This window comes from Phaethon aethereus (genome assembly GCF_964289735.1).
Source record: "Phaethon aethereus genome assembly, chromosome: 14".
Classification (NCBI taxonomy): Eukaryota; Metazoa; Chordata; class Aves; order Phaethontiformes; family Phaethontidae; genus Phaethon; species Phaethon aethereus.
Window position 1 is genome coordinate 10,144,827 of NC_138590.1, and position 67,965 is coordinate 10,212,791.

General features: G+C 45.2%; 3 protein-coding genes across 4 annotated transcripts; 2 read left to right on the top strand and 1 right to left on the bottom strand.

Annotated features, from left to right (window-relative positions):
• Positions 1 to 6,589: 6,589 nt before the first annotated feature.
• On the top strand, positions 6,590 to 17,521 carry CREBRF (CREB3 regulatory factor; the record flags this gene model as incomplete). Its single annotated transcript, XM_082006420.1, has 9 exons — positions 6,590 to 6,609; positions 7,598 to 7,723; positions 8,577 to 9,660; positions 10,187 to 10,288; positions 13,881 to 14,075; positions 15,947 to 16,136; positions 16,554 to 16,627; positions 17,042 to 17,164; positions 17,406 to 17,521. The coding sequence occupies exons 1-9, from the start codon at positions 6,601 to 6,603 to the stop codon at positions 17,519 to 17,521; spliced, it is 2,019 nt and encodes a 672-aa protein (XP_081862546.1). The 5' UTR covers positions 6,590 to 6,600.
• A 6,740-nt stretch (positions 17,522 to 24,261) lies between these two features.
• BNIP1 (BCL2 interacting protein 1) lies at positions 24,262 to 28,720 on the top strand (the record flags this gene model as incomplete). 2 transcript variants are annotated; one of them, XM_082006392.1, is made up of 6 exons in its annotated part: positions 24,262 to 24,462; positions 24,596 to 24,688; positions 24,900 to 24,991; positions 25,458 to 25,559; positions 26,297 to 26,415; positions 28,524 to 28,720. In XM_082006392.1, the coding sequence occupies exons 1-6, from the start codon at positions 24,379 to 24,381 to the stop codon at positions 28,718 to 28,720; spliced, it is 687 nt and encodes a 228-aa protein (XP_081862518.1). In that variant the 5' UTR covers positions 24,262 to 24,378. The 2 variants fall into 2 exon arrangements, with proteins under 2 accessions (XP_081862518.1, XP_081862519.1); XM_082006393.1 differs by lacking the exon at positions 25,458 to 25,559.
• Positions 28,721 to 50,774: 22,054 nt separating this feature from the next.
• On the bottom strand, positions 50,775 to 55,074 carry NKX2-5 (NK2 homeobox 5). Its single transcript, XM_082006394.1, has 2 exons — positions 53,534 to 55,074; positions 50,775 to 52,858 (listed from the first exon to the last, which is right to left on the bottom strand). The coding sequence occupies exons 1-2, from the start codon at positions 53,829 to 53,831 to the stop codon at positions 52,251 to 52,253; spliced, it is 906 nt and encodes a 301-aa protein (XP_081862520.1). The 5' UTR covers positions 53,832 to 55,074; the 3' UTR covers positions 50,775 to 52,250.
• Positions 55,075 to 67,965: the final 12,891 nt, after the last annotated feature.

Sequence of the window (67,965 nt, forward strand, 5' to 3'; positions counted from 1 at the left end):
GGAAGTATATCGGGTGACTGTTGTAGCAGGAAAGGTTTCTTGCAGAAGTATCAATGCTCAGTGACAGTACTTTTTAGAGGTATGAATAATAACTCGAGACCTCATACAGTGCTCTGTAGCCAGTAGTTTACCTGAGCAAAGAAAGAATCGTTCTGTGTTTGATGGGAGGATTAACTGATAAGAGAAACCTGCAGCAGAGGCATCAAGCCATTGAATATCCATGACATGGTTTTTTTTTAAATAATGAGAGTAGCAAGAGAGCTTTTTGAAGGACAAAGGTTTGAAGACCCTTTGGCATTAGCAGGAGTTAATTGGGAATAAATAGAAGCTTCTGTCTGACTAATAGACTGATAGTACGGTATAAATACGGGAACACACTGGTTTAGATTCCCATGACTTAGGTGTCCATGGTGTGTGGCTTGTGAAGCCTAATTAAATGATGTTTTAAAATAAAAAGTTTGATTAGGATATTTGGCACTTCCTAAGAAGTGCTTGAAAGTCAAGCAAAAATTTTCTGAAAAACATAGATTTCAAGATTTAGACCTTGCTATAGTAAGTTCTCTGATTATATTATTATATTTTTAAAAATCATTGTTCTGTTTTTGAACTCAGGCTGTTCTTTTTACTTTTTGGACTATTTGACTGATGTTTTTCTGATTTGTTGCTGGCTTTGAAGTATGCTGTACTGATAACCCATTTCCAACAAAAGTATAACAAAAATAAAACATAATTTTACAGCATGAAGAGTAGACTAGGTTGTACCATTCCCTTCATCATAAGAGGTCTTTTTTCTGGGAACTATAGGATTAATTTTTTTCTTACCCTGAAAGACTTCGCACTTTCAGAAAAAAAAAATAGAAACAACCATCATGTAGGCATGTAGAATATTGCTGGAAATTGTAAGCTAAATTGTTGTCTGTTTTTGTTTTCTGTCTTTGCTTTGGCTGCGCTCTGCTTCGGGAGAACTCTCTGCCTCAAAAAAAAAAATTCGAATGTCTTACTTTTTCTTGTGCAAATAACTCTCCTACTCTATAGCGATATTTTTATTAATAAAGGTTTGTGCAATTTGTATGTTAACTATAAAAGATTTTTAAATTAAGCAAAGTGTGTTAATATAGTTCCAGTAAGTTTAACATGCTGCCCATCCCACCCTTGGCACTGAAATAATAATAAAATCTCAGATTTTCTTCCAGAATGTACAGAAAAGCTAGCGTTTCTAGTAGGAATATATTATTCTGGGCACAGTTGTTACGAAATACATAGATGCAATACATTGTTTGTTCGGTTAAAAAAAAAAAACAACTTTTTTCTTCTGCTTCATGCATTATGATTGGTTATTGTCATTTGCCTATTTGCTTACGCAGTCGTGCTGAAGTGGAATACCCCTCCGAAGCTGGGTAGCTGGCATTGATGTGTAGGAGTATTAATTCAAAGAAAGAACACAGTGCTGTATCTTTGGTAATTCCTCAGTTCTTTTACCTGAGGTGTTGCATGTGTGGTTGGAGACCAGAACTTCTGTTTAATGGTATCACTTCCAGATCTTGAAATCTGTCTGCTGCGGGCAAGTAGGATTAGAAAAATAATATTAGGGGGGAAGGGCAGGAAGAGAAGAGGAAAAGGAACAAAGACAGTGAAGTAGCAGTTTCCCTCTCCTGAAGGGAAGAGACTTAAAAGAAGTGAAACAGTCTTTGTATCTCTAGTTTTTTCAAATAGCAATGCTCATCAAGATTAGGATCTGGGTGTCTTAAGTAGCTGTTGTTTGCTCTCCAGGATAGAGAAACCAAAGGGCATCATGTCTTAGATGCTTATGTTGGCATTTTTATGCAAATAACATCACTGAGAATGTAGAGGGACTTGGGTTCTTGGGATAAGCAGGTGAATGAGGCTGCGGTGGGTAGAAGCAGAGGAATACCTTTTACAAGAGTGTCCTTGCTCACCTGCTAAAAAAAAACCAAACCAAAACAACCTTAAACCCCCCACACACACACACAAAAGAAAACTTAGCGTCTTTGTGATGGGGGAGAAAAGTAAAAGAATCTTTTTAAGTCTGGCTAGTAGTTGAAGAATCATGTAGAAAGAAAAAAAAACCCCAGAACATTACACTCGGAAACAAAATACGTTCTGCGCTTGAAGACTGCACAGACTAGAGTATGTTCTGTAATAGGAAACAAATTGGCACAAACTGTGGAAGGAAAAAAAGTTTTAAGAGAAGCGTAGGAGATCTTCTTGCATCTCGAACTCTAGTACTTCATGAAATGTCCAGATACAGCAAACACTGCATAGTACAAAATGGTTCTTTTAAAATACGTGGCATAGTTTTTGCGCATTCTCTGACATTCAGAGATCAGCATTTTGAATGTTTTAGCCTGAGTTTGTAGGTTTAGTGTTGACAGGCTCTCTAAATGTGCTGGTTTTTTACCTGCATCAAAAATGTAACTTTGACAAACGGTGCTGCATGGTGCATGGTCACCATCATGAAAAGTGTAATTGTTCATGTAATGTATTTATAACAGGCATTTAGCTGCTGTGATAATAAGCACTGTACAATCAACAAAATGGTACAGCGATGCTCTGTGTGCTTTTCTAGTTGTACAAATACACATCTGAATTGAGACAGAAATAGCAACTTTAGTTATAGCTACAGTACAAATGATTCATACAGGTGACTGAGGAAGACTTTCAGAATTGTCAAGTTGAAAGCTGGCAGTTCAGGTTTTTCTCTTATAGGGACTTTGGAGACAACGTGTTGTCGCAGAAGGGTGTTTTGCTAGGCCAGGAACGTGGCACGTGCATGGTAACTGCCATGCATCTCTTTAATGCTGCATGTTTTGAGTTTAGGTCCTGCTGTCTGACAATTTAACTGTACTGCTGCATCAGTAATGTCACGTAATAAGCCTGCCATTAGACTGTTTGAAGTTCAGTCTTCCTGGGTGTCTTGGGACCACTGTAAAACTATTTTAAATGTGCATTTTCAATAAGTAAATATAAAAGCAGAGGATTTTTATTAGGATTTGTCATTAGATTAATGAATTATTAACGCTATAGTTTGGTTACTTATTGATGACTGATGGGGATTTTAACCAATGTATATACGCATGCCTCCATCAGTACCCCAACTTCTTAGATGAACATAGCAGTTCCTGAGATGTCTTGCCCTTCCTCACACCCAAGTGAACAGCGAGCCTTCTCCCTGGAGCAGGGGTGCAGCTTTGCACTGATGTGACTCGAGAATCTGCAGATACAGAACCAACTCGGGGACTGGTTCCTTAATCACCTTAATCTGATTTAACTGCAGCTGCTGCCAAAAGGAGTGGCAGCACCCAGCCCCCTGCCTCGGGCTGTCTATTCCACCTGGGGTTCAGTTGCTGTGAAGCAACTACAGGAGTTTACTTCTGTATCTCTGCATTTGGGAAGGGCCCATGTAAGGCATTAATAAAAATTATCCTGAAGTAGAAATTCCTGCTGTACTTATCTTCAATAATTCTTACACTGCTATTCCTGAGCTCTGCAACAGACCTTCCAGTTCATTCAAATCGGTATTCATTATAGATAACATAACAACCGTACTAGTCTGTTCTAACTCAGTCTTGAGCTGAGAATGCCAGTAATGATAAATTCTGTAAAATGGGACTTCAGCTGTGGCCTGCAAAGTTACTTTCCTTCACAGCTACCTTCATTCACAGCGAGTTCAGATGTTATCTGTGCTTCCATATGAGTCGTTGAGTTCTACTATACATCTTGATTTACCAGTTCATGAAAAAATACTGGTAGTTAAGTGTGAACATTGGAAGTCTTTTAATGAAGATCTTGATCATTCTGGGAAACTTAGAAAGCAGTTGGAAGTAGGTCTGCTTTGTTGGGAGCATGAAGCATGCCTAGATTGTGCAGCTCCCTGAGGCAGTGTCTGTCTTTTTATGGCCTCGCCATGTTTCCTGCCTCCATAGAGCTACCAAGAAAAATCTTATGTTGTAGAATACTTTAATAGATTCTAATGGGATTCAAATCATAAAATGTCAAGAATAAAATATAAAGAGAGTTAGGGGAAGCAATCAGATTAGCTGATATACTGCTCTGACCTGGGAGGACATACACTGTCATTCTTAAATGGCGCTATAAGTTCATAGCTAAAAGATTACTCCAGTCTTTGAGATGGTAAAAGTATTTTGAACTCTTCTGTCTGTTTTGAGGATTTGTAAATGATCCAGAAGCTTTCTGGTCCTGACACTTGGAAGCGTATGTGATTGTTACTGAAATTAGTGTCAGTACAGATTGAGTTTCATTCCTCTTTCCTAGTTGTGTATGAAAGGGAGTGGAATGGCTTGTGGTACGTGTTCTAACAAAAACGTAACAAAGAATAGCCGGTAAAGCAGCAGCAAATGTCTCCTCTCCCCTTTATGTCATGCAGTGGCAGAACTTTGACAGTCTCCCATGTGAATGCAGGTGGTGGTGCTCTGGTACTGATGTCAAAGTGTTAATCTGATGTTCTGTTGAAAAAGGCATCCATCTCTGCCACTCCGTATGGAAAGAAAGAAAGATAGATACTACTCAGGTGTAGATGGGTATTAAAGATTATATTCTTCTCACCTCTTTCTTTTCATATGAGAACATCATTTATTTGTTTTGAAGAATAGGCCCTTTCTCCTAGATCAGGCCAGGTTGAAAAGTGAGTCAGTTGTTTGTGCCACTTTAACAGCATAGGCGGGACTAGTTCTGCTGTGGTGCGGCCTTTGCTGAGTGAAGAGAGACAGGGGTTGTTGAGCCTTGTTGCCCTGGGACACAAACTTAACTTTAAATGTCACTTTAAGATAAGTAAAAGAGTTCCCTGGAAGTTTTAGAGCAGAAAGATTTTCTCAGAAGGAACTGGCTCTTATTCAACACAGGGCCCTACAACGAATTGCTTGCTTTGACTGGTAGCATGGTTTTACTGAGAACTTGCGTATAACTGCACTTGTAATTGTTGTTCTTTATATTCTAGCTGCTATTTGAAAAGCATTATGTTTTGCTAAGTAAAGACTTTTTTGCATAGCGTCTGTTTTTACCACAGTCTGATGGTATATACGCTGAATATAACAAAACAGCTGAGATACTATTTGAAAGTAGGAATAATCACGGGGATGCTGTCATGTGCTGGTGGGAGGAGGGTTCTGAGCATAGCTCCGTTGTAGGAGAACACTTTTACTTTACTGTTTGTTTTTCAAAACAAGAGAATAAGATAAGCATGGCCGTAGTAGATTGCGCCGAAGTCTAACTTAGGAGCAATGCTGAGCGAAGAAATCTGCTCAATGAAACACATACATTTTAACTGATAATGCTGAAAAGCTGTACATGTGTGATGGTTCAGGTTTTTTATTATGCTCCTGCTGCTTTTTTTTTTTTAAATCTTTTTATATAAGGGTAGGGATCTTGCAGGTAAGCAAGACAGTAAGAAAACAGCATCCTTGAAGGCAATGTGGTTAGCCTAGATACTAAGGTTTGATACCATGGATGACTTTTTTATTACTGTTTTTATATATATAACTCTTTTTTTACTTCCTGTTACTTATTTTCTGAGTCTTTTGTCATACTTTTAGTGTTGATATAGTTACTGATGTTTGTGCTAAGGTGCTGCTTTTCTACAGTTCAGTTTTTCATTACATTGTTAAAAAATGCAGGCTTAAGCAGGATATGAGGTTCAGAAAAGTCTACAGATAAACTCCTGAAGCAGTAGTGGGCCTATAGCAACTACTAAACTGGTAAAACTACTAAAAGATAAACTGAACTAATTTCAACATGTCCCTTACTTGAAATTAATAGAGAAGATATTTTATTAGGCAACTCGGAATTTGGCACAATTTTTAATTTGTTCTGTTGGGGAAGTCTGTCTCTTCCTCCGCTGCTGGGTGGTGAGCATGCTTGCTGTAATCCCTTTACCACTAGATGTTGCTATATGAGTGATTGATAGAGTCTTATCTGATGCTGGATGGATTAATCTCTTAAGAAAAGGAGGAGATATCACTGTGGCAGACTGTCTATTCTGAAATTAGTATTTTGAGGTGTTTGCCTGAGACATTTTTAGAATTTATGGGCTGTCATATTAGTCATAAAGCTTGTTTCTGTCTTGTATACCCAGTAGTATGCTAGTCATTATTTCCAGTTAGGCAGGTTTTTTTCTTTTCTTATGTCTATAGAATGTGTGGACTCGGTAGTGAGGAAAAAAGGCAACAAAATGTAACTCAGCCAAAAAGGTTTTACAGGAACTCTGTTCTGTAGCATCTGTGGCTTTTCATTCGATGAAAGATGATAGGGGAAGAAAATTGCCATACATTGCAGCATGAGGAATAATCACTTTTCAGGGGAAATTTTTGTCTTCACTTTGGCTGTTTTTTAAGCACTATCTTTTTGGTGAAGGATTACTTACCTCCTTGGGGGTTTGCTGTGCTTATTATACACAGAAATCTACAAATAGAAAAGCTGCATCAGAGTGAACTGAAGTTATCCTAAGGAAAAATTTCATTGCATGGATTGTGTAAACTCACTGAGACTGAAGTAAAGCTGGAAAGGAATCTACAAGTAAATAAAACAAGAAGTTTGGAATTGGATTTGGGGAATCTGGGCTTGGAAATGCCTCAGGTAATTCTGTTATGATTCTATTTGCTTCTGTAAATAATTTTGCTTCCTTATTTAAAAAAAAAAAGAAAGTTTAAGAGCAAATTTGACTGGCATTAGCAGGGAGAGTTTATAAATAGAAATTAAATGGTGTCTATTTTTTAGGGTCCCAGTAGTGTTTATAGTGGAAGCTATGTTGCTGCTTCTGGTACTGTATTTGTTCACACAGCAAGATTCAGCAAAGTTGTTGTCTTGACGAGGGTGAATGCCTGGAGAAGCAGCCTTTTATTACTGCAGTGATTCACACATCAGCACACTGAATGACTTTCAGCAGTACAGTGTTTCTCCCTTCCCAACCCTCAGGGCGAGTGTGTCTAGAAGAGAAACAGAGGTCTGGAATTAAATGTAGCAGAAAGCCTTTGCTGCCCATTCCCTGCATATGACCAGTCATCCTGGATAATGTTTTTTTTGCAAAGCTACACTTTGTTCTCGAGCGATATAACACTCTTGATTTAGTTCTAATAAATTTTGCTTTTGTTACAATCTCAGGTGGAAGTTTCATGAGTTCCTATGGTTCTAAAAACAGTCAACACTAGTACAGAATCGTTTGTATTAGGGTGAAGGCTCTGCAAGCGTGTAGTGCCTATTGATACTCACAGATCTTGCCAGTACTCGCTCGCCTCTTCTACAAATGCTAACATATCCCTAAACTTGGCAAACGCGTAAGAATTTCAAACCAACAAGAAAGAATGAATGAGCAATGCTGTTGCAGCTATATGATGAATACAAATGTGTCCTTTGATTACAAAGATCTGCATGTTGTTAGCTGCTGTTGAAGCATTCTCTCGCTCTGAGAAATGATATGCTTATCTGTGTAGGTAAAAACCTTCCAGATGCAAGTACAGCACAAGCTCAGAGGCTTGGATGAAAGGGCAATACTCTATGTTTTGCTGAAGAAAAGAATATGCCTTTTTATAGCATGCTTCAAATGTCAGTATCAATTTTGTTGTAGCCCAGTGTGAGTGGAATGGACCCTCCTTTTGGGGATGCCTTTCGGAGCCATGTGTTTTCAGAGCAGACTCTGATGAGCACGGATCTCTTGGCAAGCAGTTCAGATCCAGACTTCATGTATGAACTGGTAGGTCATCTTCCTCTGTGTGCATACATAACTTCTTCTCTTTGACTAATACCCTGAGTTCATGTAGTAGTAAATGGGTATTTGCTCAAGAATGCTAGATCATTCATTACTGCTAGCAACTGATTAGGGAAGAGCCTAACTGCTTGTCCAGTAAATGTAATGCTTCTTCAATAGGTGCTGGTTAAAGCTGGCTGTCAAGAGAGGCTTGATACACAGTCTCAAATAAAGCTGTGTTGGTGTTACGTAATGGTGCTTAAGACTCTTCCTTACAATCTTTTCTGCAAGAGCAGCTATATGCTACTTCACCCAAGCTGTGAATGCAGGGGAAGCAAAATAAAAGTTGACTCATGAGCTACTTATACTAGCATTCTTTTTTTTCCTGCATCAAAAGAGAAAGGCAGGTCGTAGTCATTAACTGATCATGTTAGAATGAGGTTTTCCAGGGACTGCTAAACTTGAGTATATACTGTTAAGCACACAGCAGAGATTGACCTAGGTTAATAGAGGCTAGAACAGCTTGTCTGTGATGTCTCTCATATTTTAAATACATGGGTATTGGTACTAGTCTAGTTGATGACGACCAGATAAATTTGGAATAGCAGAAGAAGAATCCAGCAGCATTTGACTTGACATCTTTAGCAATCTCTACAGAAAGATATGCTGCTGAAGCATGGAAGCTGGACTTCATTTTGAGGCTCAAAAGAAGCTTTTAGTTGGAAGTTGAGGTATCTTCATATACTATCGCTCTCTTACACTTCACTGGAATTAAGCTTACCATACTAGATTAAGTAGAGGACGGAGATGATTGATAACTTTCCTTGTATTAATTTTTTACTTGTCTTATTGTGCGCAGGACAGAGAAATGGACTATCAGCAAAGCTCCAGAGACAACTTACTTTTAATGGAGGACTGCAAAGACCTTGAGAACTTGGAGTCTTTTACGGACATCCTGGACAAAGAAGCTGCTCTCACCTCAAAGTGGGAGCAGTGGGACACCTACTGTGAAGACTTAACTAAGTACACTAAATTAACCAGCTGTGACATCTGGGGAACAAAAGAAGTGGATTACCTGGGCCTTGATGATTTTTCAAGCCCATACCAAGATGAAGAGGTGATAAGCAAAACACCAACACTGGCTCAGCTTAACAGTGAGGACTCCCAACCTGTTTCTGATTCACTCTATTACCCTGATTTGCTCTTTAGTGTAAAACAAAACCCTTTAAATTCTTTGTTACCTGGCAAAAAAATTGCAACCAGAGCAGCAGCCCCAGTCTGTTCCTCCAAGAACATTCAGGCTGAGGCACCTTTGTCGGACTGTGTTCAGAAGGCAAGCAAACCTGCAACTCAGCCTGCTTCCAGTACACAAATCATGGTGAAGACCAATGTGTACAATAATGAAAAGGTGAACATTCATGTTGAATGTAAAGACTATGTTAAAAAGGCAAAAGTAAAGATCAATCCTTTACCACAGAGCAGACCAGTGCTGAGCCAGACACATGCTGATGCAGCAAAGGAAAACACCTGTTACTGTGGTGCTGTAGCAAAGAAACAAGAAAGAAAAGGAATAGAGTCCACGCATAGTCAGAGTACACCTCCTATTTTGCCTTTTAAAGAGACTCAAGAACTGCTTCTCAGTCCACCCCAGGAAACCCCAGGGCTTATTGTGGGGGAGAGCAGTCTTTCTGCCAGCACATCAGTGTCAGACTCTTCACAGAAGAAAGAGGAGCACAACTATTCTCTTTTTGTAACAGACAATTTGGGTGAACAGTCAGCCAAAGGAGATCCTGAAGAAGATGAGGATGATGAGGACGATATTGAAGATGAGGACCATGATGAAGGATTCGGCAGTGAGCACGAGCTGTCTGAAAATGATGATGAGGAAGAAGATTATGAGGATGATAAAGATGATGACATCAGCGACACTTTCTCAGAACCAGGTACCAGCAATGTTTGGCTTTGTTAACATGGAGGTTAATGGATTTCTCTGCCAAGTGGGAAAGAACGCTTTTGAATGCTTTATAGGCACAGGTGTGCACCACTGATCGTAAACTATGAACTTTCATCCCAGATTTTCTAAGTGCTTTGCAAAATATAATTAATGAAAACTGTACAAGGTCTCTATTGCCCTGTTTTGAGAAAACTGTATAAACTGTGGCCATGCAACAAAAATAGTAACAGAGAATACAGGAAAACTAGCTTGTAGCCTAAGGTCGTAGAGGAACTACCTGCAATTGTTGTCTTGTTCTATGGCTTGATGATAGGATATGCAGAGCTTTCTAGTGCTGCGGTAGGTTGCTGCTTTGAATTTAGCCAGAGTTGTGTGTCTTGATAGCTGGTATGAAATCATAGCCTGAGTGAAATAATTTCATAATTACTTAAGTCTGACTGTGGGTACAGTTTTCTAAAGAACCCAGAGAATACCTACCACTGAAACTAATAGAAGCGTTTCTTGGTGGTTTCCAGCAGTAACACTTAGTGGGTCTTCAAAGGATACTGAATTCCTCTCTCCTGCATGTAGAAATGGAGCCTTAACAACAGAAATAAGAACTAACCTTCACCTAGAAGGTAACAAAGCGGTAACGTTGTGTAAAAATAAAATCTGAAGGGAAAAGGACAGGACTGTAACCAAGTATTAGTTTCATTGTAGAAAGTATTATAATATTCACATTTTATAAATGCTTTGTAGTGCAGTATAAGTATTAAGGTATTCCGACTTTCGGCAATATGTAACTTGGGGGGCAAAGCAGCTGAAATTTTGCCTTTTTAAAAACAGTAGCTTCCCTAAAGCTTGTCAGTGTTTATCGTAATGAACACTCAGATTAAATTATTTTCTAAGTAGGTTTCCTGAGTTGACATTAAACTTCTTAAGCGTTATACCCTTTATGTGACTTTTACGTGCGCATAAGACATTCTTATTAGCATTTTAAAACCTTTTCCTCCCTCATTCTGAATTGAACTCCCTCTAATTTCTGGGAGGGAATTTTGAGTAGCTATTACAGCTCTGTAATGATTGCTGTACTGCACAGTGCTTTGCAGCCCACGGAGGCATGTTGCACAGAAAGCCTGGTAACTTTGAAAAAGAGATGTTGTATTAAAATGCTGGGATTTCAGTTGGTGGGATTAGATTAACTATTTGCTCTTTGTTCAAATTTTACTGACAAGCAGTCGCACAGCTATGTCGTGCTGTACAGTAACTGAGGAACTTGGCTTATACAAGCCTGCTAGAATTTTAAGTGAATGAAGCCATTCACCTCAAGTATGGTGATATTAAAAGTTTCACCATACCTTTTGATTATATTAGAAGGTAATGTCTCCTTAATTATGTCACTCTTGTACTTCGTGTTGCTTTTTTACCTTGAGAGTAAATGTAAATACTATGGATAAAGTTTCTTGAAATAGTAGCACTGAAACCAAAATCAATTGATAAATTTAGAGTGAAGATGTAATTTACTGGAAGAACAAAAAACTTACTAGTTATTGCTGACCCTTTTGATGTATTTTATACACAGTTTGCTTTTGTTTATTCTTCGTGTATGTTTTTGGAGTGCATGAAATGCTTTCTTAAAGCATTTGTGTTGTCTGAGGAAATACTTACATATAGTGAACTTCAGGAACTTCGAGAAATAACTAAAAACATGACTGGCTGTCAGGCAAGTTTGGGCAACAATGTTTTTATTATCACCATGATACAGATTTAGCAATTTTGGTCACCTGCAACTGTAATTTATGGGGGGAATTATCAGCCCAGGCCTTTTCTAGCACTTTAACTTTTTTTACCTAGCTCATTTAATAGACATAATTGTAAATGACTGCTTCTCCCATCAAGTAGTCAAGAGATTCCATAAACGGGAGATGCAACAACTGATTCTGTTTTCAGTAGCATTGGAGAAGGAATAGCTGAAAGGGAAAAGTGCTTGTAAGGATGTGGAGATTGTTTAAATAGGTTGCATTGCATCTATTCTAAGCACCTGGACCGTCAGCTGGGGGAAAACGACTCGTAAATGATTTGATGGAAGTCAGCATGATTAAATGGTAAAGAGAAAGGCTTTTCTGGTTTTGTTTTGGTGGGGCTATTTTTACCTTTAATCTGGTAAGATGCAGATGTCATGCCTATCCTGTTCTCTGTTTTACTTAATGCTGGTGAATTTAAACCTAAAACCTTGCAAAAGGCTTGAAAGGTAAATACAAAACCCCTTTCAGATTTCTTAGAAGCCCACCAAAGAAAGTGAGACTGCTATATGATCTTTGCTAAGAGGAGAATTCAAGGAAGATGCAGAAAAGCTAAACGGATTTGTTGCACTCCTGTATGTTATGGACTAGGTTAGGACATTGCGCACTAGATTATTCTGTGTAACTTTAAAATGATAGCAGGTCAATGTTAGAGTTGCAAGGCAGGATGCATTAAGTCAACATAATTTAGGTTGCTAACTTAATTAGAGTTTAAATAAGCAAGCAGGAAGTATTGATTTTAACCTTGTTTTACATTTGTACACATCAGCTCTTAAAGAGATTTGTTTTCATCAGTTGGTTTAATTCTGTGTTATCATGAAGATGGGCTAAATTTATACATAGCTATATAATGAGTTACATAGCTTGACATGTTTTTTCAAATGGAAAGTAAGTGGTTTTTTAAGAGTATTTTGATAAGTCAAACAGCATTTGGGTAAAAGGGAAGTACAGTTAAAAATATGGTATTTGAAACTATATTTAATGTAAATTGTCATAATCATTTTGGCTATACAAGAAAAATGTTTTATAAAGCATGTTTTATTGTTTGATTTGTCTTTAAAATACTGTCTTTTTAATAAACTAGAGAATCAAAGTAAATGAGTTGATGAAATGATTAGAAACAGAACTCTAGAACTGATTTCATCCTTCTGCACACCTAACTTTTATTCATACTTGGGGATATGAGGTGAGAGTCAGACCAAAGCCAGAAAGTTTGTTTTTCCTCTTTCAACTGGTTTTCCAAGTGCAAACAGACCAATTGAATGGACTGTTTTAAAAAGAAGAAAGTGTTGTTTGTGCTACTGTTAAAAAGATGAAGCAGAGCTGAAGCATATGGGGTCAAGGCTTGTTAAGCTTACAGTTCATTCAGTGATAGGCTTTTCTTGAAGCTTCATCAGTGTATGTGATGTTTTGAAATGCATTCTTTTTTAAGTAAATTTAAACTGTTATGTAGCATTTTAGTACAAAAGGTAATGCAGTGGTTTGTGTTTTTTTAACCTTGGTATAGGCTGTCTTTATTTTCTAAAGCATAAGTAGGATTTTAAAACTGTGGTTCGTGTTTACATAATTGTGGTATAAATATTTATGCAATGTGAATAGTGACATTACAGTTTCCATGTACTTCACGAACAGTCCATCATATCAAGTGCATCATAGTATACCTCTAAAATATTGTGTAGCTTTACTGTGAATCATTTCTCTTCATCCCACTAAAGAGGTGAGGAAGAGATTGAACAGCTTGTGTCCAGATCCCTTCAATTTAGATGGCCTTTTCATATGGGCTTTAGGTCATTGTCCTGATAACAGAGCCCCCTTCTTCTAGCCTAATATAGATCGGTGGTTTGATTTATTTCCCAAAGGTATTCAAACTCAAGGAAGAGCAAGAGTTGAACTCGATGATCCTAATGAGATCATCAGACTTCCAACTCAGAATATTCATGATTGAACAATTTTGCTTTCTTTATTAGTCTTTTACTAATCCATCTTTATTATCTGCTTCTCTTTCCATGCTTTTTGATTAGATATTAATTAAAATGTGGAGGCGAGTTACGATTATGTTTCTGCAAATTCATGGAGAAAATTGTAAGGATGGAAGAACAGTCTCTAACAGCTGTTGTCTGTACTTGACAGTAGTGGGACTTGGCGGGGGGAGAAGAGCAATAGAGCTTAGGGGTCAGAGAACGTAAAGGGGCTTTCAATGCATAAATAATTTGTGTCTTTTCAACTAATGAAGCACCATCACTGCTCAGTGTCTATCCCTGGATTTAAGGCAAGTACCCCGTAGCTGCTGCTGAAAACCAAGTCTATTAAATAATGTAAAACAGGCCTCATCTGTGGTTTTGCTCTTAACGTGAATACTCAGTCCACTGTTAAAGGGCTAGAAACAGTTTTGTCAACAGTATATAAACAATGCAATGCATCCTTTTAGGGTATGAAAATGATTCTGTGGAGGATTTAAAAGAAATGACTGCAATATCCTCTCGGAAAAGAGGCAAGCGAAGATACTTCTGGGAGTACAGCGAGCAACTAACACCATCACAACAAGAAAGAATGCTGAGGCCATCTGAGTGGAATCGAGATACGTTACCAAGTAACATGTATCAGAAGAATGGTCTCCATCATGGTAGGAACAGAGTCCTAGTTATAAGTTAATTTCTTTTATTCTGACATCTTCAGTAGCCAAACTCCCATACTTGCCAGTGCTGAGAAGTTGTGTTTTGACCATGAAAATAAATTATTAAAACACTGTCTGTTGCTCAATTAGCAGAGTTCTGCACAGTGTCTAAGGAAAGCACAGTGAACATACAGTAGTAACTTTCAGTGTGGTTTCTTCAGAGGAAGGTGGACGACTTGAGAATTGTAACTTCCAAGAGTGGAAACCCCATGAGTTCAAAATTTTCTCAGTGCAATACTGTAAACATATTGGGTGGGTCACTTGACTGATATTTGCTCCTCATAGCTGTGAGTTTGTCTTGCTTGTGTTAGAAGTAAGCTGGAAGTGATCTGAGATGCAAAGTTCATGTTAACTGCAGTATGAACTAAAGGACAAGCAATAAGGAGTAACTATCTCTCTTTGCGCCTCCCTACTTGTTTCTCCCACCTCTGTGAATGCAGCACAGCGAAGCAGCTACTCTTCTGTGAATAAACTATTTCTTTAAAATACCCTCTTAGAAACTTAAATCAATTGGTCTATAACTGTGTTTTATTCCCGTGCCTTTTTGATTAGCAATTTGCTCTACTGCACACATGACTAACATCACCCAGAACAAACCACTCTTAGGAGTAATGTTTGTTTTCTTGTCACAGGACCTCTTTGGTAGGCTGCTGCATTTGATTTTGGCTTTGAAGGAGAAAATGAAACCATCTTCCCTGATTGTAATGTTAGCATTACCTTACAGTTGAAAATTACTATCTTTAACACAGCAGTTTATCTTCTGTTAAACTGAAGGATTTTTTTGTTGTTGTTGTTACTTGTAGATTTACTCTTGTAGTGAAATATCAGCACCTAAAGTCCCTATCACTGTTCCTTCTTATGAAGGCTTATATCTATACTTGTTACTAAACAACAAATAACCAAATGTGCCTTGAGAACTCAGTCCCACCAGACACTTGGCGGAGCAAGTGACCTTTAAGTCAGGTGCATATGCGAGGGACTTGTAGGATCAAACACTACTTAACATCCAGAAGCTACAGAATAGAACACATGCAGGACTTTTTTATTTTCATGTACAGACATGTACCAAGGTTGTCTACTACCTCAGATAAATCAGGGTAAATTATAAACTCTCTAATAAATATTTCTGGAGCAGGTTTTGCTAGTTTTATTAACATTTTTCATGCAAGTGTCTGTAACAACCACCATTTTTAATAGAAGTCTAGAAAAAGACACAGTGGCAGAGAATCATAAGGAGTAAAGATTTTATCTTGAATATGTGTATTTCCTCAGGAAAGCCAGGCCTTAAATAGCTTCAAATACCTATAAAAGGGATTTACTAGCCTTTATGCAGATCATTTAAGCTCAAGATCACTGAAGATTGTTTCAGTACCAGGCCTCAACACTCCTCCTCAATACAGAACTTCAGCAATAAGATTATTTAGGAATGTAATTAAACTTGAGTGTGCAAGAGGATATATTGTCTGAACACGTAAGTTAGCAACTTACAGTTGGGGCAAAACAACTGGACTTGAACTTGTGACATACATTTTTTCAGCACAGTTGTGTGTATTCTGTCTGTCACGTCCATTAGCCTGCCCAGCGGTATTTGCTCTTATCTGATCTGGATATAATATGAATTGTACAAAGCAGTTTGTGTGGAAATGCTGTTGCTATTGTAAAAAGCCATAGAGATCACGTGATTCCAGTCCATTCTGTTGTAATGAACAAAGGAACTTAAACTGCATGCCAAAAAAATACATATTTAAGAATTTTTTTTTCACAGGTTTGTATAGGTATTGTGTCACTTTCAAACCCAATTTTCTGCATATTTTAAACAGGAAAATATGCAGCAAAGAAGTCACGGAGGACTGATGTAGAAGACCTGACTCCCAACCCCAGAAAACTTCTACAGATTGGTAATGAACTGAGGAAGCTGAATAAGGTGATCAGTGACCTGACGCCAGTCAGTGAACTTCCCTTAACTGCCAGACCGAGGTCAAGAAAAGAAAAGAACAAGCTGGCTTCCAGGTATGTGTTAGATAATGCTACATGGATGAGTAAATTTGGATTACTACAACTGTATGATTAAGATCTAACTAATTTTTGCCTCCAGAGATCCTGCTTCCTCGTGGCAGTTCCTGCAATGGGCTAATTAACAGTTTGTCAAAAAGCAGGGCAACGGGCACTTTGGAGATGTAGTTTGGAAGCCGGCTTGCTTAGCTGCAGGGCAAATGATTGATACAGTGGTGAAATCCACAAGTGTGAAATGTAAGCAGAGAGAGGTTAGCAGAGTGCTTCCAGTGAAGGTGAGTGAGAAGATAGATGATTTTGTACTTCACAGCTCTGAGAGTATTGGTTGATAAATTGCTGTGGCAAACAAACAGATGCTCTTAGTATTCTGGAATTTTTGTTAGTGTTCTAATTCTTCCCCTCTTCTTACTATAGGGCTTGTAGACTAAAAAAGAAAGCCCAGTATGAAGCCAATAAAGTAAAACTCTGGGGTCTCAACACGGAATATGGTAAATACAACTCTTCACATCTTAATTTTTCTTTTGTTCAGACAAGTCTGTGTTTTGCACCATCATGTAACCTGGGTCATACCTGGCAGTTTATAGAGAAAAAAGGGTTGGTACAAACCCAACAACTTTTTGTACCAATTTTTTTGGTACAGAAACAGTCCACTCCATAAAGTGTATGTGAATTGGGTTACCTGCAGTGTTGAGCTACTTTACAGATGTAAATTATGTAAATGTGTGCATGTAATGTAAATATTATTGAAAATATGTTTACAGATGTAAAAGATTACATTTAATTTTACAGTAAGTGTGATGTGACACCTTTGACACTTGCAGATAACAGTGTGTGGACAACTGTGGATCTCTTGCTCCAGGAGGAATGTGCTGTAAATCTAATCCTTTTTTTTTTCTTTGCAGATAACTTACTGTTTGTGATCAATTCCATTAAACAAGAAATAGTTAATCGGGTGCAGGTACCTAAAGATGATAGAGGAGTCAACATGGAACAGAAGTTGAACGTACTTATTAAAGACACTCTTGGTAAGCGATATACTTTATGTATTTGCATGTATGTGAAGGGACTTATCATCTATGATAAGTTAGATTACAAACACTTTCTGGAATAGGAAAAAGACAGACACGTTTCCTAATTTCAGTTTTCTGTGCCTTTTTGTTGGTTACTAACCAAAGTGTTCATGAGCTTTGTATTACTTGTAGGAAAGTACAAATCTGTGCAACAAATAGTAACCTTACAGCATGTTTTCTTACCCTCCCTTTTTAGGGCTACCTGTAGCTGGACAGACATCAGAATTTGTGAATCAAGTTTTAGAGAAGACTGCAGAAGGAGACGCCACCGGTGGCCTTGTAGGGTTGCGAATACCAATGTCAAAAGTTTAATACATGACTTCAGCTTTTCTCATCAGTCAGATTCTACCTGTGTTGTCAAGTACTTCATTGTAAATTGCATTCTGGTCTGCATGTCAGTTTAGCATTATGTAAACACTTACAATTAGGTTCCATTGTTTTTAAGTAACAATGTAGTAAAACAAATCAAAGCATGATATAAAATGCTTCATAGCATTTTTGGAGCATAAACCAGATAGTTTCCAAGCTGCTTTAAGTTTAAATTCTTAAATACTGCAGATTCTTTTTAAAATTAAGTTACCTAGGACCAGAATATATCACTTTTGTTTTAGAAGCAAAAACATGTTTTTGCTAGTAAAGTTTTAGCATATGCCAGACATATTGTGACAGGTTTATGCTCCAAGTAAAATAAGAGGAAGCATTTTTTTGCTAAAGCTGTCAATTTAGGGAAGGGGTTTGGGTTTTTTTAAATAATTGGATTTTCTTTTGTTCTTCTTAAAAAACAGTAAGCTTTCTTTGCAACCATTAACTGTACATAGCACACGTGGCATTAGAGCTAGTGTGCCATATAAGACTTTAATTTTCTGAGCTTAATATAGTATTTAAATGTCTGTGCAAGCAAGAGAAAAAAAAGTATATTCTTTGTGCCTTGTATTTTGGGGGGAGAGCTGTCAGTATAAGCTGGTAAAGTTTTGTATGAAGAAAACCCTGAGGGGAAAAACCAAGATGTATAGATGGTAAGATTATAGGTTTTAATGTATTTGTTCCAGCTCTTAAAATTTTTGAATGTATATAGGAATATGTTGAAAATGTAGATATATGCCACAGAGTCTATGTATTGTATAAAAGATGGCTCTAGAAAACTCAATTTCGGTACTTTGGCCGGAAGAAAACAAATACTTGCACATTAATGCGATTGTTTATTTTTGTACCAAAGACAAATGCAACTGATATGGCGAACTGCCAGTCTAAGTAAAGTTTTGCACAGCTTATATGATACTGTACTGAATGTAAAAAAAAAAGAAAAAAGAAAAAAAATTAAAGGTCAGGGTTAGGGATCTTACTGAACTGTGAATTTTTTTGTTTGGGTCCAATTATCTACAGAAGGAGCATTCATACATAACAATATTATTTTGCTGTTCTTGTAGTTCGCTTCCATGGTAGATAAGTTGGTGGCCGTCTCGGAGTCTTTAAATCTTTTTTCTCTGCACTTACTGTAGGAGATTTTAATATATTTGGATTTTAGTAAGCTATTGGTAAAATAGTTTTCAACTTTGAGAATTTAAAAAAATATTTAGCTTGTTGTAGTATACTTCCACCAAACAACCAAAATAAAATTATTTTTATTGTAATGTGTATATATGTAAAGAGTAAAAAGAGCTACAAATATCTAATTCCTTAGTTGCCACTTTTCCAGTTGATGTATTATTATGCATGTGATGTTTCCAAGGATCAACACAGGCTTCAAACAAAACAACAAAAAAAATTTATAGACTTTTATATTTTTGTACAGGTATTTCGAAACTAGCTTCTTCAAACTTATATGTGACTTATTCTTGTTAATTCAGTAGTTTCTATGATTGATGAATATTAACACACAGTTCTTATTTGCTCTTCTGCTAATAAGAGTTGGCTTTGTAGTCAGTGTTAACGTACAGATTAAAAGCTTTAGCCTTTGATGAGAAAGTCCTTTATCTCAAGGCAAGATCATTCTCTGGTTTCATGGACCTCCCCCCCCCCCCCCGCCCCGCTTTTCCTCCCTGTTCTTTCTCTCCCTATTTAAAGATGACAAAACACTGTTTACTGAAAATAGAAATACCAAATATTTTCAAATGTAGCTGCTGAAAAAAAAAATGCAAAAGTCCATGAAGGCTTTCTCCCCCACTCCCTTTGGGGAATTTCTCCACTTCATTTCTAGTTTGTCTAAGTTTGTTTGTACTGTGATTCCTTTTTGTTTATAAGTAGTTTATTTTTATATCCAAGCTTGTAGTATAAAAAAAAGTCTGAATCAGTAATAGTGCAGTAAGAGTGGCCAATGAAGGTGGCAGTCCTGCCACATACTTGTGCGTGTGCACACAGCTTACTTTGTATCTAAATATTTTGGAAGACTCGGAAGGGAGGAGGAGGCCAAAATACCACTACTGCGCTGTACAGAAAGTCTTTCCTACAAGAGACTGAACAAATACCCAGGGCAATTTAGGCAAAACTTTGTAAATCCACTTAAGACTTTCAAAATCTGAGTGGAATGTGGGTGTTTTTGTTTCAGGTGTTGTTGTTGTTAGGGTGAGGTAAGAGTTGGCTGCTGCTTTATACAGTGGGTCAGATGTATTCCTATTGTAATTATTGCCGATGTTGCAGTTATTCCGGAGATGCATATGGCCCATCAAACGCCGACAGAGAATGTCTCTTGTGAAGTTAAGGCCATGTCTGTACCGAGATTTGAATACTGTTGTTCCTTTCTGATGAATGGTGTTAACACACTGCTCAGATACGAGAGATCCTTATGCTATGTCCAAACTGTGTAGACAAGGCAGCATTTCTAAACATTGAGAGCAGTTTTGCAATCAGGTAAAAACTTCTGTGACAAATTAAACTGACAAGGTATTAAAAAGCCCCTTTTTAATTGCTCAGAAATACTGGGCAAATGTAACTTTATAGCTTTTTATTTTTGTCTGAAAACCAGAATATGATTTTGGTCTAGCATTTCAAAGTAGACTTTGAATCTTTAGTGAATTCCATACCCTTGCATTTCAGTGTTTTCTATGTATTATTTTAAGTTAAAGCTTTTAAATAGTTGAGCTTTTTAATGTTGACACTTTATTTTGTACCTATTTATATGTATGTGTATCTTAGAAAAGCACTTTGTTTAAAAAAAAAAAAAAGAAACTGCGTTTTATATGATTCCTGCCACTTGCTGCTAACTCTGGGCTGGTCAGAATGCTGCAGCGATACTTGATATAAATAAAACCTGGCAGTAAAATGTAGAGTAAAGATAAGACCTTTTGCTGGTTTAACTTTAAAATAAAGGTGACATAGGCAAGCTGTGCAGCTTTACATTTTAACCAGGGGACTCTGTGGCATTTAAACCGTCTAGAAATGGTTGTACTTTAATGCCAGTAACAATCTGCTTCCTCTAGTGTCATTAAAATATATACATTTAGTGTATACTTATCACAAACAAAAAATCTTATAAGGGTATAAAAACCAACAAATGTACATGTTCTGTTTTTTGCAACTGTGGCATGCATTTTTGGATGATCTTTAGAGAAGACCATTTTCTAAAGATTTTCAGTGTTCATACATGGTATGTGGATCTTAATGAAGTCCTGGATTTTTTTGTTTGTTTTTGAGTGTAGGCATTGTGAATATTCACTTTTAATCCTATATCCAAAAACAATTATATATTTTTGATTTAATACAAGCAAAAGCTCTTCCTTTTTCTGATACACTGGATTCTCTAGAATTTGTTTCCATATTAAAAGCATGCTGTCATAACTGCTCTTGTTGAGATCTCGTCAGTCTGAACTTAGGTGCCACACTTTGAATTGATGGACTGCTTGTTCTACTGTACCATGTATGATTCTCGTCCTTTCCTACTTCCTTCATGACAGATGATGATGTGGCTTTATATTGTGCCTTACTTGTACATCTAGAACTAAATGTTTTTCATTCCCTCTGAACTCTTCAAACCTAACCCTTCTGAAATTGAATCAGAACTGATAAAAGCATCCTGAAGAACGTCTGGATAGATCTGATTTCAGTTTCTCTCAATAGTAGTACTTTTGTATTTATATGGAAGACCAGTTTTTGAATGGCCTTGCAAAATGTGGGGGTGCTCATGAAGGGTGTTTTTTAGCCCTAAACCCCTTTTGCTAATGCTTCCTTTTATGGTTTATTGAACACATTTACTGATACTTGGTGAGTACTTTTTTTTTTTTTGGATGAGAGAGACTTACTACTAAAGCTATGTTTACGTGTGGATGGGCTGGATTTTCTTATCATACCAGTTGAAATCATTGTGATTTAATGAAGTTGCATTGCTGTAAAGCTTATGTGAGAGTCAAGGTCAGCTGTGTTCAGTTCCTAATTCTTTATAGACAGACTTTTTTCCATACTAAGAGGACCAGGAAAAAGTTTGTGGGTTTTTTTTTAAACAAACAAGCAAACAAAATTAAAAAACTTAAAATGGATGAAGGGTCTTTTAACTAACCTAGAAGCAACCAGACACTTCTGGAATACAGTGGTGTCAGTTTTGATTTTATTTTAAAAATATCCCCCCCAAATATTTATCTGATATTTGCCTTCATTAATAAAACAGTTAGCTTATTCACAAAATATGAAGACTGGATGTGCTTTTCTCTTCCATAAATCATTTAAACATAGCTGTTTTTTTTAAAGCTCTAAAAGGCTTTAGCAGGAGAATTTCAAAGGGTTGTATACAAGTTGCCTTCAGCAGAAATAGCAAATGCAATTCTGTTCTTCAAATGTGCTTGCTAGTCTTCCTGAAATTCTGTTGAGGCATAACCCACTTATGTACCGTGAATGTCAGGATTTGTATTTGGCCTTGAGACCTGAATTTCAAGAATGCATCTAATCATGATTTTATTTTCTTTTTAAGTTGGAGGCTTCAATTGGAATCATCTAGTTAAGTGTGCTGCTAGATGTGGTCTTGGCTTATTGACACAGCCTTGCACACAGCTGAGGTTTATTCTGTTTACCCCAGGGATCGTGTGAAGTACATTTCAAACAGTTACTGCTTCAGTGGCTGATTCTTCTTGTAACTGTATTAAGGGCATTAGTATGTTGAGAAAACACCACTCTCTAATATTTCCCAATATAAATTGGGATTCTTAAATGTCATTAATGAAAGATGGCACTTTTAGGTTATATCTTCTTTGCAGCATACAAAAATGTCTCTATCTTTCTACAAGTTACATTTCACAATATGCCATGTTTTTTCCCCCAATGCTTCTAGCATGATAAGAAAGTGTGTGTGCACACTGAATTATAATCCTCAGCCTCTTAGACATTCATGAACTTCCACAAGAGCAAATACTGACTATGCATTTATTGTCTTTCTAATGAGCTGTGGAGCTAAAAGTGGAGCCAGAGCTATTTTAAGCCACACTTTTTTTTTTCCATAAGAATAAAACTCCAAACTTTCTAGATAACAACAGTGTTCAGAGTTTTTCTGGAGTTAGGAATATTTTGTAGTCAGCTATCTAAGTCAGATCTGAGTTAACTAGCTACTGTAAGAAAAACTTCTGGATTGGATTTGGTATTGGCAAAAGCACGCTCTGCCCTATCAAAATCTTCTGATTAAGCAACAGAACCTAGTAGTAGCACTTAATTTTATTAATCTTTCATATAATGACGGACATACATTCTGATTGGAATCATCTATCTTCCCAGAATTTGTGTCCAAGAAAAACTTACTGCTCAGTATTTGTGGTTGGGTGAACTCTTAAGGCTGATGGCACATGTGGATGTAGGTGGTTGACAAGCAGAAAAAAAAAAATGTATTTTAAACAAAACATGGCATCCTGTTCTGCCTATGCTCGGGGTCATGATTGTAATGCTGTCCTTGGTATTCTATAATCAATTTCCAACTGGAGCTCAGAAAAACTTACTGAAAGTCTTGTCTCTGTTAGAAAATAAATTTACCATGTTAAAAGCATGATCTGTTAAGAGTTGCAATGTTTAATGTTGGTTAATAGTTGTGCAGTTTTTATTTTTTCGAAAAGAGGCACAATTAAACTATTGACTGTTTACTCTGTCACCCTTGATCCCTAGCACTTCTATTCAGATACAAATTCATCAATGTATGCAACATCCTTTGTAATTTAAAATAAAAATTGTGGAGGAAATATCATCTCGAATCATTGTATGTGTGGAGTGATAGTGAATGGCGTGTGCTTTCTTGAAGTAAATGCCCTTCGTCTCCTGGTATTGTCAGCAACTTTCCTCTGGAAAAAGGGATCGTAGGAATAAGGAATAAGTAAGAATATAACTTGTTTTACCCTGGGATCAGCACTCATGCTGACAGCTGCCTCACACAGCTGCTGGGTCAGAGTGGTGGGACCATCAGGAGAATCTGGACTGCAACCCACCAGTTGGGGCTGTGGGCAATGGCTGTGAAAAAGGCCTTACCCTTCCACACCTTCTAGCTTTGTCCAAACCTGGTTTGTCACACAGTAAGGTGTGAGGGCAGGAGAGGGAAGACATGGCACCAGGGGAAGAGTTCGTGGAAAAAGAAGGGCCATTGTGTTGCCTCCCCTTTCCTCCTTTCAGGGGTACAGGAGGTACTCAGTGTTGTTCCCCCAGCCTCCTCACACTGATGCCGGCCATCCTCCCTGCTGCTGATGGTCTAAGGCCTTATCGGTCTCTGCCTGCCCAGCCAGCAGCCTTGGGCGGTCTGTTGGGTGTAAAACAGTGCAGCTTTCGGCTGGTGCAGCCTGATGTTATCGTTGCTTCTCCCGGAAGTCGCGGTAGGCGCTGCTTTGGGCCCAGTTTTTGGCTCCTGAGGGCTAAGGGACCCACCTCAGCCCTCGCTACCAAACAAACCACCTCTTCATGCTTCACGCGGTGCATGAAGGAACGTTTCACCGGCAGAAGAACCATAACATCCGTCATACCGGCCGCACGAAGGGAACGCGATACGCGTTATTCAGCACAGGACGGCCACCGCTGAGCAGAGCAGACCCTCGCCGTCCCGCGGACGTTCGGCTCCTCGGGGACCCTCAGCGGAGCCCCCGCGCTGGCTCGGCGGGACGGGCAGGACGGGCGGGACGAGGCCCGTGGCGGCGGCTGTAGCCTGTGCGCACCAGGGTGCCCGCAGGGGGCGCCCGCGGGCCGGCCGCCGGGGCCCCGGCCTCCGCCTCCCTTCCAAGATGGCGGCGGCCGCCTGCGTGCCGGTGCGGGTCTGCCACCAGGAGATCATCAAGTTCGACCTGGAGATCAAGGCGGCCGTGCAGGTACCGCCGCCCGCCTCCGCGGCGGGTCCCCCCCTGCCAGGGCTATGGGGTGGCCGCTGCCTTGCGCGGGGAGCCCCGGCCGGGCCGGGCGATGCCCACCGTCGGCCGCGCTGACCGGGCCATTGTCTTCCAGGACATCCGGGACTGCCCGGGGCCGCTCAGCGCCCTCACGGAGCTCAACGCTGCTGTGAAGGAGAAGTTCCGTCACCTCCGCGGCCGCATCCAGGTGAGGCGACCGGCCTTCGTTGCTGGCCCGCACCGCGCGGCCTTGCGCCGGGGCTGCCTGGGGGCGGTGGGGGTCCCGGCTGTGGGAATCACAGGGTCCCGCTTACCGGATCAATCTGCTGTTAATTCGCTCCCTGGCTGCAGTGGGGTGTGCGAGTTGCAGGTGGCAGCAGCTGTTGATCAGCTTTCCGTGTTTCTGCTTGCTGTCCAAGGAGCTCGAGCAGATGGCGAAGGAGCAAGATAAAGAGTCAGAGAAACAAGCCTTACTGCGGGAAGTGGAAAACCATAAGAAACAAATGCTCAGGTGGGTCGGGCAGCCGGTGCTGTTTACAGGTCTCCTGTAACCCGAGATAATCCCACTTTTGTAGAGGGTCTTTCGGATCCTGTTGACCAAATACAGTCGCTGACACGATGCTGTTTTGCCCAAGACCAAGAGAGGGTCAGGGATGGAAAGGGTCGGTCTGCCTTCTCCTTTCCTCTCTCCTGTTCTGGCTCCCTAACCATGGTCTGTCCCTTTGAGCAGTTGAGCATGTAAGTAGGTGGCTTGAGAGTCTGTCATTTGACAGCTGGCACAGTTTTCTTTCCTTGCTCCATAAGCGACACACTCAGGAGAAGAAATGACAGGACAGTATTATGCTGTGTTGTCATATAGAGGAAAGTCCATGTACGTATCTGGGGCGCTCAGTTACAGTGGCGATTGCTTTGTGAAAATTGTTTCCACTTGAAAGGTGTTACCATCATATTACGACATTGTGCTCTTGTGATTTCAGCAATCAGGCAGCTTGGAGAAAGGCAAATCTAGCTTGCAAAATTGCTATCGACAACTCTGAGAAAGATCAGCTGCTGCAGGGCAGAGACTCCTTAAGACAAAGGTATTGGACTGTCCCACTGTACGATCTGAGATGTGAACTATATTCACTAGTTTCAGTGAAGTGGTGTAATGTTTTTAAGTTACTTAACTGTATTTGGAATATAACTTTTCTTTTATGTGTGCATTTACCTTTTGTAGAGATTTAAACCATTAAGGATTGTGATACTTTCAGGTTTTCTTGGTGTTGGCATGTCATGGTGTTGGTAAAGGGGATAACTTAGCCTTCATAGTTTTTCTGACTGCCTTTTACATTAATTGCAATCAGGGTTATAAACAGGTGATGGATCATTATGCAAGCTGTTTTCATGTGCAGAACTGGATATAAGCTTATGTAATTTCTGTATTGAAAAGCTGGCATATTTAGTATCATGAAGCAACAAATGGCATACCCAGGATAGTAAAGGGGTAGTTTGTATCAGTGCATGCCATACCAGCTCATGAAGTTGTACAATCATGGATGAACAAGTGATAAAATATGGACCCCTGTGAGATTCTGAGACACTAGCAGTTGTTTTGGCTCATTACTTTAATATTTTGTGGGGTTTTTTTATTGTTATTGTTTAGTAAAGATAATCTGAATTTCTCATGCAGTAAAAAACTAATTCTATCATTTGTTCAACAGCAGAGATGTTTGGTGCCAAGCTCTGTTCTAAGCTCCCTGGCAGCAGCATTTTCTCTGCAGTACCCAAAGACATAACTTTATCCCTTCCTGCTTTACTTTTTCCCTTTCTTTTTCAGGAAGACTACGAAGGAAAGTCTGGCAGAGAGTGCAAGTAACATCACGGAGAGTCTGATGGGCATTAGCAGGATGATGTCGCAGCAAGTCCAGCAGAGTGAGGAGACTGTGCAAACCCTAGGTACAGATGTTATTTGAGTGTGTGGGTATGGATTGGATGATTGAAGCACCTTTCACCAGTTCTGTTAGGATGGGGAGAGGCAAACTGACACCGTGTGGAGCATAGTGGAAACCTGCTTTGCTTTAGGAGAACATACTACAATGATTTAAAGGACCATCCAGCAGAACTCCTCTAACAGTGGGACATAAACAGAAAATAATAGTGTATGTTGCTTGGAGCTGTTTGATTCGAGTTTCTGTTTCGTGATTCTGAACAGGACAAGAGGGCAGGAAAAGGGGGCAGGATTATGAGCTTTTGTTTTAGTTTCACATAAAAGCAATGTAAAAGCAATGTGAGTTGACACGGTGCTAAGAGTGTCTTTGGTGTTACTCTGTGCTACTGTCCTGGTATGCATTTGGTAACAGCAGAGACAATAAAAGTGTAGGTACAAGTCCATACACAGAGGAAACTTAGTATGGCTGGAAGACTCTTTTCACCCAGTCTCCAGCTGGGATGACTAAGAGTCGAGGAGATCAAGTGACTTGAACCCGAGGTCACTTGCTCTGTCAGCAGTGCAACAGGGACTGTGAAACCAAGATTTCACCCAGTTCTTTGGCTTAGACTCCTAAGACAATAAATCAAGTGACCTGTCAGAACTGGTGATTCATGAAGCATTTGGAAGTTGGATCTGTGTTGCCTGGGCCTCTTACTAGCTGTGCTTTTGGGCAGAAGAGAGAACAGTCTAAAGATGAGGATAAATAACACAACTTTTGCCCTCCTTGTTTTCTGCCCCCGTCTGAGGATGGCAGCTGGACCCTGTTTGTTCATGCAAAAGTAGCATGTTTCCTCTCCCATTAAAAAGACAGTTTGGCAGACACTTTTTCACCCTGTTTCTGACTGAACAGCACTTGGAGTTCATCAAGGGAAAAACTATCGAAGGTCATTTACAAAACCCAGCTGCAAATTCTGAATCAGTGGTTAGGATTTCTTTGCTCTGAGCAAGTCCTTTCCTAGTATGCAGTGAATATATGCAGCTGTGAAGCAGGGAAGATCTGCTTTGTCATTAACGATGGGAAACAAGTTTTCTATTTCCACTTGGATCAAAATGCTTCTTTAAGATGGGACATAATGGTTTGCAAAATATTATAGATGTATTTCTACTGTGCTCGTTTTTGTGAACCAGACAACGTGCTTGGAGTTTGACCTTTCTTTAATCAATCGATTCAGTATAGAGTGATACACCAGCATTCACTGTCGTACAGGGTATGAATTCTGTGATATAAGAAAAAGAGGACTTCTGGGCTTTTGCTTTCATTTAGTAATTCGAAAGGAGGAAGGCTGAGGAGTTTGGGGCGTTTGTTTGCTTGTTTGTTAGCTTTTTTTGTTAGCTTGTTTTCTCTCAGGGAAAGAGAAGCCGAAAGGCGCCGATGTTCCATCTTGCTGTTTTGGCATATTCTCAAATTCTGTCTTTAGTTGAGACCAATCAACACACTTTTTTCCTCTAGTTGATTTTCTCTTTTTTATTAGGGAAAATAACTATTAAAAATCATTTAAATTGTTTGAGCTGAATAATTAAGGATCTTTTATGGCTGCATGCTGCTTTTTCACTTTGTGCAACCCCATCTGAGTCTCACTGATATACTGCCCTGGCTGGGAGGAACAGTTTCAGTTGTGCAATTAATATATTAAAATATTGACCTGTCCTCCTGCTGCTAGAGCTAATGCTGATAGTGATGGTGATTTCTCTCTCTTAAATTGGTGGTTCTAGCACCATTCTTATTTCACTCTGCTTCCAGCGAGCTCTCAGGTAGCACTGACATTGTTCATAAAAAGTGTGAACTGGATTTGATCGGGTAATCTAAAAATTAAAAATTCAGGAACAGGCCATAGGGCCTTTAAGCCAGTCAGTACTCTTGCTTTGTTTTGCATTTTTCCTTAGCACATCAGGAGTACTGAGTTGTGAAAGCTTTTGCAAGAACAGTCTGCATTTGTCTTACCCATAAGTCAGCCTGACCCAGAAGGTTCTCACAGGCACTATCTGTATTGCCAAATACTGCATGCTAATGTGCTTTGTCATATATTTGTGAAGTGCAACCAGCTGATTTTTTTTTTCCCCCCCTTAATTTCAGCCAATTCTTCACGAACCATCCTGGAAGCAAATGAAGAATTTAAGTCCATGTCCGGGACAATTCAGTTGGGGCGAAAGCTGATAACAAAGTACAATCGCAGGGAACTGACAGACAAGCTGCTAATCTTTCTCGCCCTTGCCTTATTCCTGGCCACAGTGCTCTATATTTTGAAAAAAAGACTCTTTCCATTTTTGTAAAATTCCAAAGCTAAACTGAACTGTTACAAAAGATCAGAAAGAGATGGCATAGTAGTGGTAGGGCTTTTAAAGAAAACAATAAAGGGATACTGCAGTAGCTGAAAGGTCGTTAGGGCAGGCATGACTTTACACTGTCCCAGCGGAGCATGCGACCTGCCTAAGAAGAGCTTAAATGAGTGTTAGTCCGGACGAAGCAGGTAGATCAAGGTGTGGAAAGAAGCAGGACCAGTCTGCCTGTAGGTTTGGAAAACCAGACAAATACTTGAGGAACTAGGCACTTAGAGGTGCCAGTCTTAACTTTCACCCTCTCTTCATTTTGCCTTCAAATGAACTTTTGACTGGAAGCTGCTTGACATCTGTGCGTAAGGTGTTGAGAGTAAGAGGAAGGATGGAAGAAAGAAACTCACATACATTCCATTAATGAACTATTTATTGTATCCATGTAAACTGTGTTTTGTTTAAAAACAAAGTCTAATGGATTGAAAAAACCTGCATAACTTCCAGTGTAAAAATTCTGCTTAATACTAACAGCAGTGGTTGCTTATGGGTTGTTTTTTCTGGGAGTGTAGCATACGCTCCCAGAGCAGTCTGGCTGTGCTCCTCTGGCCTTGGGAGCGCTCTGACCAAAGCAAAAATGGGAGCCCCATTTGTAATTGTTAATTCATGCAAGATATTTGAGAATTACATTGCCAGTCTGTTGAAATCAAAAGACTTTTTGCTCCTCTTTATAAAATTCCAGTTAATACTTTGTATTTGCAAAATACTACCAAGTTGTATGTTCAAATGGAGTTTTTCTTGCTCATACGGTTGATCTTTTCTCAGTTAGTAAAATCTTTTACAATGATTACCTTTCCTATCTCTTGTGCTTCAGTAACAGGAGTTGATTTGCTTTAATAACAGAAATACCAACCTGCCAGACTCCATGTAGTACTTTGAAGTACGAAAAACTGCACTACAATGTTCTTAAAACTGGAGTTGCCTTCCCCTCTGGAAATTGATCCATTGCTTCTTCGGAGCTGACTGGTAAAGTTGACATTCTGTTTATGAAATTCTCACAGAATGGTTAAATACTGCCTTAATTTAGTAGTTAGAAGTAAACTTTTTTTAAAAGGCAGTGCTACATCTATCCTAAGAAATACGTCAAGCAAATTGCAGTATGTAAGTTTATGTGAAATTTGAGGCTAGGTTACCTTTGTAGTTAGTTCTCAATAGAACGTTTAGAGAGAAGAGGTGACTAGTAGATTGTCTTGTCATTGTAGTATTAATTTACTAGATCTTATCAGTAGTTACAGTTCACCCTTTTGCTGGCCGCTGCTACAGGCTTGGTTAAATACAGAAGTGGCAGTAGGTTGCAGTAATCCAAACCATTGTATGGGAGAGCGGAAGTGGTGATTGTGTGGCTATGTGCATGGACAAGAAAAGTTGGAATTTGTCATGGAGTTCAAAATGGGAGGCTCTGCCTGAAGAATTGATACCTGAGCCTTTCCTCCTGGGGTAGTAACAAGGGGATTTGGAAACCTCTGCACCAGGATTGGTGCCTCCCACAGAGGGCACTACTGCATGGGAGCCGAGCGCGCCTTCTTGCCCTGGAAGTCCTGTAACACGCAGTCTAGATGGAATGGATGTGGCTTTTTCTGTATCGTTTATTCATCGTATAAAGCGCAGGCTTCCTAATAGCCTTTCCTGAGATACAGAATTACACAAACACTGCAATAAATTGACAACGTGCATGTTCTGGTTTTGAATAAGAGCGAAATTACTCAGCTTAAAAAAGATAGGTTGCACAAAGTCAACACGTGTTCTTTTTAATAGTAATAAAAGCCTTGCTTTGCAGGAAGTCTTCTGATGAGCAGACTGCTAACCAAGGAGAGTGTTGTGTAGTCTGCAGGTTGGGGCCACAACGGAGCATCCAGCCTTCATCCAGCTCAGGGGTACTGGCTGTTGCATTCACACGTACATCTCTAACGCCAGGCTCCTGCCCTCTCGAGCCCACCTCTCCCTGTGCCCCTCTGCACAGATGTGTACAAGCATACAAAGGGGAATAAAAGTGTGTCCACCTCAGTCTTGGAAAATAGGGCTCTAAATGAAAGAATATTTAGGATGTGGAGATTATTTAATTATAAATACATTTCAAATGAATTGCTGTGCAGCAGTTCCTATTTTCCAAATCAGCAGTGCAGTGCTGTTTTATGCGACTTCAGAGCAGTCAATAAAATTCTCTTTTTATGGACTGCTTACTGCTCCTAGGCCAGATGTAGCAGCACGGCTTTGTTTTTTTTCAGTCAGCTTGAAAACAGTCTTGTCTTTCTGAGACATGGTACCTGCAGGTGGTCAAACACTAGCTGCCTCACTATTTCCTCCCTCGTGTGGATGCCATATAAAAATAGGTTGTTGCTAATCTCTGAGATACTGGGACGCTAAGCAGAGGAGAGAGCTCTGCTGTAAGCAGCGATGCAGCGTGACTGTCTGCAGGAAGTTTTGTTGGGTTTATCTTTGCGATGTCCTCCTGTCAGAACATAGATCAACCTTAAAAAAAGCAGCAGGTTTCTCACAGTGCTGAGAATTTCGGTAAAGTTTGTTTTAAAGGGGTAATCTTTTTGGGTGGGGATTGTAATCTAGCGGTTTGAGGGAAGATAAAGGTCTGTTGCTGAATGTCTTGGGTTCTCTGTTCTCGTTACTGAAATTTTAGCTTTCAGACCTTGACCTGCTGGAACACTCTGAGGGCAAAAAAATAACTTTTAAGGACCTTCCTTATGACATTTGCTTTCTGTTGCATCCGGGTTTCATTAGAAAAGGTAATGTAGTCCTTTTGTAAACATACCTACCTGCTCTGTATAAACTGACTGTCAATTCACAGTCCTCAGAGACGAGGGAAATAAGTGAAAAAAGATCAAGGACAACCAGACCTTTTGGGAGAGAGGAAGAGTAGAAAACCTCCCTGGGACGCAATGGGTCAGTCTGCAGCACTTGGTACTTGAACCATTTCCTTCCGTAGGCAGCCAGAAAGCATCCAGGCTCCTGATGGGCCACAGACTTGAAAAGAAATAATCAGTGGAGACGGCAAGATAAATGTTATTTCCTCTTGGGTGTAAGAAGGGTGATTTGATGAAGAATGATCTCTAACATGTGGGGACAGCCACCCCAAATGGTGCCTCAGTAGACACCCTGGCTTGGTGGTTGGGTGCTGGAGCCGAGCCAGAGCTGGTGGTAGGTGCCTTGGATCCCTCCTGGGCATGGTGGGATGCCTCAATCAGCCCATATGGCCCGCAGCTGGGGGTGGTTGAGTGGGTGTGCTCAAACGTTGTCCCTTCAGCCTGCAGCATGGTGGCTGGCTTGCTCCTCACCTACAGACCTTGTTCCTTGCTTGAAGGTAGGTCTCTATATCTCATCTTTTGAGTAAGTGAGTGGGAGCAGTACCATGGGAAGAGGAGGTGGTTGTGCTTGGCTTTTTGTTGTCTGATACTTGCAATGTTTACCCAGGGAGTGTAGAAAGTTGGGCCTGTGCAGTCCTTCTGTGTTTACAGAGGGGTTTATAGTTGCACCTTCTGCCTTTTGGTCTCCTTGGCCACCTCTGAAGATGGGGTTTGAATCACACAGGATGGTGTGTCTCACAGTCTTGATTTTGCTGCATGCCTGAGGTTGTGTTGTGAAGGGTAAAAACTGGTATCACACCAATTCATTTGAAAGGGAGTAGTGTCTCCTTAGGTGCTTCATCTTTCAAGTTTGCCCTTGCAAGTGCAGCAGACCCATCAGGGATGGTGAGAAGAGGATGGCCTCTGCACTTTTGGGTATGGGTGTGACTTGGAAGCCAAGGGTTGGAGTCCTGCTGAGACCAGGAGCTCCAGGACTGCAGAAGGTGTTTGGGGAGCTTTAAAGGAAGAAAGAAAGAGGGCTCTGGAGAAATGTTTGGGGCTGTGCCGGAGGGTTCATACACAAGTGAAAGCAAACAGGAGTGGTTCTGTTGCTACCGGACCGCCCCTGGCAGCAAGTATCAGATGTGGTCCCTACAAGCTGATAGCAGGATTCACGGTCACAAAACAGTTGCAGTGAAAATCTTCTTTCTTCAAAGAATAACACTCCTTTAAAACAAGGAGCAAGGAACTACTATGAGCTTAAAAAGGGCCTGAAATCTCCTTGCCCTGGAGTTCAGGGGCTGAGACAGGCAGCTGGTACCAATCAGGCAGCTGTGGGTTAATGACCTTAATGAGCTCATCAGCCGAGTGGTGGTTAACTACCTGTGTCCTCCTAACCACCAGGCAAAGGGGGCTGAAGCCATTTAAAGGACTGTGGGTGTTTTGCTGTGCAGCTGGAGCCACTTAGGGGTGGAGATGGGGCAGTTCTGATGCCTCTGAGGGTTTAGAGGTTTAAAGAATCCGTGTCAGGTCCTACCTATGGAGTCCAATGTACTGAGATCCATTTGCTTTTTCTGAACACCTATGGAAAAGGGAAAAAAAATGCCTGGAAGTTGACCCTCGGTGTGTCAGAAGCCAGACGGAACTGTTGGGTATTTGACTGTGTTGCCAGCACGTGGTTAGCAGGCTGTGGGTGCAGATGTGATCCTGGGCTCCGCTCCTACGTGGCCGCGGTGGAAAGCCTGGAGCAGGCGCCTGCTGGGTATCCGTGTTGCCATAGCTGGGGTCGTGGGCATCTCCCCAGCACACCCCTGAAGCATGCAGCACGAAGGTCATTTCCTCAGCATTTAGTTAGATGTGTGTTTTCAAGAGAAGTCACCTTTTAGCAATTGCAATAAAATGTGGACCTGAAGGAAAGAATTGGTGATAGTTTTAACACGTGGCGTAACTGTGCTGAAAAGACTGCTTTGATTTTACTTATAATTATTTTGCTATTGGTTATAGTGTCAGCAAATACAGAAATATTACAGGATAACTCTCTGTGGGAAAATAAATTAAGAGTGTAATACTATTTTCCCCCCTCTAAGAATTAAGGGGAAATTAAGTCTGTATTTGAAGTTCTGCTTTTGAAATGCTTTCCACATAACTGGCTTTACCAAAATGGAAGGGTGAATTCATAGCTTGAAAGTTTCTAAAAATGTCTCTGCCAAATGTGTGCGGCTGCTATCGCATGCCAAGTGGTCCAGAGCAAGCCAGGCAAGTCAGGCTGGAATCTTTGGGGGCTGAGAATATCCAGGGGGCATGTGCATACTTGTCCACAAATATGTGGGGCTCTTCTTTGGAAGGGGGAGAGCAGAAATCAGCTTACCATTACTTCGCCTCCCTATTTGTAATGGTGAGATTCCACCAGAAGAGAAACCTTAAGCAAGTATTTTAGCAAGACGTGGTGTCTTTGTGATTGTATATTGCTTCAGAGTGCACCAAGCCCTTCATGTAACTGGTGCCTGGGGGCTTGCTGTGTTTCTGTCCCTTAAAGGTGAGATAAGTGTTCTCTGAATAGGCAGCAGGCTCCGTGTGCCACGACCAAACCCGCAGGGTGGCAGCCGCAGTATGGGCCAGCCCTGATGCTCTGCGGTATAAATGCCAAGTATCTCCCAGTGAAGTTTTTCTAACTGCTGAAAGATTGATGCAGTTCTTTCTCTGTGGGTAGTTGGTGAGAACAGGAACCTTGCTTCAAAACTTAGACCTTTTAATAGGGCTGGAAGTTTTGTCTGCTGTTGTTCAGTTTCCCTGGTTATCCATGTTTTCCAGCTGAGGTTGGCAGAGACCTCTGGAAGTCATCTGGTCCAAGCTCCTGCTCAAGCAGGGCCACCTAGAGCTGTTGCCCAGGACTGTGTCCAGATGGCTTTTGAGTACCTCCAAGGATGGAGACTCCACAACCTCCCTGGGCAGCCTGCTCCAGTGCTCGGTCACCCTCCCAGAAAAAACATGTTTCCTGATGTTCAGAGGGAACTTCCAATGTTTCAGTTTGTGTCCATTGCCTCCGGTCCTGTCCCTGGGCGTCACTGGAAAGAGCCTGGCTCCCTCCTCTATGCTCCCTCCCTTCAAGTATTTATATAGATTCCCCCCATTCAGTCCTTATTTGTACTTGTACATTAGCTGAGAAATCATTTCAACTTAAAACAGGCGGCAAGAGCTTATATTCATACTTCAAATTTTAATATAACATTTGGTTCTCTCTTCTAATGCAGCACTGATGATATCATTGAATATTTCAGTCATGTACATCTTAAGGTGCGCTTGCTAGGTAACGATGTGATCGGCTGATGATGATGTAACCTTTCCAGGGTTTGATTGTTGCAGGATTTGTCACTTTTCTATAACGAAAGAAGAAGGTTAACTGAACCTAAAATGTTCACAGGTGGAGAAGTCAGACTCCTCATCTTTCTTTGCTCCAATACTGCATTGCTCAAAGCTTGATAGGGGGGAAAAAAATTAAAATGATAGTGCTTCCTTAAAACAAACCTCAAATAACATCATTTCAGTTCATGTTGTGTAAGTAGTATAACTGGCTACTGTGGTATCTGGAGCAGTATCACCTGTATCTTTCCAGTTGCCCCGTGTACTGTGAACGTCCATGCTCACATCAAATATTCACTGAATAGACACTTCCCAAGCTGACGGTCAAGCAGGCGTGACCCATTCCTGAAAACTGATGTTCTCCTGGTTTCAGGCTGTGCTGGGATCTTTGACTCATGGGCTAATTGCAGCTGGGAGTCACCTAACCAGTTACTACTCCATCTGCTATCTCTGCATCTGTCCCATTGTGCTGTTGGGTTTTCAGCTGTATGAAATGCGTCCAGGGGCTCTGAAGCTGTGGGCTGGGTAATGCAGGTGTCCGTCCCTGCAGCTGATTGTGGGCTTGTTCAGGCTGAGACTGTTACGCTGAATAAACTAAACTTTATTATCTGCTTGCTTATATAAAATGGTGCAAACGGGGTCTGGGCTGCTCTGTGCAACAAGGCAAATGACAGTCCCACGGAGCTGAGGTTTTGGTTTTTTCTCACGGGAACATGAGATGGAAGAGTTTGTGCCAATTTCTTTGGGTGATGCATTGAGAGAGATGCGCTGGGTGTGCCGGTGCACTGTAACTGTGCCTTGAAGATTTGGTCCTCCTCCACATAAAGAGAGAGCTACTGTTTGAGGAAGGGACCGGCAATCTTTATTGACTTGATGGTGTTTAGGGCCTGGCCCTCCGTGTGGTGCACACCAAGGTTTCCACTCAAGTTAGCAGAGACACAGCACATGTGGTTAATATTAGTTAGTGGTTGATATTAATAAAGTCCTTTACTGTCTATAATTACACCCACTCTTGCAAAGTCACTGAAAAATGTTACCTAGTTGTGTCTGTGTCTCTCCATGTAAACGCACTTGGTTAAGGGCAGCAAAGCCAGCACTGATTTCACCAGGTAAAGCCCCTCCTCTGTGCTATGGGCTGGGGCTGCTGGTCCCACCTGTGTGAGCAATATGTGATCATGAAAAGTGTAAAATTCTACACAAGCAGGTATATGGTCTTCACAATAGCAAACACGCACGTTAATTGTGAACCCTATGGAATGCTTCATAAAAAAGCAGCCTTTAATTTTATTTGCCTCTAGTTTGGGGTTTGCTTTTAACGTCACGATTTTAAGCCTATCATGTAAGTGCTGGGTGCCTAAATCGTAACCTTGGAGCGTTTGCAATTGCCAGTTTCTCTTCGCCTAGTTACATCCTTACCCACTGGCCATTCCCACTTACTCCGCAGGAGCAGGAGGGGCCCAGCCTGGCCTCCCTGGGCTTGTGTGGTGTCAAGGCACGGTGCCAGCGTGGACCTTGGGTACTACTGTAAAGCAAGGGCTGCGGTAATCGTGGCCGTGCGTCGGCCTCAAAGTGATGTCTTGGGTGCTAAAATGCTGGATGGATCATGAGACTCATGCAGCCACGCAAAGTCATTAAAAATAATTTGTTAGGAGTTGTGGGAAGCAAATCTGGTCGTCAACCCCTGGGGTGCTGCCAGGTCTTGCCATGCCTTGGACCACCGCAGTCTCTCACTTACGCTTGGGCTTCCTTTTATTTTTAACCTCGCAACGTTGAGACTGATCAGATGTTATCGCTCCTGACCTTTGTCTTCTGCTGCAACATCAGAGCTGACTCGCGTATCCCACTTATCTCCCGCTCTCAGGGGCTGCCGGGCAGGGTGACGGGCTGCGCCGCGGCGCTGCGGAGCGCTTTGCCCTGCGGTTGGTGTCGGTGGCTGCATGAAAGGAAAATGCCACTCGGCTGCTCTGAGCCTGGCCTGGCGATAATGCTGCGCGCGTCCCTCTGCTCCCGCGATAAGCGCCCAAAGGGCAGGCAGGGAGAACGTCTCCTCGGGGATCAGCGCACACCAGGCCCTATAGATAGAACCACATATATATAGAACAACATGAAAGCTTTTTGCTTTCTTCTTTTCAACAGCATGATGGCTAAGTATCACGTCCAGGGACGCTTTTGGACCTGACCCCTCCAGGGGTCTGGTCTCATTGTACCCGCAAGTTCTTTGGTTTGCATCATCCCAACGGGAATGGAGATTTGAAACCGAAACCCACACGGGCTGCAAAGCGTTATTTCGTAGTGCTGATAAATGCACAAAGACCGGGGAGGGGTGGCTCGGTTTCCCTTCATCTTCAAAATAGACAGCGGGACGAAATTTTTCTGTTTGGGTTATTGGCTTTTCATAGGTGTCACCCAACTACCAAACAGTTATTGCTGCTGCTGATGGGCGATAACTCTGTCAGTGGCATCTAGGTGCTGACATTACGGCTAGCTGGTCCGAAACGAAGATAAGATTTTTCTATATTGAGTAAGTCTATTGATCCAGTTGGCCTCCTGTCCTGTGTCTGATAATAGCAAATACTTGATGTTTCCAAAAGAAGCGAGCCTTCCCCTGTTCTGTATATCGTTATATATATATAGTGTACGTATAAATAGATAATTTTTCAATGTATATAGTATGTATGTCAATGCTGTATAATTTGGATTAAACAATGAAGAATTCCTTTCTGAGCCATGTTCTTAAAAGCATGCTGCTTTTCTTCTTTTCATTTGGGTATAAAATTGCACATGCTGCTAAGGATCATAATGTTATTCCCATTTGTTTAAATGTCAGAGATGATATTTGAAAATAGCTGAAGCAAAAATGCAAGTAGCTTAATGCCAGCAACTCCCAGCTTTCACTGACTGGTTTGTGCCAGTTATCTGTCTGCTCATTCAAAACCAACTAGCCAAAAAAAAAAGGGCCGGGGGGGGGGGAGAAAAAAACAGACCCCACAATTTTCTTCAGATGTGTTCGAAATGGTTTTGTCTTTGCACCAGTTACTTTGGTAGTTGCAGACTTTTATCCAAACTTAGTTCGTGATCTTTCACAGCCTTAATGCTAAATAACTTTGTAGACAATAGGGTAATACTCATGCCGAAAGACAGCAAGTGGGAGTTTACATTCTCATTACTGTGAGTTAATTACTTTCTATAAAGATGTGGGTGAATGTTTAGGTTTGCAGATTTCAATAAGAGGTTCTGGTCTTACCACATTGTCACAAAGACACTACATTATGTGTCTGTTAGAGGATTCCAGAAAAGATAGTGAGCTTTGGGGGAGAAATTGCCAGTTAGGAAAGCATAATGCCTGGAACAGCAAGTTGTAAATACAGAATACTCCTCTCCAAAAGAAAAATTTATGTTCAGTACTAAACTCCAGATGAAGAGTGCCTCTGCAAGAGGGGGGTGACAGCAGAGCTATTTTTGTGGATTAAAGCCAAAAGGTATCAGCAGTCCTTTTTGTGCTCACCCACGATGCCTAAGGCACTGGATTCAGTGTCACTGTAGTAATAACCAGACATGTCTTGTTAATTAACATATCTGAATCTTATTCCTGTGAGGTACCTTGTCTGTGACCCTGCGGGAGAAAAATCTCCCCTGGGTGAGCAGAGCCGCGGGGTCCCTCGTACGGCCCCGGCATAGCTCAGGGTTGCCACAGCTTCTCTAGAAACGTGTTCATCAGCCCCAGACGCTGCTGGTGACAAATGACATTTTCTTTGTCTTTGTACACTAGGGCGTAAAATGTGACGTTTAAATTCAAGATCAATTATTTTTAACTGGAGAATGATAGCCCTGCGTCCAAATTATCTCGGGGCTTAATTCACATCAGTTAAACCTTTTCAAAGGCTTATTAAAATTCCTTAAGTGTGTCCAACTTATCAGCAGTTGAGTGTCGATGGCATTATACAAATGTTGCTATTGGAAATAACTGTTAAGTATTTTTTGACTATATTATTCTCATATATATATATTACGCCTGTGACTAATAATACTACTTAGTACTTACATGACTCCTTTCATCTGGCGATCATAAGTCATTGCCCAGGGAAGCAAGTACCAGTCTCCCCTTTCTAAATACGGCAAAACTGTCACGTCCAGTGGCTGTGTCTCGTACGCACATCTTCCACTGAATCCTGCCAGGCTTGGACAGCCTGTCGGTTTTTAACAGGATGGTCTACCCTGTCAGCTTTTAACAGGACTTCATTTATTTGTGCCGCTGTAGCGCCTAAATCTTGCACCCCGGCACCCGGGGCCAAAAACCCGGCCAAAACCCGGGCAACGGCAATGCCAGAAAATACATAGATTGATATATAGATCAATACAGGCTGAGAGGTGCACGGCAGGGGGGAGGCGATACCGGGCTGTGCAGAGGACAGTGGCAGCGGCTGCTGGACTGTTGCAGAGCAAAAGAAAGTTTGAGAGGAGCGAGGAAGGGTTTTTGGAGGGGAGAAGGCTTTATGGCTTTTTCTGGGGAGTGTCCCTGTGCTGGCAGGAAACCTGGGAAAATCTGATCCAGCGCCTGGCATGAATGTCTTGATGCTGTGAGAGAGGATGAAGAGGGAGGGACGGTCCCTGAAGGGCCGCGGGCGCCGCTAGCTCCGTGTCTGTGCTAATCCCAGCAGTGGTGAGGGAGGGACAATCCTGGTTGTGGAATGAAGGTGCTGCCTGTCCTGGCATCTGATACCGCTGTGGGAGGTTGGGATGGGGTTGTTGGAGTGTATGAATATCCAGTCGGAAATGCTTGGGATTAGTTTGCCAGTGTTCTTATGCTTTCCCCCCGCCGCTTGCAGTGTAAATACGTGGTTCCTACCCTTCTCAGGCAGTCGCGGGGAGTTACATACCTACTGCTTCATATTGACGTTCCGTAGGGAGAACGCATTTTGACTGATCGTTTATTCCAGAAACCACTAGGTAGCACTGTGAAATAAAGTTCTGCCGAGCCCCACGCCATGTCACCGCTCCCCTACCCAGCTGGCCCCAGCGGAACAAAGACAGCGCAGCCTCCAGCATGTTTGGGCTCAATATGGGTAAAATACTGAGTATTTTAAAGTAGTGTATTGAGTACTAAAAAGTAGTGAGGGTGGTTTCAAAACTTTCTCCAGTGTTGGGGCCACAGTCACGGTGGAAGACACCAGCCGTGATACAAATAGTACAATATATGCTCTTACGTGCTTTGGGCACTATTGGAGCCAAAATGGCAAAATACTCCAGCATGTACCTACCTTAGGCGTGTGAGCTGCCTGCTGGTGCTGATGAAGCAGACCAGAGGCTCACACAGGTGAGAGCCCCGGTTTGGAAGCACAAATAGGTGTTACGCTTTATTCTGCTTGTAAGTGACTGTTAGCACCAAAACTCTGCAACACAGATGCTAAAAACATTCCCAAAATGATTAATCTTTGTGTTTTGGTCACAGCTGCATGTTATAGCCAAGAGGTACTGTTCTCAGATCTATTGCACATTATTCTCATAATAAGCATTTTGCTCTCATAAAAAGTCTCTTTATTGCAATATAATTTTCTAATTTTATAGAGAAATTATGAGCAGTCTAATATATTAATTTTCAGTTTGATACTAAAAACTATTTGTGGTTAAACTCTGAGTTTCTTCTGTCTCAATAAGGTTTATTAATTCCTAGGAGATCCCTTATATTTCTAATATTTACATTACAAATTTCTGAGCAACCTGATGTGGTCGAAGATGTCCCTGCTCATGGCAGGGGGGTTGGACTAGGTGGCCTTTAAAGGTCCCTTCCAACCCAAACTATTCTATGATTCTAACTTTCATTGGAATATACCACAAAGGAAAATGTGTTGTCTCCATTTATTATGTTGGTTATTCTTCCAAAGGAATGGAGTCAGGTAAAATTGGGGGTTGTATTATTAACTTGTTTTTATTAAAATTACTTTAGTAATATCAGGAAAATACTTATTTGGGGTTATTAATCCCAAAATTACTCGAAAAATAGAATTGGCAAGTCAGCTATTTTAACTTTTGAGCTTCAACAAGTTAGTAAGTTAACTTAGTGCATTTTGTTCAACTCGACTACGTATAGCCAACTGTGTAAGAGCTTAACCGTAGGACAGCTTATGCACGTTCATGTTTAAATACCCAGCAGCTAACTGTAATGTGTGTGACCGCATCAGCACCATATCACTGCTTTTTAAAATTAGACCTCGCTCCGGCTGCTGCAGGGAGAGGAGACATGATAAAGGGATTGAGCATCATGCTCTGTAATAACTGCTGGGCTTAAATGCTCGAGTTACAGAAACCCTCAGCCACCAAAGCTGCCGGAAAGGTCCCCGTGGTCCCCGGCTTCAGGGGTCATGGTTTGCACACCGGCCATTGTCCAACGCTTTGGAGAACTTCAGCATCAGCGTTAGCTGAGGAGCTGGAAATTGAGACCAGGAGATTCTTGTTCGCATCTGCTATGGCTGTACCTAATGTAACAGGTTCTCTATCTGCAAAATAATTACGTTCACAAAAGCGTTTTTTGAGTTGGGCATAATCCACGACTGTCAGGGAAATGCATGGGAAGTGCTGGCCAGAAAGGGCGAAGCGTTTATACTAAAGGCTGCCTCTGGTCCGGTGCAAGCCAAAGACACCTGGTTTAAGCTGAAATAAAGTGTCCTTGTGTTGCCCTGACACAGGCCTGTAATGCTCGATGTTTTTCACCTCTTTATAGGTTTGGCCACCCTGGCTTACAGCAAAAAAACATTGTGGCATCACCTGTTGCTCTAACGGTGTCTGTTAACACGTGCTGGGCGGTCGCTTTACCTTATCTGGTTACTTCTGCAACATCTGCAAGCAAGTTATGTGGTATTTTCATCCCCCTGAGGATTTATGGTGACCTCTGGGGGACCTTAATCATTGGATCAATACGCTTCTGACAGCTGTAGATCAACATAAACTTGACCCTTGTTCCTGACAAATCTATCACCGTGATACAATTTTTTTTTTCTTTTCTTTTTTTTTTTTTAAGCATCCCCATCGCGGGGAGCAGAGGGGGTTTGGGCTGGACGGAAACGATGATGGTGGCAGGGCAGAGCCCCGTCCATCTCAAGGTCAAAAGTCAAAGTGATAAAGGAAGCACCCGCCTGCGGTACCCGGGCAGAGCGCTGGGATAACGGGGGAGCGGCGCGGGGAAAGGTCCCTCCGAGGCTTCTGGGGTAGAGCCGGGTCCCCAGCAGGACCGGCGACTCGCCAAGGCGCTGGCCCTGCGGGTGATCCCGATGGCTGGGGGAAGAGCTCTGCAGAACGCCGTGTTCGGGGGAAGCGCTGTTCCCCTCCTCGGGGACTTCTGATAAGACGAGATCCGCTGCTTTAAAAAGCTGCTGGTTGCGCTCACCCTATCTTTAGCTCAGCTCATCAGAAAGCGTTTTCTCTTTTGAAAAGTCCTTTCCACTCTGTGCGAAGGCTTTCCCGCGCTCACCCCCGCCCCATCCATTTTTCCATCCAAGTGCTCAGGGATTTCTGTCCGTGTCTTTGCAGCCTGCCTGCCTCCAGCCGGCGATGGAGGACCCTCCTTCCTCACCTGAACTCTGTCTCTGTAATGCGACATGGGAGGTTAAATGGCCGTCTCAAGATTCTGCACCAAATGCATGTCAGAGTTACAGTTAAAATAGGCTCTTCCCAATTTCAAGATCTCACCAACTGAGTTTACTGAAAAAAGCAAAGCAACAAGCAGTGCGTGCTGCAGCAATAACTAGCATAGGTAAAGAGCATTCTGCAAAATAGCTAATTACAGCAAGGCTGTATTTTCACAGAGTGATTTCCTCCCCCCCCCAAAAAAAAGCGGACCACAAAATGTCAGTGACTCAAAAATTCTGAAGTCATCAGTTCTGTTTTTAAGAAAAAAATAAAAATACAGAATGAAGTCCTGTGGCCCACAGTATTTAGAGGAGATTCAAAATCAGTTGAGGAAAAACCTTTTCATTTTCCCTCAGAAGGTGGGTGGGATGCTGGTATCCTGGTTGATACAATGGGAATGGTCTCAAAAGAGACTTTTGATTTGAGAGCATCTGTCTAATGCATTTTGAAGAGGATGATGCTCTTCAACTGGCACACCCTGAAATCTGCAAAATTGGTGTGATGTTGTTTCACTTAAAAAAAAAAAAACAACAAACAAAACAAAACAAACAACCAAAAAACCCAAGGCGGTGTAAGTGGGAATAAGTGGGAACTAGTGGCTTGAATGGCCTCTCCAGTCCCAGACACCCGTACCTCGGTCTAAGCTGGACTCCTGACACTTGGGCTCCCTGAGCACGTCACGCTGACTTCTGGATGAAAGGACCAAGTAGAGCTAATGAGTCCCAGCGTCTTGATTTCAGCTGCAGTTGGGAACGGCTGTGTGAAGGGAAGGAACCTGCCTGGAAAATGAAAGGAATGACCATCTGGGAGGCAGGGGGAGGAGGAGAAAATAGTCAGGAGACATTTCTTTCTGCTCTGCAGTTAATCAGGCTCTCTGTCTTTCAAGGCCAATTTTGGAGGGACAGCTTGGCTTTCCTGGAGAAGAATCTTCAAACCAATTAATTTTGCACTCGTAGTAAGGGCGTGTTTTACAACTGGGAGCAAATAAATGTCTGACTTTGGCAAAATCACCTCTCTACTCTGTTTTGGTTATACACTGAGGTTTGAATGGATCTACCCCCAAAATACCTTTCTATGTGAGACAAGTTGAGCATAGCAGTATTAATGTTCACCAGAAGGACATCCTGTGTCACCAGAACTGAGATTATGGCTTCTCTGTGCTGTAAAGCTGGAAAAAGAGAGCCTTGAACTTAAGTTTCAGTTTTGATTATATGGCGCTTAGAAACATATTTGTATCCAGTCTTTGCTTTGGGAGCTCCCTTGCTCCGTCTAAAGGTTTTTAAGGCCAAAAAGAGACTAGTAAGATAGTCTGGCCTGATATGTTCTATGATACAGTCCAAAGTGTCGTCTTCCTTAGCCTTTTTCTGTTTGAGTATGTAAAATAGCAGTATGGTACCTACTATCCAATTGAGCTATCCTTGCAACAAACCCTGTGTAAGTCTTGCCATGACCATGAAGTCAGCAAGTCAAATGCATTGGAGGAGAAACCTTCTGTATCACGGTAATGATGGACATATGCATTTGCTAAGTGTAAGCAGATGGAGTCAGGGTTCCTGTACAACAGGGGACTCTGCACCGAACTGTTATCTTCTAGGGAAAAAATAAGGGAAGCTCTGGATGTGTAAAAGGAAAAAATTTCCATTTCCCCAGTGATTTTTATGTTATATAAAATAAGATTGGCATCTAAAGTGGACTCTTTTATTCAGAAATCTTCACTCCACCAGGGCTCAGCCATTGCTGCAGGAACTTTGATGTGAAACTTTGGGGTTTCACCTCTAACGCTCCCTGTTCTTCTGAGTAATTGGAGATAAACCCCCATTTCTGGCTGCATCGTTTCACCCACACATAAAATCATGGTCCCGGTAGCTTGTAGGGATGGTGGTGCTCAGATAAGTAACGCTCCTGTGTGTGGTGTCTGAAATGTTTAAATGAAAGAACTGAAGAAGTGTGGATCGTTATTAGTTTATAATAGGACCTGAAGTAGGTATTTGGTGGCTGTAGCCACCAGGCGTTGTGCGTGCCCCGCCGATCCCCGGCGCAGGACAGGTTACTGCTGCGCAGGTTGATTTCAGCGTGTGTAATCTGGACACGCACTGCCAAAAGCCATCCGTCATCTCCTGCTGTGACCTTGTACCAGCTGTCTGTCCCATGCAAGGCCAGCAATTAAAATGTAAGGTAATGAAGACAGCAAGACATGAAAGGGCTTTTCACTTGCTGATCAAAGGGGCAGAGCACAGTGTTTTCACAACCAGAATATTGAGACCAATGGGACTGGAAATGTGGTCGGGAAAGAAAGAAAAGCAAAGAGGATATTTGGAAATCAACGTGTGCTCTTACTTTTTTTTTTTTGGGGGGGGGGGGGGGAAATATCAAGTACTTACTTTCATCTTGTTACCTGGGAAATAATCTTTGTGTGTATAAAAATGAAATTCTACAGATAGTGTTAGTGCTGAGGACTGCTTTTCGGTTCTATTGCTTCATTGTGTAAGAAGTCATTTTGACTTAACTTCTCAAGGTGAAATACTGGTGAGCTCAAAATTGGTGGTTAACCAGACAAATGTAGCCACCTGAGGCCTGTCTCTCAGAGTGCTGATGACCAGCAGCTCTCACCGTTTTTGTGGTTTTTTTGGTTTTGGGGGTTTTTTGGGGGTTTTTTGGGGGGGGGGGGGTGCACCTAGAAGGAGAAATTAGCCCGAGGTCCCAGACGGGCACGCAGGATGCCTGTGAGTGTTGGATGAGAGATATGGCAGAACGTCTCTCTTTATAGCAGCAATTCCGCTTTCATGTCTTTAGAACGAGGGTGAAGTAAAGCAATTTTTTTGTCATTGCTTGAAAAGCAATGCAGAATGCAGAACCTCCATTCTGAGCATGGCTGTATGCATGGCATCTCTATATGTTTAGCGGCTATAGGATGCGGACTCTTGCAATACCTGTTGATGCACAGGGTATGGATTGCTTTCTGGGCATGTAATTGGAAAGAAAAACTCTGATATACCCCGTAACCCAGAACAAGTATAAAAACTCCTCTAACCCTCGTAACCAGAAATAAATAGCATAAGGATACTAGAGCCTCAGCATGAGAGGATGCCAGAAATGTAGCCGGGTGTCAGCATGTCCGTCTACTTCCACTCTGAGCCCTCGTACACTGTCCGTGTCGGTATGAGAATCTTCAGTGGGATTAACCATGTCCGTGAAGTGAAGTGTGTGTAATTGCAGGATGGATCTGGACCTGTCTCTGTGGGTATGCAGCAGAGAGGGAAGCAGCAGCTGACACTACACAATGCATAAAGCAGTACATGAAACCTCAAGTCAACCAAGATTTATATTTTCCTTCCCTGAAATAGCATAAATCATCTCCTCAAAATCTTTAGAGCTGACTTGCTGAAGACAAGCAATAGGACTTTGTTCTAATTTTTTGGTACTTAAAAATATAAGAAACTTACTTGTTTGACTGAAATGGTTTTGGATTTTTTTTTTCACCCATTTTTTAACAGCTTCTCTTGATGACAGCCAGCCAGCACTGTGCACATGTCTGTATGCTGCACCTCCACCGACTGCAGCGACTGCTCTGAAAGCAGCTTTTATTTTTCACAGATAGTAAGGAGTACAAAAAAATCCTGGCCAGGAAGATGGGATTTGGGGGCAATTTCTAGGAGCCAGTACTGTGACTTATTCCAAGCTTATGCTGGAGGACAATGCAATCTATATAGGAAGTGTCTGCTGTGCTAAAATAAACTATGGTATATTCTTGCAGCAGCAGAGTGCACTAAATCCTATTCCCAATACACAGAACACCTAGAAAATGTTTCTGAGAGTAGATGTGTTTAGCTGTGGAAGTTAGTAATTTGTTCAACCACCAGATTTGTTGGTTCTAGGACCAACTCTAAAAATGCCTTTCTAAATTATGTTTGTTACATTTCTTACTAAGTAGTAGTTAGAGCAGTTCACAGAATTTGAAATACTTGATAAACTTGCTTTTCTTTTCCTATCTGAGCCTGTTAACTCCTGACTTTGCCCACTGTACAGTAGTGTCATTCATGCTTGTTTCTCCTTCAGCCTACTCATCTCCACAAATAGTAATTTAGCTCCAGGATGTCTCCCCTTGGTTTTATCCAACCCTAAGGAATAAAATTATTTCGGCCACTAAGAGATTCTGCCTCTTCGCAAGTTAGTTTTGGACAACTTATTTTTCCAGCACATCAGACTAAAAAAGTATTGAGTGATCTCTGCAAACCATATCGGTGAACCCCGGCGCTTGCATGGCCCCTGCTTGCAGTTGTGTAGGAGTGAGGGTCTGCCTACGCTGACCCAGTTGCAAACATGATGCCCCTCTAATGGAGCTGGGAGGAGTGTCCAGATCTCCTGACTTCAGACCTGTGGTTAAGCCATTTGCCCAGGCTTCTTTGTTGACACCCCACCCCACCCCCACCCCCAAAAAAGTGTTGTTTTAAGCAGGGATGACTTGACAGACATGTTATAGTCTCAGTGGAGCCAGTGCATCGATTGCTCAGCCCACAGAACTGGTTTTAAAATGCCCTGCTTTGCTTTTCTGACTTTTCATCTCTTCCTGGGGTTCTCCTCTCAGCTTTTCCTCTTGCTCAGTTTCTGGGAAACAGTTTATTTTCTGTCTTATCCCACCTCAGCGTATTCATCCAGGCTCCATCAACCTGGCTTGTAAGTGATTTGCAGTTCCAGTAACTCCTTTACACAAAGACAGAGAAACTCACCTATTTTTACTCAGCCAGCCCATCAGCTCCAGTAGCCATTTCAAGCAGCAGTCTGGGGCAGGTCTGTGCAGTAGTATGATAGAAATGGTAGAGATACTTTAAAACTGGTCGATTAGCTAAGGCTCAGCAGTACAACCTCCACTGTAGCTAGAAGCAGCAGCGCTAGTCTTGTTCAACTGGTGCTTTTGCTCTGTGTTTTCTGGACTGCAGTGGGAAGTGAGAAGAGGGGAGTTTGAGATCCTTAAAGATCCCTTGTTTGGTACCTAGTAGGAAAAATCTGTGTGGATCAGCACACTATCCATGAAGTGGAGGAAGCAGTAAGGGTAAGACCTCTGCTGAGGCTGGATTGGAGTTTGTACTCAATAACAAAGCAAGCTGTTTTGAGAGAGGAAAAGCTGGTGGAAAAAAACAACACTGGAATTCCCTTTGGTGTGGAAGTAAGCTAGGGAGAGGTTAGGAAAGGCCTGTGGCTGATGGACTGCTCTGAGGATGATCTTGTCGCTAAATGGGACTTTCTTACTGAATGATGCTCTGGAGTGGCCAGATTGAAAATGACTGCGGGAGTCAGGTAGTGATTTTCAAGTAACTTATTCCATGTCACTTTGCTAAAACTTGATAGATTAACTCTTACAGATGTATTGCCAGTGCTTGATCTTCTGTTAGGAGAAATCTCCACTTCCCTCTCTTTCCGCATCAAAATGTAGCGTTAAGTTCGTGTTGCAGTCAGTAACTAACCACCCAGGAATGAAAAATCGGACTCCAGCCTGAAAACCTATCCCTTTCTCACTTTGGAGACAACGTGGAGTAGCGTTTTAAAGGTGTTGATTCTTCTTAATAATCCCCATTAACAAGAAATCACTTACTGCTGATACTGATCTAAACTGTTGTCAGTGAGATGAATTAGGAGCAGGGGGATAGAGAGAGAGGGTTGTTGATCTGTTGTTTTCCTGCTGGGCTTCTCAAGAACATTGAAACGTTTTGCTAATTCCTGCCGTATCTCCAGGACCGTATCTCCTTGTTTTCTGACGCCAGAGAGTAACTTTCTATGTGAAAATTCCTTGAACTTAAGGAATAGAATTCTGGCCACAGATGTACTTTAGGAACTGCAAGGGTGTTATTTGGGAAAAACAATTACTTCAGTTCCTACAAAACTGCTAAAGGCGAGGGATTCGGTATCAGTCCCTTATGGCTGACAACTTGTTCCTGTACAAATTGCATGAATTCTAAATAGTTTGTATAAACCTACCATATGCAGTTTGTCTCAAGAAGACAAGTGGTGCTGATCTGCACTTGCCCTGTTACCTTCAGGTGGAGTTGGGGCACTGAATTCTTCTAAAAAAGCTGGTCTAAAACAGAGAAATGAATGCCAGTGCCAGGCTGTGTAATCCAAAAAAAAAAGCTGAGGAAAGGACAATGATATCAAATCCAAGTGCAAATCTTACTGAAACCTCTTTCCTACACCCCTTAGCATGCCTCCAAACACTGAGAGTATTTCTGATTTCAGGTTCCCTGGGGAAATGCCAGTATCCTGCACTTGTCTCTGGAATAGTGTTTTCTAAGCACGGGCTCTTCATATTGCTCTACAGATGTGAAACACTTCAGGCTCAGGCAGAGAAATGTGTCAAGCTTGCTGCATGTGGTTTTTCTGAGCCTTTGAGAGGATTGGACTCGGGAGAGCCATGCTGTGGTGTGTGCCGAAAGCCTGGGTGACTTTTTGGAAGTCCTGGGGAGGCCTTTTACCACCGCCTGCCCCGTTGGCTGTACTGGCTGCAGAGGCTGTTCTGGCTGTGGAGCTGCAACTGTAGGTGACACAGGTCTGGAAGAGCAGGACTCATGGCAATGGGGTGGCTGTGCGTGTGAAGACAGTGAAGCCCCTTGGGCAAAATCAGTGTGCTGGGCGCTAATTCCTACTGTATAACTCTCTTGCCCTTCCCTTTAATCCCCCTAACAAAAGGTCTTGAACTGTGCCTCACTCTGTGGCTGCTGGTGCCTCTTGCCAGATCTGGGCTGCCGCACCGCGCTCGGTCTCCGCCAGCTCTGGTTGTGTCCGCTGCCTAAATCGCTTTCTGAACGGGCTTCAAGGCTCCGGCTGCTGTTCCAAGCCCCTGTCTTATCCGGCCATGCATCTGCTCATGATGCAATTCCCACAGGAATGGGGAAGCGTGGGGAGGAGGGGAGGGTGTGAGCAGGGGCTGTAGTACATCCATCCCTGCTGAGAATGAGCCTGGTGCAGTCCTGGAAATTGGACCTAAAACTGGTGCCCAGAACAGCCTTTGCAGAGCAAGAGGAGGCTAAATCCCACTGGACAGTTGGATTCCCTGATAGCTGTAGCTCTGAGATATTACTGGAGAATAAACAGATTTGAAGAAATTAAGCGATCTGAGGAAGGGAGAGGATGTTCGGAGTATGTGGAGAGCAGTGCTGTGTTGGTGTATGGAGTTACTTTTTCCTGTGGCTTCTCCTGGAGTCTCGGGGCAGTCCATCTTGGTAAACTGCTGAATAAAGGGCGCTGCTTTGGGCCCAGCTTCTGAAAGTAGTGGTTCAAGTTTTAGCTTAATCTTAATGCTTTCCCGCATGTTAACTCAGGACTTGTCCTGTCTCCTGAGGGCTCCCTGTAAGCTCTGATCCTGGCCAAGCTCTGCAGTGGCAGGATCCAACTACCAGTGACACCAGTGTCACAGGGTGGGATGGCAGCATTGTGCCCATTTTACAGATCAAGCAAACTGAGGCACCAAATTGGGACTCACTCACAGCATCCGACAGCAGCAGAGTTTAAACCCAGCTTTCTCCTGCCCCCTTCCATGCTCTTTGCCTGGGGCTCTCGGGAAGGTAGACACCCCTGGTCCTCTTAGAGCAGAGTATTTTCTGGCTAACCTGCTGCATCTCTACCATCTGCTGAAGTCTGTGTGACCTTCCAATGCAAAGCCTGTGTGGAAAGAAGGCAAAAGTCATCATGCAGCCAATGACACTAGGATTGGAGAGGTTTCAAATGAGAAGTAGCCTTTGCTTCTTCCCAGGCTGCACACCTGTGGGGCTGGCCCCAGCTCCTGTGCACGTCAGGGCAGGCACCCCTGTGTCCCTGCTTCAGGCTGGCAGGCTCTGGTCCTCTTTGTTGTAACAGACCCAATGTCCCTCTGCCTCTCTGGGGTAAGTGCCCCTGAGGCAGACTCTCCTGGGGGGTCCAGAAGGCCACCCTTTGCCCAGCCCTGAGCCCCAGACTGGTGTATGCGCTCCATGCTGCATTAGGGACTTTGTGAGCAGCACCCAGAGCTCCTCTTCCGTTTGCAGAGACAGGAGGGAGGTCGGAGCTCCTTATCTGTGCAATCCTACCTCGGGGGGAGGGAAGGTTGGTCCCCTTGGGAAGGAGGGATTGAGGCTGCAGGCGGCTTCCATTCACCGGCAGCCTTTCATCCTATGTCCCAGGGCCACAGCCACCCTGTCTCCATCCCTGTTTACTGATGGGGCCGATACGGCAGAGGCAGGAGAGGTTGCAGGTTCCCCTAATCGCCTTGTCACCGGGCCGGACAATCTCAGACACTCGGAGGATGTTTTGACTGCGCTGAATTACAATGTTTGTTGTTTCTCACTCCCAATAATTGACATTTGATAGCGACTACTGTAAAGCCGGCCCGAGAGGCCAGGGCTGAGGCAGAGGAGAGGCCGGGAGCTGGGCGGTGGGGAGCCCCGCTCGCCGCCTCTGGACAGTTTGGGGGCGGGCGGGGGGGGAGGGGGGGGTCCTTTTCGTGGGGACAGGGTGCAGAAGGGCTGCGGAAACCTCCCGCGGGTGCGCTGGGGGCAGTTCCCCTCCGGCAGAGCCCGATCTCCTTGGGTTATGGCTCGGAGTGTTTGCACCCTCCCATTGCACCGCTTTTCTGTGCAGGGAAGACACCAGCTTCCCTCCCGCGGACACGCGGGACGGCCCCAGCTCGGGAGGACGCGACAAGGCCGGCGCAGGGCGGCCCTGCCCGGGCTGCGAGCTCGAAAACGGCTTTGAAATTACCTTTGAAAGACGTTAACATAGAAGCACCGTTTGCAGGCGTCAAAACGGGAATTGCCGAAATTACGGGAGGCCTACACACAGGCGGGGAAAGGCTCCCGGGTGGCTCCGCACCCCACAGCCGCGGGGGGAAGCTGGGGAGACCCGGGACACGCAAGGAACGCCAGGGACGCGCAAGGTTAAGCCACTCTCTTTTAATGACAACTCGCTGATCGCCATCAGCTTGTACAGCAAAGGGAAACGCGCACGAAGGGGCGGCAGGACCGGGGGCGGACAGTGCATTTCAGTACTAACTCACGTTTTAGTGCATAACCCTACGGGGACCTGGCAGGTCGGCGTGTCTGTATTCCGGGGGCGGGGGGGGGCTGTCTGTCCTCATCCGTGCGCTGGCGGGAGCCGCCGCCGGCCCCGCTCCCGGCCCGGCACCGGGCGCCTGCTGGGCGCAGCCGCGACCGGCGCTTAGCGGCCTTGCAAGGGAAGGCCTGGGGGCTGACTAGATGCGGGAACCGTACGGGAAGTGCAAAAATTAAATGTGGAGCTCAATAATAATTAGTATAGAGTAAAAATTTAACAAGAAAAAAAAAAGACAGAAAAAAAAAAAGAGTTGCAGGGCTTGGCTAGCTGTTGTTGGGAACAAGTCAAGCAAAACGACCGGCTGCTTTGTGGGAAGGAAGGAGGGGAATGACCGGAGTGAAGACCCCGGTGGAAGGGAGGGCGAGGGGGGGTCTCCCTGCACCGTGCCCGCCTGGCCCCCACGTGAACGCAGCCGTGGCACGAAATACTGAAGACCTCCCCGATGGAAATGGCCGCCACGCCAGTGAACTCCGCCGGGATGCTACATTGAACCGTCCTCACCGCTCCGCAGCCTGGAAGTGTCCCGAGACCGGCTCGCAGGCGCGGCCGAAGCCCCTCCATCCCCGGCCGCCGGGTCTGGCCGGTGGCCGTGGTCCACGGAGGCTGCGGGGGCGGTTCTACCAGGCTCGGATCCCGTGCAAGGTGGAGATCCCCGCGTTCCCCTGAGGGATGGGCGTCTGCACCGAATTCAAGTCCCCTACGCTGAAGTTCATGAAGCTGTTGCCGGCCGCCGCAGGCTGCACGGGCTGCACGGACGGGTAGTTGCAGTTGTAGTTGGCGTTGCAGGCGGGGCTGTTGTAGTTGGTGTACGCGGGGTAGGCGTTGTAGCTATAGGGGTTAATGCTGACATTGTAGGGCGAACTGTAGGGAGAGGATTCCCCCAGGCAGGGCTTCCCATCGCGCACCAGCACCGGCACCGCTATCCGCCGGGGCGGGGGGATGCCCACCATTTCGAGGGTCTGATCCTGTCTCTGCCTTTTGCATTTGTACCTTCGATTCTGGAACCAAATTTTCACCTGGGTGGAGGTGAGCTTTAGGACGTTCGCTAGATGGTCTCTCTCGGGAGCCGAGAGGTATTTCTGCTGCTTGAACCTTCTCTCCAGTTCGTAGACTTGGGCTTGAGAAAAGAGGACGCGAGGTTTCCTCCTTTTCCGCTGTCTGGGGCGCTCGGGATCTTCCAGGTCTCTTTTCTCCTGCTCCAGACTCTTGTGCAGGGAACACAGTTCTGCAGCAAAGTAAATGGGCAAAGGAGAAAGGGGGAGGGAAAGAAAAAATGTGGGGGGGGGAGGCAATGTTCAATAAACCGCGTGCATCGCGAGCCAGCCCCGCACTCTCCCTGGGCTCGCTGTCCTTGGCCCCGCAGGCCGCCGCGGCGACCCGCTCCTGCGACAGCGGGACCGGCCTTGCCCGCTCTGTAAGTACCGCTTTAGCATATTCCCTGTTTTTTGTTTTTGTTTGTTTGAAAACGAGGATGTTCCGTGGACTAATTTGAGTCGCGACCGCCCGTGGCCTTTGTACTGAGTCCCACCCCGTCCCCACGGGCGTACGAGAGAATCGGAAATAAGATGCGTCTCCTAATTCCTCTCCGGACAAACCAAAGGCCTCGTGCGGCTCTGCCCGTCCCGTCGGGCAGCCAGCGGGGCGGCGGGGGTCTCCGGGGCCGAGGTCTGTGGGACGCTCCCCGCCGTGGGTTTGTCCCGCCCCTGCGCCGCGGGGCCGGGATACGAAGATGCTTTGGGCCCCCCGGGGCCGGGCGCGGGGCCTCCCGCCCGCAGCCCCGCACTGTCCCCGCTTCCCCCGCCGCCCTCGGCCTAGATCCCGGCCCCGGGCCCTCCCTTTTTCTCAGCTCGGAGGCCACCGGAGAGCCCCGGCCAGCCCCACCGCCACTCGCTGGCTTTACCTTTCTTGTCCGCCTTGGTGTCCTTGGCCGATCCCATTTCCACGTAGCTTTTAAGGTAGTAGGAGCTGGGGAAGGGGGTGGCGGCGGTTTTGGCCGGGGGCGCCTCGGGCAGCTGCTCCCGCGGGTCGGGCAGGCCCGGGGGCTCGGCGCTGTACGTCTCCTGCTTGAAGGTGGCCAGCATGCAGGAGGGGGAGGCCAGCGAGGAGAGCTCCATGGAGGCCAGGCCGCTCTGGTGCTGTTCCAGGTTCAAAATATCCTTGACCGAGAAGGGTGTCGTTGTCACAGGGCTAGGAAACATTGCAGAGGAGAGCGGGGCAGAGGCCGGAGCCCAGGGTCATGGAAAAGCAGGTGAGGAGCAGCCAACCTGGAGCAGTGGTGGAGCGTGGGCTCGCGGAGGGGGCACATAGCATCCCCACGGGTAGCCTTGACTTGTGCACTGGAGGCAGGTAGGACCGGACCATAAGGGAAGGGAAGGAGGGACTAGGCAGTTTTTGGGTGACTTTAGCTTTCTATTGGCCAACATTGCAGTGATGGTATGAGAGATGCAAAGTTCCATGTCACCTAATATAGTAATACATCTCAAAAACATCCCCACTCATTTAAAGGGGCGGCACTGTATTTATCCAGCTTTTCCCTGCTGAGTTTGTTGATCCATTAAAAAAAAAAAATCCAGAATGGCCTAATGTGTACAAAGCCACTATCTGATGCCATCTATCATACGTCAGATTAAATAAACAGGCCGGGAGGAAACCATCAACCAAATATGTGCTGATTTATTTTTTTTTTTTCTTTAAAGCGAGGGAACGGAGGTTTCGTTTTTAGTATTCTGCAATATCCGATCGCAGGAACTAGAAAACGGGAGTTCACTATTGTGTGAAGCCCGCTCAAGGGCAAATCCGCGCCTAAGATTTATACAGATATTCTGAAGCAGTGCAACGCCCGCAAAACCCAGCTGATAGGAGAGAGCACCCCTAAACAGCCCCTGCCTGGCTTTGGAGGGGGAAATGCCGGTTGGTTTTTCACCCTGCCTGTTTGTGAAGCTTTCAAATAAAAAACCAGCACTGTCTGGAAAAAAAAAAGACAGCAAACAAAAAAACAACCCCAACCAACCGACCAAACAAAAAACCCCAAACCGCGCGTTGAAGGTGTTGCAAAATATACAGGGGTCCTGGGGGCAAGAGAAGAGCAAATCAAAGCAGCCGGTCGCTGTGCTAGGGCCGGGGGCAAGCCCCGGTACTGGCCGGGTCACCGCAGGCCCCGGGATTCCCGGGGCAGAAGCGGGAGCTCTTTAGTGTACCGCACTTGGAGTCGCTAAAATAGACCTTAGCGGCAAAGTCGCGGGTTCAGGAGGGGTGTTACGGCGCTTTCTGGCTTCGTGGAGGGACGGGGACGGGGGGGGGGGAGAAAAAAAAATCTCATCTAGCGTCTTCGGTGGCACGGACCGCCCGGCCCAGAGGGTACGGGGATGGGCGCGTCCCCGCTGAGCGAGGGCGGTGGGCGAGGAGGGAGGGCCCGGGGATCCGAGCGGAGAAGCCCTGCGGGGGTGCGGTGAGTGGGGGGGGTCCCTCGGCAGGGCCCTGCCTGGGGATGCGGCGGGGTCGCAGGGAGAACTTTGCAAATCCTTTCCTCCGAGGTGGGGGAGAAGGCGGGCACCTGGCCGCAGCTGCCCTCTCCTGCTGCTTTCTCTCTCCCCTCGCCCCCCTCGGGATCACTTCTGGGGAATTCGGTTGAAGGCATTTATTCGTGCGGGCGGTGCCGTGACTACCGTCCCGCTCCCCGGGGCCGCTGCCCGGTGCAGCCTCTTGCTGCGGCCGCCTGCGCCGGTGCCCTGGGAGCGGCTTGACCGGGAAGCAGGGCCGGGTCTTGCGCTGGCAGCTGGAGCGATCAGTGTGTGTGCGGGAGACCTGAAACGTTGCCGTTTGGGGAGGGGAGGGGGCCCAAGCCGCCATCTCCCTCTTCGTGGCTGCGCTTCCCGCGGACTTCCCCGGGAAATAGCCCGGACGGGATTTTTTCTGGCTGCAGGAAAAGGGGCCCGGGGGAGGTGGGGGCAGCCCGGCGCAGGAGAGGGGGCCCCGGCAGGACTTGGCCGGCTGCCCGCAGCACCCCTTGCCCTCTGCACCGCCCGGCCGTCTGTCTTTCCAACCTCATTACCTCCTTTTCATGAGAAGCTAATAGCGATAGGTTAGATAAATACTAAAATAACGACGCGTTTGCATCCACCTCCCTGGGGACGGCAGAGGCGGGGTCCGGTGCTCCTTTCCTCCGTCCTGGCCCCAAAACGCCCTCTCTCAGGCCGGGCCCGGAGCTGGAAAGGCAGCGCCTGTCCCCGAGGTTCCCCCTTTGCCCGACGAGCCCAGAGGGGGAAAGGGGGACCGACACGGTGGCGGTCCGGCCGGCCGCCCCGGGCCCGGGGGGGTGACCGCGTCGTCGGGCTCCGCCTCCGACAAATGGCTACGGGCTGGGGCCCGGCGGACTCCTCCAGCCCGCCGGTCGCACGGCGGCTCCCCATCGATGTGGGCCCGGCTAGCAGAGGGTGGAAGTGATTAATTGAACGATAAGCCGGAGCTATCATTTGGAATGTCATTAATGCGTCGGGGAGACATTCATGGGAGACAGACAGCGTTATCTCCGCTTTATCTTCAACACTGCATCACTTTTAATACTGCAGTTTAGAAACAAATGGGGGCTTTAGCCTTAGCCCTTCTCTTCGTGTTTATATTTTTGGAAGAATCACAACTAGTGGGAGTCTCGGGCTCGGACCCCTGATAAATGAACATTAGCACTTTTTAGAACTACTGTATCAACAAAAAGAGCTGCAGGGCCACAATAATTGGTGAAAAAGCAAACACTCCGCAAAGAGAGGCCAGGTCTGCTCTGTGTCCGGCTGATTGATGAATAAGTTACTGACATACAGCAGCTCCCGGACTTTCCGGGTCGGGGCTCAGCACCCGTCCGTCTTCTCCTTTCCCCGGTGCTCTCCGCTGAAGCCAGGCTCCGGCTGCAAACAGCGTCTTGCAGCCGAGCAGAGGGGACAAAGGCGACCGGTGCGCCCAGCTCCGCACCCGTCCTGCCCGGCCCGGGGTGACCAGCCCGGGCGCCCCGAGTTGCCTCACACCGCTCTTGCCCTCCCTGGCGTCGCTTTTGATTGCACAGGCCGGTGGGTGTGAAATTAAAATCGGGGGTTAAAAAGACGCAAAAAAAGGGAGTAAAAGGAGGCCGGAGGAGCGCCGTGAACCGTCTTCTCCAGCCCACCCATCCAGCCGGGACCCAAGGGGTCGTGGGGCAAAGGGGGGAGCAAAGCCGCTGCTGGTTCCCTGGCTGCAAGGAGAGCCGGGGGGTGCCCTGCTCCCTCCCGTCGCCTTCACGCGGTTTGCAGGGTGCTCTCGCTGTCCCCCCGGGCTGAGCTGGGCCCCGAAAAGCCCCTCGCAGGCGAGGGTTGTCTTCCACACCCGCCCGTTCCTTCTCTCTGGGATTGCTACATGAGATTCGGGTGTGGTAGGTTTTTTTTTTATTTTCTTGCTGAAAGCAAACAAGAAGCAGCAGCAAAAACCCCCAACCCCGCAATTAGCTCCGGAGAGCACATCCTCTCTCCCCCTGAGCTTTCGACACCTCGGACTGTTTAGAGAGAGAGAGATGGGGCTTTTTAAAAAAAAGTTTTCCTCTTAATCCCAGTCGGTTACGATGTCCAGGGCCCCCTCCCGCTCTAATTCCCGGCTATCTCCCGAGGACTCTGTTTATACCTCTCCAGTAAACGCCGGGGTTTGAAACCTTGTCACTAATTGAGTGCTAACACTTCAGGTGCTATAGATTTGTTAAGAGCCAGTAGTCCAGAAATAGCCCATTAGGGTTTCCTTGCGGGAACTTGTGCCAATCTCCCGGTTCCCATCGTGGGCGGCAGGAGCCGCTGGGACGTCGGGATCTCTGCGCGTCCCCGAGGGTTCCCCAAGGTTTTTTGGCCGGTTGTTTCTTGCAAACGATTGGAAAGGGATGCTACAAAACGGCGAGCCCCGGTTGAATAAATCTGCCTGGCGTGGTTTGTTGTACGTGTCCGCCGTGGCGGGGTCCCACCGGGGGTCCAGGAGGGGGCCTGGGGGGCTGTGGGGAGGGGGGGCAGGGAACGGTTTGCCTCCATCCCTCTGGATTTCTGCAGAAGAAAATGGCTTTGGAGCTGTCCAAAGGCGCTCCACCATGCTGCAGCTAAAACCTTCTCCTTTCCTTGCTACCTGTTTTCTTTTCTTTCCTTCACCACCCTTTTTAAAAATATAACTTTTTTCCTCTTTTTTTCTTCCCCCCCCCCCCCGCCCTCCCCTCCTTTCCATCTCTAACGAAATCCGCCTTTCCCTTGCCTCCCCGTCCTCGGGCGTTGCGCAAGAGAAAAAAAGAGAGTTTTAACCTTGACGTGAAGGCGGCCTCGGCGGGGGGGCTCGCCTCTGCCCGGTGGTCGGGGCTCCTCCGGGACACCCCGCTCTCCGGCGGGGCCCCGGGCTCGTCCCTCCGTGCAAACCGGCTGGAGAGCGCTGAGCAGCCGGGCTGGCCGGGCACAGTGGGCAAATGCAGCAGCCAGAAAGCACCGAAACGTTTTCCCTTTATTTCAGGACGATTTACGCGGGAATAAAGCTGTCCCGTGCGGTGTCGGTTTTGGCAGCCCACCCCCGGCGTTCAGGCCGGCCGCGAGCAGCACGGGGGGTGCCCGGCGGTGCCTCGGTCACCGCTTTCCGCCTCCGCCGGTGCCTCGGGCGGGGTGACCCGGGCAGGGGGCTTGGGCAGCAAATGACTGCGTGGATTTTCCCCTCCTGCCCCGGGCTGCGCGCCTGGAATCTGACAATCGAACCGGCTCTTGCACCTCAGGCGCTGGAGGTGGGTCCCCACCCCCGGCTGAAGCGAAAGCTGGGAGCCGGTCAGGCAAATCAAAGGCTTGAATTTTACCCTGACTGTGACTTTTTCCTGCCTGTAACTGCGCCGGGTTCGCTGGTGAAGGGAGCGGGATCTGGGATTTCGTCGTCCCGCCCGCTGCCTGGGCGATACCGCGGCGATCGCGTTGCTAACGCCGGGCCCGGGACCCGCCGTTTTTCCGCGCTCGCGAAAAAGCGTTTCAAGGCGGGCAGTGAATTACAACGGCACTTGTTCGTTAAGTTTCCAAAGGGAATGCGCACAGGGCAGAAGCACCGCGGATCTTTTAGGGACGGGAAAATGAAACGACCGATGAGACTTTCACGTTTAGTAAATGCAGCGACGGTTTGGCACGCGCGTCCGGCAGCCAGGACTGTTTTAAAAACGAAATACCTTCCAGGCGCTGCGAGGCGTAGGCTGTTTGGGGCACAACGCCATAAATGCGGCGGGGCGGCCCTGCCGGCTCCCTCGGGAGCTTTGGCCCGATCCAGCTCGGCCGGGCCGCCGCGACCGCCCCTCGGGTTTCGGGGTGTTCGTGGCTCGTCTGTCCGCACGACGCTTTCCAGAGGAGGTAAAGGCTTCTCGGATACTTCCTGCCGGCCGTGCAAATCCGATCCGTCTTGCGATGTCACCAGGCCCGCTTTGCGCTCCCCGGGGGGGGCCTGCTCCGACCCCCCCGACGCCGGCTCTGCCTTCGGTCGCCGAGCGCGGACAAGGGAAGCGCGGCCTTGAGGGGCGGGGGGGAAGGGGCATAGTTAACGTGAGATGGTGTTTGGGCTTTATTTGTCTAAAAAGCGACGCCATCCCCCCCGCCCCTGATGCGGAGGTGAGGGACCGGCAGCATGCCCCGCCCGGGGGCGCCGGCTCCATCCCCGCCGGGCCGCGGCAGGTCCCCCCGGGGGTCCCTGCAGCAGGACCCAGCCCAGCCCCTCCGGGAGACCCCCTTTCCCGAGGGGATCGGCTCCGCCGAGACGGGTGGGACGATGAACCCGCGGGTAGAGTTACAGAGCCCTGACCCCCACCTCTGCGCCGGCGTCTCCAGGCAATGTCCCCTCTTGCTCCGGCGAGGACCCAGCCTGTGACCCACAACCGGAGAGGCATGAAATCGGCTGTCCCAAGCGACTGGGGGGGGGTCCCTGTCCCCGCCGAACTGCCCTGCCGCCTCCGTGGGGCCTTTGCCGTCGGGTGGCTCTGCCTTTCCTCCTTGTCCCCCCGCACCGGGAAGGCGGCTGCCCCAGACGGCCCCGTTTCTTTTGGGGCTGCCCCGGGGGAGGCACGGGCGGGACGGGACGAGTCTCGTCCCTGTCCTGCAAAATCCTCCACCCGCCCCCGGGTGGCTGCGGCCGCTGGCGGGAGTGCCGGCCGTCCTCCAGGCAATAATAATTTTAAAAAAACACAACATCCTCACGCAAACGAACAAAAAAACCCCAAACAAACAAAAAACCCTAAACTCAACAACAAAAAAACAGCCAACAAAAAAAAAAGAAAGGGAAAGAACCGCCGGTACCCCAGGACGCCCGGCCCTGCTTTCTTTTTTGCCCCGAAACGGGCGGGTTTGGCGGAGCCGGTTCCTCCTTTCCCATCCTTGAATTCTGCAAACGGAGGCGCCGGAGACGGGCTCGGCTCGGTCCGGGGGGCGGTCGCTCCCCCCCCGGGCGCTCCCGGGAGTGGGATCGGGCCCTTGAGTAATTCTTTTTCTCGAAACGGGGAAATTATCCGCTGTTCGTTTTTGTGGCGCTCTGACGGGGAATGGGTCCGTTTCTCCGACGGGTCCCGTTTCCGCATCCCCTCCATAAAACTAAAACTCCGAGTGCTCCCGCGGCTTGTTTCGCAGAGAGAAAAACGGTTGGGAAGAAATCCGTGAGAATTTAAAATATATGAGAGACAGAAACTGGCAAATATACGCGCGGGAAAGTGTTTTCGTCAGCCTGATGAATATACAATTCACCGAACACAAAATACAACACGTTTCAAGCGTGTGTCAAGAAGAAAAGGACGGAAAGAAACGAAAATTCGTAAAAGTTCTTCTAGATTTTTACTCTTTTTTTTTTTTCCTGGGTAAAATTTCCAAGTTTCGGATATCTGCACAAATCTCTTTAAATTTCAAAGGAAGGTCGCATAAATAAAACTAGATCTGCATTCCTCCCCCCAATTCCTGCATTAATTATCAGCCTTTTTTTCAGCGTTAGAGGGAAAAGCACCATTTAAAAGATAGCTTTTTTTTTTTTTTTTCTTGGAGCCCCAGCCATACTGTAAAAAGAGGAAAGGGAGGAACGGGGGGAGAGTTCCCCGCGGTGCCTGCCTCCTCCCTGCCGGGTCTGCGCCATTTGCCATCCACTCCCAAGCCCAGACGCCTCTCGCCTTTTCTATTTGTCAATTAAAGAACAAAAAAATCCGAGTGAAATGCATGAAACTTTCAAGGCCCTTTTATTTGGCGGATGGGGTTTATTTTTTTATATAAATTGGAGGGATTTGGGTTTGGCTGTTGGTGTTTTCTTACAGTTTTGCACGCTTCTCTCCCGGGCGGTCCTCGGGGGTTACTTCTGGGTTTTGTTTGCACCGTATCTTTCGTGCCTGAAAGCTAAAATTAGTGAGAGGAGCCGGCGGGGGACGGGGCCGCGCTGCTTTTGGGAAGGGGGGGATCCGTGGGGAGGGATGAATTTCCAGGAGCTGCCCGAGGGAAGGCGCTGGCCGTGTCCTGGCGTCCCCCGGGAAACCCGGGCTGAGAGGGGTAGTGGAGCCTGCGGGGGACGTGGGGAGATAAAGAAAAAACATGGAACCTCTGACCCCCTGCGGCTGAAAAACCCGTCCCTGGGTCTTGCTCTCAGGTGTCTCCTGGTCTAGATTACAGCACTAAGCCAGGGGCTTGGGGTGGACAGGGATGTCTGGGGCCTGGAGGGCAGCGGGCTTCCTTCAGCGCTGATTCTGTAAGCCGGGACAGGGGTCCCCAGCCCCGCGTTGCATTATTGCTGTGCTCAGTTTCCTCGCAAGCCCAGCGCTGCGTGTCTCCAGAGCTGCACAGCTCCAGGGTTGCGTGTCCCCGGGGCTGCACACCTCGGGGCAGCACCTGCTGCGGCTGGAGGGACGAGGCAGCGCTGCCGGCGGGTGCCGGAGAAACATCACTCGGGCCCATCTTTCAGGGCCTGTCTCTCCAGCTCTCGGAGGCAGTGATTTGGGAAAAGATCCCTGGGGGGACAGTGCAGCCTTTCAGGGCATCTTCACATTGAAAGTTAGAGCTGGAGTAAGAAAAGACCCCTTCCTCCCATTTCCGTTGTTTGTTGACCCTGGTCCATTGCCGTTTTAATACACAGCCCTGATCAGAGCTCAAGAGGGTATTTCCTCCTCCAGTGTTTCTCTGGGCAAAGAGGCACCAACAGATTTTTTCCATAATGATGAAAACATCTGGCCATCTCCGAGCTGTCAGGCTCTGCATTGCTTCTTCCCAGATGCCTTCTCCCTCCGGCCGCCCCGGCGCAGCCCCTCTGTGCTTGGGGCGCTCGCCTGGGCCGTGCACTCCCGACCTCCAGCTCCAGCTCAGAGATACTCGACACTGTATCTGCACAGGGGGACGGAAACCTCCAGGATCCTCACCGCGGCTCCTCAGGTTTGGAAACAAATTTTAGGCACAGCCAGGCTGGGGAGGTGGAAATCTCTATCCCAATGTATTTTCTGAGGCTTTTTCCCTTCGCTGTGTCCAGCAGAAGTTGTTTCCCCCACTACACCCATACGTGTAGTTCAGGATTAGCTGTCCTATGGCTTCCAGCCCTCCTGTTTGGCAGAGTGTGTCCTGGAGAGGAGGGATACATCCATGCTCTCCACCAGGGCCCCCGTCATCACCACTCCTGTTGTCAAAACATGCTTTGGTAAAAATGTGCCCTTGGTTTTGTGTGTATTGGAGGTGGATTATGCATCTGCTTTTAAGAAAAGTAAAAAGACAGTAAATACCCAGAAGAGAAATAAGGAAATATGTAAGCACTGATTCAGTGAGATCCTAAGTGCTGATCAAATTTTAAATATCTGAATTACAAGTATCACTCATATGCTTGAAGTATCATAACAGAACTGAGGCCCAAACTAGGAACTCTATTACTTACTGCGATTTAAAAGAAAAATGTCATGAAACTGAACCACTCCTGGAAAGTGAACAAAGGTACATCCGAGTGGAATGACTGAAAAAATAAATGCTTTCTTAGGCCACAAGAAAACACTCTGAAAGATGCATTTGGCTCCAAGCAGTCAGTGCAGCCTGAGCCCTGCCTAGGGTGACTCTGAGAATTTCAGTAATTAAAAAGGAAAGAGAGGATGTCCTATGTTTAAAAATATGACTTTACTTAGTCCCAAAGAAGAATAAACAAAGCAAAGGCAAAAACCTAAAATGCCTCTAGAGAAAAAAATGTGTTTAACCACAATTCTAAACTATTCTTTTCCTTATCCCTCGCCACTTTTTCAAAAATGGACAAATAACAGCCAAGCTCAAAACCATCGTGTCATATTCCAACCTCTCTAGCTTCACTCTCAGTGATGCCCAAGTTCATAAAATAACAACAGTATTTACAAAATATGAAGCTGAGGCACCACTCTGTACTTCAGGTGATGGAGGTTGTGGCAAAAGGGAGAGGAAAATGACCACATATCTCCTGTCTTGGGAACTTACATTTCCTCAGGGATGCGAAGCCTCTGCTGGACTGATCCTTGGCTGTGTCAGTGCTGAGACTTCAGGTGTTGTGCAGGAGGAGGCAAAGGACTCGTCACTGCCGGTGTTAACTCCGCGGTGGAGATCTAATGGAAACAGAGTAGATCCATTTCCTTAGCTGTCTCTCTCTCCTGTTCTCGTTCCCATCACGTTTATTCTGAATGACCTGTTAGCACTAGCTGGATTAAAGTTTCAGTATGATGAAATGGCCTGCAATACAGATTTCTACTCTACATTTTGGTGTGAGTAAATGATGTTGGCTCTGTGTACTTTTTTATGATAAGCTTCAGCAGCCCTGGAATAAATCTACATTTTGAAAAAGGCTGTTGTATGACTGGAGTCACTCTGAACTACTTTTTATATGTATCACATGTGAGCAAAAATAAGGCGAAAGGGACGTTGTGCAAGCTGCAAGGTCGGGCACTCAGCAGTCAGTCAGTCTCTGTTGCAGACGTTCCCCATCAGGCTTTTGGTTTTATTTCAACTTTGCTTTTTTCCTAAAGCCCCTGTCTCACAAAGCGCAGAGGATACACAGTGCTTGTGCAACAAGCAGCCATTCAGTATTTATTTTTATCGCTCCTGTTGAACTCCAGGCCTTGTTCCACAGCTAAACCACAGAGACAGAGCTTTTCAGGTCCTCCTTCATTTTGGGGGTGTCCAAGTGCTTTGAGGCTACGAGTTGTTTCGCCTTTGCCTATCCCATGTGTGGGGAGGAAATAATCCAGGAGCTTTACCCCTACTGCCTAAAGAATTTAAGGTGCAGAGTTTGAGGTTAAAAGCAGCCATTGATTTGGGGTACCCCACGTGAGAGAGCTGCAGTGTGAGTTAAAAGTATTTTTGATGTTAAAAGAGGCTACAATCTTCCAAGTGTGTAGAAAGCACGGAGAAACTGCTATTTAGCAGGGTGTATAGCTTGGCTACATCAGGGTGATTCTCATGTAGGTGACAAAAATGCCTGTTCCTGGTACAAAGGCATAAAGTCAAGTCTTTTCCTGAATGCAGTGCTGTGCTACAGTTTCTCAAAGCAAAGATCCTCGGGATTTTTGTGATGCATCATTTTCCAGCCTTGCTCTCCCCTGAGGTTTCCCAGAAAGCGGGCAGGTACCATTTTGGCTCGACTGCTAAAAAGTGCTCAGCAGCTGAAAAGAATGGAAATATGGGGCAAGTCTCCATTAGGTGGGAGATCCTGCTCTGTCCAGAAGCAGCCACTGGGTTGTTGGGCTGCTGTCCCTCACTCTGTGGCCGAGTGCCATCTTGTGGGACATGTGGCCCTGCCCGGGAGCCCCCAGGGCTCGCAGTGTTTGGGGGAAGGGGGTACCCAGGCTGTGGGTGCAGATGTGAGCAGAAGGCTCTTGCTGCTCCCTGAGAGGCTGGGTGCCCTCGGGAGCGCTGAGGAGCACCAGTAGAGAATAACCTGGGGCATGAAATCAGAAAAAGCCCAAAGTGGAGCAAAGCGTCATGCAGCCCCTGACAGCCATGTAACTCCCATGTTTTTGTCTAACTGAGGGCAGATTTTATCCATTGGCCATCGAGCAATAGGGATGAGATGTTCTCTCCAGTCGATGAGCTTGGAAAGCTTTTGTGCATGAACAAGCAAGGGGCAAAAAACTGGTCTTACTTTAGGTAAGTGCCCTGCACGGATTGTTTACAAACTGTCCTCCCACTCGGGCAGACCCTTTTGTTGGGTGAGAAAATCTACTGCAGACAGGTGCCACCAGCGTGTGCATCTGCCCAATTTGCAAACGCTAGGAACGTTCTAAAGCTAGAAAAAGTTGGAGATCCTCGTTTGCTTTCTTTTTCTTTACCTTCAGTTTTGTAAAAGTTAAATCCATCTAATTACCGTTCTTCAAGTGAATAGGCCATTTGCACAAACTTTTAGCATTTTGCCTGCTGCTTTTTACGGGGAATACTATCTCAGTCTGCTTTGCATCAGCTCTATCTGGTTTTGGACACCCCATCCTTAGAGTGGGTTTACTTATATCAGTTGTGGTGGTACATTTTTCTGATGGGAAAGGCTATCCTTAGGAACAGAAGCTGTTACCTCATCTAAAGGTGTTAGGTGGGCCTCGCTTTTGATCACTGTATTAACTCAGACTTGATGGGACTGCTGTGGCAATTGCATGACCAATACACCAACGCACCCTGTCAAACCCATCCCTCTCTCCTTTTCTGCCATCGAAGTCTTGAGATAAGCAATAGTGAGATGTCTGTCTGGTTGATGGAACTAGCAGTTTCTGGTCTAATCCATGCTGGGCTACAGCACAAGTGTCTACCAAGGATCACAGAGTAGTATGTTTTATACAATACATGCTGGTGGGTAAATTTAGAGTTGACAACTCCCTTCCACAATTGGAGGACTCAAGGACAGTCCTATCAGGTGGCAACTGGCTGGGGGAGTATTTATAATCCATTTGCTGACTGGAATTAATATGAATCTGTCATCCCTTGTGCCACTTGGGAAACCACGTAACCGAGGGCTGATGATGCCAATAGCTGTTGGTGATCTTTTTTGGCAATAGCTGAACATGTTGTTCCCAACTGATTTCAGAAAAGAAAGTTGTCACCAAGATAAAGCACTGTCTGGATCCTCTTTTCTCTGAGCTCTCTGAGACTTGGGGAGATGGGACATTTGACACGGCTGGTAGATTGTAGTCTGGCTGTGGCCAAAGCACAGCTGGTGGGTCCAAGGAGCTGACAGCTGTCAACGGAGCAAACTCAGAGCTTCTTTCCTCTTTTAATGCAGAGCAGCACCTTGTGCTCCTGCCTGATTTCAGCAGGTAATATGCTCTGTTATCTGGGTCCGCGTATATAGAACTGGGACTTACTCAGTTTTAATCAGGTGAAATAAAGCCTGGGCAAGTTTTCCAAGAAAAGGAGGTTCTCAGTTTCACTTACTTGGCTTCTCCAACACACTGCTCTGTGTGGACAGGTTAACTGAACAAAACTGCTTAGAGAGGTGGTCTGAGCAGAAGGGCAAAATGTTAGTGCTGTGTAAGATCCACAGGGAGATGGGGGCTGTTTGGGATCAGGATGTCAGAGGGAGGGTTGGTGAACTGGTTTCTATGGAGGGCACCAGTGATTGGGGCATATTCCCTGCAGCCAGGTTTAGGGGGAGTCAGGGCAATAGGTACTGCTTTTTGTTTTCTTTTTGAGCATGTATACGACAGTCCAGCAAATGATAGGACTGTGGAGGTCCTGAGACAAGTAACCTCTACCTGTGCTGGTCCTGTTCCTCTGTCAGAGCACTTTGAAGAGCCGACCTTGGCACTGCTAAGCCCCTCATGTCCATGTGCCCCTAAGTCCAAGTCTAGGATGCGTCTAGATTTGAGTGTGCCTGCTTATCTGAGAGTAAGGTCTGCAGCAGACCTTGCTTAGGACGTTTAGCAACCCCCAGGCTGGCTGCTTGCCATCTGACTTGGTGCTTCTACATCTCCTGGAGAACTGATGCAGTTCATGTGACACCAGGGTCACCCACAAACACGCACTGGCCTACACTTCCTGGATGCTTGTCCAGGACTCCCTTCCAGCTTGGTGGCTTGATATGCTAATGGTGTTACTCTTCTTCTCTCAAACAAAGTGAACCAAAATAGCACAGCTAGCTAACCTTTCCACGAGCTCCACGTCCATCCCTTCTCTGCTGTTCTCCTCTATCTTAATTTCTTTCCCTTTCAGCTTGAACCATCATACTCAGTCAGTCTTTCCCTATCTGTTTAAAATTAATGCCTTGCTGTAGTTCCTTACCTCTACTGTTTGGGTTTTGTATATATTAAAAATAGCTGTGTGTTTTATCAGCAGGAGTCCCCTGTAAACAGCACGGACCCACACTGGAGAGGTCTGTAAGCTGTGAACAGCCAAATACCCACGTTCAGCAGCCACCGCTGGGATAGAGCTATCACTTGGTTGGGAGAAATGAAAACTGTGTATCAAGGTTTCCTGCCAGGTAACATCCCTTGACTTTGCAATTGGGTAACCTTGTGTTAACGTTTGTGATCCAGGACCTCCAGCACACATCCTCCTCTTATTTCATCCCCTATAGATGTGCGTAAGGAAGGCTGCCTCAGGATGTGCTGCCGAGAGAGCTCCTGCCCAATGTACCTACGGCGGGTGCTGAGGAATCCCCGATGTGATTCGACAGTAGAAGGGAAGGAGCGATTGCTGGGTAAAGCCACAGGGCGTGTGGTCATATTACAGCCTGTCTGTAGCGGCAAAACAAGCCGCTATTAATTTCAGAGCGCGGAGTAGCCTTTATTTTCTATTTGGTAGGAGGCAGTCATGTCTGCAACCATAGGCAGAAGCAAGCATTTGAGACCAAGCATTGGTCAAAAAGCCAACTCAGTGCTTTATTTCCTTCACTGGAAGGAAGGAAATAGGAGTCTGCATCTAGGAGTAATGCACACATACGTTTGCAGGGATATAGGTGTACAGGAATGCAGGAGGGTCTTGTTTGAATGGAGATATTTAAGACTTTAATGACCTTCCCAGAAGGAAAAATGGAAATCGTGGGGAAAGATTCACCATGAAAATACACAACCCTTCAAAGCTGAGTCAGTCAGGAGAACGTATATGTGTTCCACTTTGCCAGTGACATTAGCTAGTTACAGTAGACTGAGTGGCTGACCCATATTTGAGAGCCATGTGCTTCCGAAGCTGATGTTATCTCAGTAGAGCTACTCTGTTCTCATAGCGCACCGCTGGGAAGCACCTATCCGCCGCATGCGGCTTGCTCAGCTGGCTGCTAGAAAATACATAAAGCCCTGACAGGCCTACCACAAACAGGAGGATACGCAAGGCGTACGTGTCAGCTCACTACGTAACAAGAGCCGTCGCAAAAAATCCTACAGGGTTACTA

Bases quoted from the DNA above. Each gene is read 5' to 3' on its own strand.
- NKX2-5 (XM_082006394.1), bottom strand. From the start codon at position 53,831: ATGTTTCCTAGCCCTGTGACAACGACACCCTTCTCGGTCAAGGATATT. The intron at 52,859-53,533 runs GTAAAGCCAGCG...ACTTTGCTGCAG, and splicing joins CACCAAGGCGGACAAGAAAG to AACTGTGTTCCCTGCACAAG.